Raw genomic sequence first — 71580 nt, forward strand, 5'->3', positions numbered from 1 at the left:
ATCCGAAGTGGCACTTTGTAAACCTTAGGTGCCCATGAATCACCCTGGGGTCTTATTAAAATCAGGTTCTGTTCTGTGAGTCCTCAAGTGTGAGGACCTGTAGCTTTCAAGACCATCTGGGAACTTGTCAGAAATGCAAATTCTCAGGCCCAGCCTTGGAATTACCAGGTCAGAATCTTTGGGTGTGTAAACGAGCCATTCAGGTGAATCTGATATGTGGTATGATCTGGGAGCCCCTGGTCAGAGCAGGGCCCTCCACTCTGGCTGCATTAGCAGCACATAGGGGACCTTTTACAAACACATGGGCCCCAAGCTAAACCAATAGAATCAGAATCCCTGAAGGTGGGGCCTAGGCATCAGGAGTTGTTTTTTTTTTTTTTTTTTTAACTCCCCAGGTGATACTGAGGAATAGCCAGGTTGAGAATAACGAGCTAGAAGAAAGCCGCCACATCAGCAGGTGAATACAACTCAATGTCATGAGTGCTACTATTACCATCTAGAAATTGTCTGCCTAGGGATGTCAGGGGGGCTTCTTGGAGGAGGGGACATGTGTAAGCCACCTGTTTAATTTAGCCAAAGGGTTTGCCAGGTGTACATATAGGGACAAAGCACTCAGGCAGAGTACTGTGCAGAAGCATGGAGGCAGGGGGGAGCAGGGTGGGTCTGGAGCCTTTCTAGGCTCTGGTTGGAAGGCTCAGAGCAGAGAAAGGGGAGTTGGACGAAAGGGAAGGTGGGGTGGGGACTGGCGTCAGAGAGGTGGGCAGGCGAAGACTGTTTTCCTGTGTGACTGAAGGCACGGGGCATATTTAACCTGGAGCATGCATGACCAAGTGCAGAGAGGATAACTACCTTCAACAGTCTGAACCCCGTCTCACCAACTGTAGGCTAGATGAGGACAGTGAGCCTTCCCACGGGTCCCTCCTCTGGTCTGCCGACCCATCTTCCCCAGTGCTGCCCCGTGAAGTGTTGTGGCCACGTCCAACGTTTAAAGCTTTCATGCTTCCCAGCAATAACCAAGGTCCTTCAAGGTGTGGGCCTCACTTTCCTCTGCCATCTCCCTCCTTGGACTCTCCAGCCTAGTGGGTCTGCATAACCAGTGACTTGCAGTTCCCCAGGTGTCCCCACAGGCTTGCTCTCGCATCCACCGCTGGCTCACTCCTCCCCGTCATTGTCGGTTACTGGGAGGGGCTGAATCGTGTGTGTGCCTCCCCAAAAGATGCTGGAGTTCTAGCCCCTAGTGTCTCACAACGTGACTTACTAGAAATGGGTCTGTACAGGAGTGATGAGCTAAACTGAGGTCATTAGGGTGGGCTGTCATCCAATACCACTGTACCCCTATAAAAAGGGGAAATTTGAAGTGAGAGACAGTCATGAGGGAAAACACCAAAGATGAGGGCGGAGGCTGGAGTGATGCATCTACAGGCCGAGGAATGCTGAAGACTGCAGGCAAGCCCCCAGAAGCTAAGGGAGAAGGGATTCCCCTTCAGGTCCTCAAAGGGAAATAACGTGGCCAACATCTTGACCTTGGACTCCAGCCTCCAGACCTGGAAGACAATAAGGTTCTGTTTGTCACCCAGTTGTGGTACTTTCTTGTGGCACGCAGCCCTAGCAAACTGACACATGGTCACCTGCAGTAGTTTCTGTCTTCCTTCTTTCTTCACCCACTTCTCCTGCCAGCGTGGTGGCAGCACCGTGTCTTTCCCTTTGAGTCCCCCACAGCAGCTTCCTCCAGGGGCGCCGCCCTGTGCTGTGCGGGAGGAAGCCAAGAACTCACACCAGCCTCCCAACCGGAACTCTTCCGTCTCCTCGAGGCAAAGGCTAACTCCTTCTCCACCTTGAAATTCCCCTCCCCACCCCATCCCCAGGTCAAAGTTTCTGCCATCCTGCTCTGATGCTGGCAATCCTTTCATGGGAAGGAGCCAGGGAAACCCACTCAGAGGAAACTGAGCTCAGAGCTGCGTGTCCCTGTCCGGAGACCACGCAAGGGGCACGTGCGCTTCGGGGTTCCTTTAAGGGCAGTGTTCGGGCGGGCGAGCCAGCTCAGCCTTCCAGTAACCGATCCTGGGATGTTACTGCTGCCCGGCCCACCCACCTTCCAAACGCAGCAGCCGACGAGTAACACGCAGCCGCTGGGGGAAACCGGCGCCAGGAAAGCTCTCTGGACTATCTTTGCCACTTCCTGTGGATCTATAATGATTTCAAAATAAAAAGTTTAAAGAAAAAACGAGCAGGTGGCTAGCTGCACTTTGCCAAATCCTGATATATAGGTCATCATTTTGGATTCTCTTCTCAAAATTGGAGAGACCAGAAGTGCCCGTGAGAATTAGGCCTGGGGGAGGGGCCTACTCTATCTGTTTCTCTCTCTCTTTTCACAGAGTGGATCCCCAGCGGCTCTCTGCACAACTGGCCGGAGAGACTGGGAAGCTGCTCCATGGCAGAGGGCGCAGCCCTGCTGTGGAAATGAAGCCAGACTTTCCAAAGCTCAGGAGAAGACCGAACCATTCCTCTGGGATTACTGAACTCCATTTTTTCAGTGTCTCTTTGTTCCTCAAAAGGTTTTGCTATTAAAAAGAAAGAGAACCAGCGAAAGAAAGAAAGAAAAGCAATAGCTGATTCTGGAGACAGAAGACTCCGGTATGTTAGGTGTCTGAAGCCCATATTCTGGGTTGAATCGTGTCCCTCTTTTAATTCATCTGGTGAGGCCCAACCCCTGGCAGCTCAGAATGTGGCCTTATTTGGAAACAGACTGTTCACAGATGATGGAGTTAAGATAAGGTGGCCAGGGCGGGCCCTAATCCAGTTTCACTGGTGTCTTTGTAAAAGGGGGTAATGTGGACACGGAGACAGACGTGCACACAAGGGGAATACCACGTGAAACAGAAGGCAGCGATGGGATTGAAGCTTCTAGAATCCAAGAATACTGAAGATTGCCAGCAAACCCCCAGGAGCTCAGGGAGAGAGGCCTGGGCAGTCTCCCGCACAGCCGTCAAAAGGAACCCAGCGCTGACTTCATTTCAGATCTCTAGTCCCCAGAACTGTGAGACAATGAACTTCTATTATTTTAAGCCACCCAGATGATAGCACTTTGTTACGGCAGCCCTCGCAAACCAGTGTTTTCCACACCACCTGTTTCACTAGGCCAGACACTGGACTGAGGGTTCACGGCTCCAGCCTCACTTTGCACGAGTCCAGCACCCGCAGGGAGGGGGCCTGATGCAGGGGAAGTTCCAAGGGCCCTGGGGACAAATGAACTTCCTGGCCATGCCACACATGGCTTTGTGGCTTAGGCAAGCTGCCTAGTGTGTGAGCATCTGTCTTTTCCTGTGTAGAGAGGGGATTTCATGCCTATCTTGCAAGGTGGTTGCATTGATTAGCAATGTTATGTTTCTACCAGGACACTTTGTTGGAGGGCAATAGGCGGTAACAGTTATTATCCAATAAATGGAGAGCCTGTGGCAGCTCTGTGTGACCATTTTCTCTACCAACTCATGGTGGTTCCACCACTTACAATTCCATGTCACTGTCACCTCCTCTGTCCCAGGCACAGCACCAGGCTCGGGGTCTCTAAAGACATGGGCAGATTAAGTCTCTAGCAGGGGCTACATAACTTGTACTTCCCAGGCTATAAATCCAGGTAGAAAAAGTCTCAGTTCCAATAGATAAAAGTGGTTGGCAAAAAGCACTTCCAGGTCTGGCTCTCGCAGAGACAACATCCTAAAGAGCCAGTAATCAGTGATCTAGGGTGTGGCAGACGTCTGGCATTAAGTAGTAAAGAGGAACCAGAGGAACCCTGGGAGTTTCTCTGGGCCCTGGGGCGCATTTGGCCTGAGCTGTGTAATGCGTAATTAGCGTCAGGGCCAGGCCTCTCTGGCTGTAACCACAGTGGTTAGTGGAGGTTCTTTCTCCCCAGCGGGTGGACCAACAACCCTACCCCCTTAAAAACTACTACTAAGAGCTTCCTCCTCTTATGGCAAAAAACGTGCACCACCCCGCAGTTTGCATCTCACTCCCGGTACCAAAAAGAGAGGGGCCAACATTTGGCGCTGTCCTTTACAGCATCTCAGACCTGGAGGAGCAGGGGGAAAGGCCAGGACAGAAGCTGGTTGTGTCCACAGTCGGTTGAATAGATAGATGTACATTGTGGATAGCCCTCCGCAGCTGCAGTCTTTCCGCATATTCCAAAGACCCGTGCACCTGCTCACCTGCAGAGCTCCTTAACACCGTCATCACCATAACAATGAGCCAAGGCCCTGGGAAGTGTTTTTCTATGGGGGTGAGGCTCCAGTAAACAAAGTTGGAGTCCCTGGTAGAATTACTGTCACTCCTTGCTTTTCAAAACCGGCTCAGGAAAGGTGTATGTATCCAGCCCCATGACCTTGTTTGTTTGCCTTGATGACCTTGTTCGCCTTTACAACCCACGAATGAACAGAGACCCCATGGCAAGACTTCGAAATAAGTTTGTCAGCTTTTAACCATAAAAAATCTATAAACAAACCAAATCGCTATCGATAAATGAACAAGCTAAACAAACTGTAGCATATCCATACCATGGAATATTAGTCTGCATAAAAATGAATGAACACTTAATACACACAGCAGCATGTATGTATATTAAATGAACTGTGTCACATGTAGGAAGCTTGTTTAAAAGGTGTACATACCATATGATCCTAGAAATGGGAAGTAATCTACAGGGTCAGAAAGGTGATTGGTGGTTGGTTGTTTTGGTATTGGATGGGCATAAGAAAGTTCCCAAAACAACCATTGAGATAACGAATATGTTCATTCTCTCGACTCCAGCTACATGTTCATGGGTGTGTATGTGTGCCAAAGTATTTTTTAAAATGCGCATGTTAAAGAAAAAGCATGTGAGTAAATGGAAGAAATTCCAAACTGATTCCTTGATTTCTAAGAAGTGATTTCTAGGGAAAACACCTTACAGAAAAGTCAGATAAGTAAGTGAGAAGCCGGCTGGAAATCCTGGTCATACGCTATTTATGGAGTGACTATGTAGCTATGTAACTGCCGATGAGTAAGAGTACCTTGAGAAACTATTAGCAAACACAATTATTATGACCCAAGTTGTTTTTAGAAAAGGAAATGCAAGTTTGGAGTAGGTGTTAGGCTAAAAAATAGAACCAGGCATCGCTGAAACTCTGAGACTCTGGAGAATGGCCTCAATGGCGAGGTCACACCAAACCTCTCCGATGAAAGCTGCAGCCCTGGGGAGTGGGCGGCTGCTCTTTCCCTTAGAAGAGCCTGCACGTGGGATAGTCCCAGTTAACGTGCTTTAACTCTCCTGGTGACACACTGTCGGTGCAAAAAGCATTTTTTATCGTTTACTAAACATTTTAATGGATTGATTTTTTATTAATGACTGCTGTTAATCACTTACTGTGCCTAATTTATTAATTAAACTTTATCAAATGTATGTATATTTAGAAAAAACAGTGTATACAGGGTTTGGTACTATTTGCGTTTCAATAATCTGCTGGGGTCTGGGAAGACATCCTTGAAACGGAGGGGGGGCTACTGTGTATGTAGAGCTACATGTAGCTGTACATGACACTGGATGTGCTGTCAGTGTCTACTGTAAATGTCTGAGGGACCACTGGATGTGCTGTCAACACAGACTGTCACTGTCTGAGGGACAACTGGACGTGCTGCCAGCGTCCACTGTAAACATCTGAGGGACAACTGGACATACTGTCAGCATCTACTGTAAATGTCTGAGGGACAACTGGATGTGCTGTCAACATCTACTGTCACTGTCTGAGGGACAACTGGACGTGCTGTCAACATCTACTGTCACTGTCTGAGGGACAACTGGACGTGCTGTCAGCAACTACTGTCACTGTCTGAGGGACAACTGTATGTGCTGTCAGTGTCTACTGTAAATGTCTGAGGGACAACTGGACGTGCTGTCAGCATCTACTGTAAATGTCTGAGGGACAACTGGACACGTGCTGTCAGCATCTACTGTAAATGTCTGAGGGACAACTGGATGTGCTGTCAGTGTCTACTGTAAATAGCTGTGACGACAGCATTGTTTTTACCCTCAGCAATAAAACTTTCACAACCGTGTCCCCGCCCTCCTGCTTCTGGAGTCCCTGTTTCTCACCCCAGCAGCCTGCACCCTGTCGTGCCCCCAGTGTCGAGTAATTCAGGATCTGGCAAGTGTCATTACGTGAGGCCGCTGATTTCCCTGCATGCAGAGCCTTTGCTTTCCCAGAATTTACAACCTTAGCCTCAGGGTGCTTATCACTGAAACTATGCAATGATGGCTTTCTACCGTAACTGAGGTATAAAAGAACCAAGATGCCTCTCACCTATGTTGCATTAGCAGAGCTTTGTGGAGTGTTTCTGGAAGCTCATGTGGTGCAGGCGCCATGCGGCAAGCCTCTGTGCTTTCCTGCCAGACCACCTCTGCCTGTTTCTCCTCGTTCCATCCCATCCCTCAGCGCTTATCTTTCTTCCCCTGGACTGAGCCTCCCCTTTAGATAAGACCGACCACGGTTCAGAGCCATAGATAAAATGGTGGGTGAAGTAGGGACAGCAGAAGCAAGGTCTATGCATGCCCTCCCCTCCTAACTACAGAGATTCAAGCACACTCTCCTAAGGAGTTCTCGGCTTGATGAGATCCCCCTCCCATTTCAAGACAGTGAGCGGGAACCTCCTCGGGAGGCTGTAATCAGCAGGGAGTGTTTTGTTCCCCTAAATCTGTTCAGCATGCACTGGCAGTAGTTCCAAAGTTCGAGAGGGATGTGAAGCCCTCTCGCCTAGGGCCAGCGCACTCCAGTTTATTTGCTGTCGCTGGTCGTGGCTGTGGTGGGGTTTGGCTTTGATTGAAAGCAGAGACTCGCCAAAACTCAGTGACCGTGACGGTGAGTGGACACAGGCTGACTGCCAGGCAGAAAGTTTTCCAATCACTCCACTGTACTAATCAGGAAATGTCAAATAAAAGTGATATTAGCAGGTTCCTGACAAACAGCAGTGCAGCAAACAGTGACAAAGGTCAAATAGGGAGACTTTATCTGGCATGAACGCACTGGGGCTAAGTACTTGCAGCAAGCTTAAGAGAGGGATATTTCCTGGTTAAGCCTGCCTCACACAGGCAGAGACAACGAGCAGATATCTATGCAAATGTATCCAGCGCAATGGAAAACACTATGTTTTTATTACTCATGTGCTCACATATGAGTGAAACATAGAGCTATACATAAATGGTGATTTCACACACAGCTGGGTGTAAGCTATACGAGGCCACGGTTCTAAATGTAGAGCTTTAAAATAAGGAGATGCAAAATCCCAGATTTTGACTTTGAGCCTAACAGGCAAGTGTTATCGTAAAAGTGTTTGCTCCTGTGTTGGTTGCCATGGCGAGCGACAGGTACTGGTCTGTGATGGCCAGGGCGAGGGGGAGAGAGAGAGGTGTGCCATTGGAGCCCAAGCGTCTATGCCTTTACGAAGGTCTGGTTTAGTGAAAAAAGCACATTTCTATTATATTGCTGTTTATTGGTGTTTTATGTATGTAATGCTCTGTCCTCACCTGTGCGTCCCAAGGCAGAGACAAAGTGCACGAATTTGTCCGTGGCCATGGCCACGTGTTCCCCAAGAACATTACACGGAGTGTTACGGGCATGGCGGACCCCAGGCCTCTGAGAATACTTCCTTCAGGCCACTCCCTCCCCAGACGGCCCTCGGGCGCAGGAGCCCGGACCCACACACCTAAGGCCACCGTCAGCGGGTGGCAGGAGGGTGAGTCACACTTCTCCGCAGCTCCTCGTCGGAGAGTGTTTGTTTTGTCTCGGGATTTACCGTGAACTGAACATTTTCCCCCACCGTCCCCCCGCCCCGCCCCCGCCTTGCTGATACTTCCAGTCTACAACCCACGTTATTCCGTCTAAGGCTTCCTCGTTATCACACACGGTTTAAAGTGCAATTCAAAATATCTGCGACATAAATAATGAAAAAAAGGTCATATCTTTCACATTCTTCTGGAAATAGGAAAAACTCTTGCAAGTCAAGTTTTTATAAAATGAAGCTTAGCCTAAAAATATAGCAAACACAAGTTTTAAGAGACAAAATCTTTTAAGTGGACATCTCTTAAAAGAATATTTTTTGAAGAAGAAATGTGAGCCCTGGCTGGTGTAGCTCAGTGGATTGAGTGCGGGCAGCGAACCAAAGTGTCGCAGGTTCAATTCCCAGTCAGGGTACATGCCTGGGTTGCAGGCCATGATCCCCAGCAACCACACATTGATGTTTCTCTCTCTCTCTTTCTCCCTCCCTCCCCTCTCTAAAAATAAATAAATAAAATCTGTTTTAAAAAAGAGTCAAACAGTAAATATTTTAAAAAAGAAGAAGAAATGGGAAGTAAAATAAAAGGAAAAGATTTTCTTTTCATATTGACCAATATTAAGCATGACAGACAGCACGAGTGTGGGCAAGGACTGTGAGAACTTAACGTCGTTATTCGCTGCTGCGGGGGACGTAAACAGGTGTGAACTTTCTGGAGAGCAGTTCAAGTCAAACTGCTTTTCTCTGGGGAGAAGAAGAAAGAGGTAACTGCATGATGACCGCAGTGAGGAAGAAGATTGTAGAAAACAGTGGGAAATATTTTTATAAGCCTGATGGAGGGGTACCTGTGTGAAATAGGACCAATTTTAACATCTGTAAAGGGAAAGATAGATAAATCTACCTAACGAGATTAAAATGCTTGGTTGGAGATTTAGAGCATGGGTTCTCAAATGCCGTGAGAGGGAGTATAAATGGCTGTACCAACATGGCAGAGTGGCGTATCAAAAATTACAATGTAGCCCTGGCTGATGTAGCTCAGTGGATTGAGCACGGACTGCAAACCAAAGTGTCGCAGGTTCGATTCCCAGTCAGGGCACATGCCTGGGTTGTAGGCCACAGCCCCCAGCAACCACACATTGATGTTTCTCTCTCTCTCTCTTTCTCCCTCCCTTCCCTCTCTAAAAATAAATAAATAAAATCTTAAAAAAAGATGTTTTAAAAAAATTACAATGTGTTTCAGTCAACAGTCCCACTGAGAATTTGCCTGTTCAGAGGTACCTATACGAGAATATTCAGATGCCCATGTTCAAGGATGCTCCTTGTAGCATGTCTACTGAAAACCAATGAAATGATCATCACTAGTAAATTGGTTATTAATGATGGTATATTTATTATTTATGTCACTTAGTGAGAGAGATATATGGAAAAGATATTAGGACATATCACTAAGTGTAAAAAGATTACAAAGCAGGAAATGCAATATAATCAGTTCTAAATATATATGTGCCCCTAGGCCTGTATATTCATATATACAAGTCTAGAACATCTCGTGCTAAAAATAATGTCATCTCAGGTTGAATGAGATAACAGGGGGTTTGCTGCCCAATTCTATGCTTTTGAATTTTTTAAAAAAGATTTTGTTTATTTTTAGACAGAGGGGAATGGAGGGAGAAAAACAGGGAAACATGAAAGTGTGGTTGCCTCTTCTGTGCCCCTTACTGGGGACCTGGCCCTAACTGGGAATCGAACCAGCAACCCTTTGGCTTGCAGGCCGGTGCTCAATCCACTGAGCCACACCCACCTGGGCGTGAATTTTTTTTTTACGATGAACAGACATAGATTACTTAGATAATGAGAAAAATATATTTATATTTTAATTTTAAAAGTGAGAAGCTATTCCTATATGTTTTCCCCCCATGCTTTCTATGATTTTTAATATTTAATATCACCAAAAATATAGCAGCATTATGGACACAGTAAGTAGTTTTCCCCAGAGTTCATTTCCAAAAGAAAACTAATTTAAAGATCACAAAGGAGAGGAGAAAATTCATGTCACCATCACCTATTAAGACTGTATGCATGGGACAGTTTTTGATTTATATCTTATTCATCGTTTATTACATGTTCCCATTTTTCAACAACCAACATTGTTTTCGAAGAAAGAACGTTCATTTTCAAGTAAAAAGAGCATATGGAAATAAAAAGGAAATTCACCACCCTAGAAAAGGAGAAAGCATCCCACTTGTATTGAGTGGCTTTTGTGATGGGGAAGTTGCATGAGATGAGTAAGTAACCCAAGAGAAGGGCCGCATGGGCAGATACCCCAGGAGAAATTTTGATGCATTGAAAATTTGGCCGTATTGAAAATTGCCTTTAGTGTAACTTGAAGACTGACAGTTCCTTTTTCAGAACTTTCTTGACTCTGCAGATGAGAAATCTGACACTTACAGAAAGTAAACAAACTTTAAGACCCAGCATATAAATCCTCAACCCTGTATCATTTCCCCCGAGGTCTAGAAATTGAGTAACCCAGCCAAGATCACACACTGAGTAAGAAACAGTCTCGACTAAAACCCCAGACCCACAGTCCTAACTCATTTCCCTTCACTGTTCTATGAAATGACTTTAATCATGAGTTTCAGTCCTCATGAAAACCTAGCATTTTTAAGTTTAGCCTCTATTTTCTTGTTTCTTTTGAAAATGTAATGAGTCATATGCACTTTAGCCACTATTTTTGAAATTTCTGATACAACAGTTTATTCTTCTTGAAATGTTTCTGAGGACTTCTTTTTACTATTGCACCATTTAAAAATCTAGAATTATTCATCCTTTTTCTTTGAACCATTAATTGTGCTGCTTCTTGCTACGGCTTTCAGTGTCTCTGTTAGTGTTAAAATGCAGCTCCAGAGCCCACTTAAAACAGGTAGTGTCCGGTTGGGACATCTATTCTAGTATTGATCCTCATGATCTTGAGCCTTCACAATAACAATAAACATTTTGGCTTTTAGCCTTAATTATTTTTTTCAAAATTATTTTATTGTGCCCTGGCTGGTGTAGCTCAGTGGATTGAGCGCGGGCTGTGAACCAAAGTGTTGCAGGTTCGATTCCCAGCCAGGGCACATGCCTGGGTTGCAGGCCATAACCCCCAGCAATTGCACATTGATGTTTCTCTCTCTCTCTCTTTCTCCCTCCCTTCCCTCTCTAAAAATAAGTAAAAATCTTAAAAAAATTATTTTATTGTTGTTCAATTACAGTTGTCTGCATTCCTCCCCACCCCAGCACTACTTCACCCTTAATTCTTACAAAAAAAAAAAAAAAGAGAGACAGAGAATGAGAGAGAGAGAGAGAGAGAGAGAGAGAGAGAGAGAGAGAGAGAGAGAGAGAGAAACATAAATGTCCAGGTGTCCTCTCTCAGCCTGGGTAGGGCAGGGAAGACTAAAGCTAATGTGGATCTAAAAACAGGCAGGCCCTGCTCTTACACTTACACGAACACGGAGAAATGAATATCCGTAGGCTGTGAAACCTTCAGTCTGTTGGGGTGAAAGTCCAGATTTGGCTCCGAGATTGTGTTTTCCGTCTTCACAGAGAACCCTGGAAAACAATGAGAAAACACTTGGAAATTTTCCAAACTAGAGAAAGCAGAGGAGACTGTGTGCCGCTTTAGAGGCTGCCCAAGTACTGCACTGCTTCTTGAATGAGACAGACCCTTGGAGGACAAGACCCTCAATGACTGTGATTCCATTCGAAAGTACTACAACCTATGTATTCCCAGGTCTACCCGGAAGGCCACTTCGCCAGGGCAGTTCCAGTTGAAGAGTGACTAAACAACTTGTGACCTAGAGCTGCAATAAATCCTGCTTTCATAAAGTTGTTTTCAGGTTTACAATGCCGACATAAGAAATGTCCAAACTTGTAGAGAATTTTTACATGTTTATTTGAGCCAAACTGATGACATACTGGAGAGCAAGATATCAAACGCTCTGTGAGGAGCAGTTCTGCCATTTCTTTTGTATGGAATGAAGGAGGGGCGGTACATGGAGGTGGGAGAAAGCAAGGCGAGGATTGCGTTACAGGAGTGTCAAGATTACGTGCTCTCTTAAGGGCTAATACCCCCCGGAAGGTGGTACTTCTGGCATTGCAAAGATGTGTTAACCTAGATGCCCAAGAACAGTGGACAGGGCTGGCTGCAGGCAAAGACAAACCTTTATTAAAAAGTTGAAGGCCTGGACCGTGCCTACCACCAAGACCTGCCCAGCTAGGAATGGGGGATCGGGTCACCCTGTGAGGTTATTTGCCACAGAACCCCTCTTTCCCTCCACAACAAAGTGACTTTACCCATATTTGGTCTTTTGAGCAATCAAAGGAGAAACTGTACTATGTTGACATGTTTTCAGCCTTCCGTGCTGGAATTCGTAAGATGCTGATGTGATCCACCAAGGCCTTGAACCTTTCTCGCCCACCCGGAACATGCTAGCCCTGTTTCAGACCGGACTACTGGTATTCGGGCTCGGATGCAGGTCCTGCTGTAAGGGCTCCTGGGGAGAGAGCCCTGGGGGCGGGCTGGCAAGGCGGTACGGAAGAGCGCCAGGATCCCCCGAGTCAGGAAATCCCAACTTTCAAAATGTAAACCTCCTATGCTTGAATCACAGCTCTGCCCCCACTTTCCTGGCTGTGTAGCCAAGGGCAGATTTCATATCTTGTAACATTGAAACAATACTTCTTTGACAGGTGGCGGTGGCGAATAGAAAAGACACTAATGAGATTTACAGGAACTAACCCATTCGCAGGAGCCAAGCTATCTAAGGGCCCCATACAAACGAAAAGCAAAAACAGGAGACATATTTGCTGACTAACATATGGAACTGAAAACATGTGACTTAAAAAAGAAAACAAACCCTCGGCTAAAAATAGAATGTCAGAGAGATGCCCCTCCCAGTGGAAAGTGACATCAGAAACCACAGCTACGAAAATGTGGGAACTGATAGAGGGCATGGTGACTGGAAATCTCAAGCATGCACACCGCCACTTTTTAGTCCCTGTTGGTCAGAGTCGTGTGCTCCAGCCTCAAAAGTGCTTTCCAGACGGTAGAGTGTCCTCCATTCAGCTCCATCAGAAATACTAAGTATACTTCTATATACACATATTATAGGCACATATATATGATATGTACATATCATATATATGAGTTAAACATATTTTATATACAGGCTATGGCCCTTTGGTTAAAAAAACATGCGCAAGCAGAGAGACCAGACACGCACTCAATGCTGTAGACTGGCTCCCTTCCTCTTGCACACAGTGGGGTGTGCAAGGAACAGAGAGTAGATGGCTTCCCCTTTCATGTCGCTCTTACCCAAGTGAGAAACCATTCTGTTACACAAACATTCCTGGTCCTTCCAGTGTCATTCCCCTCTTTGTGTTATTTTAAAATATATATTATGTTTGGTTAGAAATACATCGATGTGTTTGAAATGATATTTTCCCTCCTAATTTTAAAGATAGTTTTAACTCTGAAGTTAAGAACTGCTGACGTCCATAACTATATGCGTTTGCCCTGGCTGGTGTGCGAATGTGGGAGTGAGTGTGTTGGGGTGTGTCAGTGGAATGATCCTGGGCACTGTGACCAAACTGTCATGCAAAGTCATAGGTTCTGTGCGGAATCTAATTAGAGACCTCTTATCATCATGAGTTGTGCGGTCCTTCAGCTAGAAGAGGAATCAACTTGGAGAATCTAAAGTACAGCTGCTGGTCACAGTCAGCCATGCCGTACTCCGTATTTGAAAGTTGTGGAAGAGAACTGATGTGACATGTTCTCACCGCAAGGAAGAAAAAGTAATTATGTGAGGTGATGGTGTGTTAATGAGCCGCACTGTGGTCATCATTGTGCAATATACAAGTGTATCCAGTCAACACGCAGTACACCTCAAACTTACACAACGCCACGTGTTGATTATATCTCAATAAAGCCGGGGGGGGGGGGGTGGTGAGGCAGGCAGGAAGGGTGGTGTGGTCCTGAGATTGGAAGTGTGTGAAAAGAACCTGGGTGACATGGAAACACATCTACACATGTTAAGATTCCAAGAAATACAAAATCAATGAAGAGGCCCACAGGATGGGGACTGCAGAAGGCCAAGGGCAGCCCAGGATGGAGTGAGGTGACAATAGGCTGTGGGACCTACCAGTGACAAAATCTGTTCTAGACTATAAACAAGGCTCAGGGTATTCCCTCAGGGTGTCCGATGAGAATCCAATGAGCATGCCAACTCCCTAAACCACCTGGGAATGTGACCTCCAACAGTGTGTAGTTTGAAAGGGTGGTTTATTTTTCAAGTGGTATCTTTCAACCTGGAAAAGTTGACTCAGGCATACAAATCAAATCTTTAGGATTAGCATTCGGGGAGGAGACTGTGCATGTGTAGTACTCTGTGTACTCTAACACTTATGAAAATATGACGTGTAGATATTTTTGACCTACATGTTATTCTGTGTAGTAACCGGTCAAGGAAATCAGGCCTACATTGACAGGGAAGGTAACTGGGCCAACTCCTCCCAGTTGGCTCCGCAGACTTCGGCTCCGCAGACTTCCAGATCTTCAAATCTTTTTCCTACCTCCACCCACCTCCTGCAGTCCCACCATCCTGTAAACAGTGCAGCATGTACTTGTTTCAGGTCCAGTCAAAGGGGCACCACTCAAGACCCCACCATGTGACATAGAAAGGTGGCCCTTTCCAAGGAGCGTCCATTAATGACTAACAGCTAGGAGCCAGCCCAGGGAACCCCCTCCCCCCTTCCCCACCCAATACGCAATGAGCACCGCCCCTTCACAGAGCTCACTAACACCAAACACCCCTTTTATGTACTTACTTCGCAAAAGCTCTTCGCGCATTTAAAGCCTGTGGATTTTGTTAGGATTGGAAGCAAGTCATGCTTCCTCAAAAATGACAAAAGTAAAACAAAACCCCCAAATCTTCCCTTTGCAAACAAGACCAGACAAATCAAGTAAGAAGAGGATGGGGAAATGCAACTTTTACTCACCCAGCAGGGGTCAGAGGTTACGTGTTGTTTTTTTTTTTTAAACCGCTAAATGCATGGAAATTATGATGCCTTTTCTTGTTCCCGATTTTTCTGTAAATGCCCGTAACTTCAGCATGTTGTGGGCACCGAAACCCACTCGGATCCTCTAAGATCGCATGGCGCCGGTTGGCAAAAATGCAACTGTGAGAGACCTTGGACAGGACCTCTCAAGGTGTACCTCGCACACCGATCCCCTGGAAACGTTGATAAAGTGCGGGTTCTGACTCCGTAGGTATGGAATGGGGCCGCAGAGTCTGCCTTTCAAGCTCCCAGGACAGGCAGGGAGGGGTCCTTGGTCACCTGCTGTCACACGGAGCGGCCAGGGTGGGGGCAGGGAGTCAGAGCCATCAGGAACTGGAGTTTAAGTTTGTTCAGGGAGCAAAACTTGGTCAGGCAAGCTCTGCCAAGAGAGAGAAGTGCCTTCTGTACCTGGCATTTTCCTTCCGTAGAAACCCCCGGGGTATGGGTGCTTTTTTTCACGAGTCATCCTGACCTTGGTGCGGTCTCTCTCTTTTTCCCTTTTCTTGGGTCTCTGTGATTCAGTGTATTAACGCCGATTCCAATGGAAATCGCCCTTCAGATTTGGGACCAATAAGGAAAAAAGAGTTCTGTGACTGAGGTAGGAGCCAGCAACTTTTGGCTTAGTCACTATTTATTTAAATACACTCTGGCAACAAACCTTTAGGGCAGGGAGGCTGAGATGAAAGAAAGCAGTGGCTAAGGAAACAACACCAACATCCTTCCATTGTCACTTCTGGGCCGGTGAGTGTGGCCCCAGGTGCCCAGCAAGGTCTGGCAGTGACAGTCCCTGGGGGTTAGTTAGGACCCGGACATCCAAGAAGGGCACCTCCAAGCCCAGCTGGCCGGGGGGAAATGCGAGTCAAAGGGAAAAGCAAGAAGGGGCCCCTGGGAACAGTCGAAATGTGCCCTCACTTTCATCTGGGGTGAGGATCCGCTGGGCAGGCCGCTGAGCCCTTGGCCGGAGCTCTGAGGGACCCAGAATGTGGTCATGTAATCCCCCCCCCGCCCCCACCGCTTCAGATTTGACAACAGATGTATCAGAATAACTAAAGAAAAAACTGTGGACAGGGCCATCCCGGGCAAGTTCTACATTTTGGTCGCTGTAACCAATATTGTCACTGCTACCGAGTACTTCCTCTTTTTGGTTTCTCAAACTTCGTCCCTGCTGCCCTGGCAACTCGTTTGCCTGGTAGGACACTTGGAGTTCCAGAAAGGGTGACTCAATGAAAAGCTGAGGCTAGGCGAGAGATTACCACCCCAGGTGCGAAACCACGGTGCCCGTCTCCCAGACACAACCCCGCACCTGGAAACAGAAAATAGAAATTCTGACATTTCCAGACACCGGGGACTTCAGAGGGGCTACTGCCTTCCCAGAAGGGGGAAAGGGCAGGAACGATTTTTAAGATCCTGGTGCTTTTGATGTCTAAGTAGAAACAAGGCAAGGTGACAAATCAAAGCTGGAAGCAGCAGGAACGGCTGACTCATGGACGTGGACTTCCAGGTTCGAGTAATCAGAACGCTCTCTCACCGGCCAGTGCCACTGTTTTCATGCATCATGCTGCCCGCTAATCTGAAAATAAAGATTGCCATGGAACCTTATCTTTTTAACGTGCAACCCTTTCTGGGAATGCTAATGAGCCATCCACCCCTCACATGTTACCGATTAGTGTAAGTCAGAGAGTGGGAATTAGAATAGAGGAAATTTAGAGAGCGAGGGATCAGTCCAAGTTTTTCTTTTGCACATGACAAAACCACAGTCCAAAACCACCGTCCTGAAAGGAAACTTCTTGCTCAAGAGCACAGAAGGCGAAAGGCAGAGTTAGGCCAGAGCTACCACCACTCTTGGCCTTCTATGTGATCAGACAATCCATGTTTCCCTCCTGGCAAAGTCAACGTCGATTGACTTAACATAGTCATCTGCCGAACATCTCCTGTTGCCAGGCGCAGGGAGAAGAACTCGAGACACCACAACCATGGCCTTCACTTCATGGAATTCAGCGTCTAGTTCAGGAAACGGATAACGGAATACAAAGTCAAGTACCACCTCCCAGTGATCTAAGCAACTACCATTTCTGATGTGTTATGCAAGAGAAAGGAAAAAAAGGACTAGAAATCAAGATGGAGAACTACTTCAGGTTGGGTGGCTGAGAAGACCCAGTGGCCTCTGAGCTCCACCTGGACAGAGCCCAGGGCAAGTGTAAACAAATGCAAAGCCTTCGGGAAAAGACGGTGTGATCTAGAAACAGGGAAAGCCAGGATGCTTGGATGTTGGACTTCAAAGATCTGGGTTCCAAACACGATGGCCTCACTACCTCCCTGCCCTGTGCCCTGCACACCTCCCCCCTGGGGTTTTTCTGTCATAAGATACGGTGGTTAGACATAATGTCTTCATCTTGATGGTCGCAGAGATTCGAATCGATCAGTTTCACATGTCCCTCCACTTCCATTTTGGACACTCAGTGCTATGTTTCCTACACTACACAGCAACATTTTCCCATTTCCGAGGAATTTCTTTTCCTTTCACACTGACTCCCTTAACTCTAGTATTTCAATAGTGCTAACTCTGTGACTTCATTTCAAGATGCTGATAGTTTTCCCAGTCCTGTATCATATTTTTATTTCATTGTTTTGTTACTTGGTTGGACTGAAAATGATACCAATTTACCTGACTTTGATTTTAATATCACATTTGGCGCTGTATTTTAATTCCTGCTGACACTAACAAATGCTAGCATCTGTAAATTTCTTAAACTGCCACTTAGAAATTAAATAAAGTGGTCCCAGCTGGTGTGGCTCAGTGGCTTGAGCACCAGCCTGTGAACTAAAGGATTGCAGGTTTGATTCCCAGTCTAGGGCCAGGTCCCCACAGTAGTGGGCACATGAGAGGCAACCACATGTTGATGTTTCTCTCCCTCTCTTTCTCCCTCTCTTTGCCCTCTAAAAATAAATAAATAAAATCTTAAAAAGAAAGAAATTGAATAAAGTGGATATCACTTAGAGAATACTTAAAAAAGCTTAAATCAAAATTTATTTTATTGTTCTGTCATTTCTTTGTGAGTGCCATCAGAATGGCTCCTATTCTGTTTGTTCATATTTATCTATTTATCTATCTATTCATACCTTGAATTGATGTACAACATAGAGACAGAAAAAAAGTGTAATAAAGTTCACAAAATGCCCTGGCTGGCGTAGCTCAGTGGATTGAGCGTGGGCTGCGAACCAAAGCATCGCAGGTTCGATTCCCAGTCAGGGCACATGCCTGGGTTGCAGGCCATGACCCCCAGCAACTGCACACTGATGTTTCTCTCTCTCTCTCTCCCTCCCTTCCCTCTCTAAAAATAAATAAATAAAATCTTTTTTTAAAAAGTTCACAAATGGAGCACACTCACCCACACACATCCAGATCAAGAAGTGGAATGCGCCCTGGCTGTTGTCACTCAGTGGACTGAGCGCCAGCCTGCCAACCAAAAGGTCATCGGTTCGATTCCCAGTCCGGGCACATGCCTGGGCTGCAGGCCAGGTGCCCGGTAGGGGGCACACCAGCGGCAACCGTGCATTAATGTTTCTTTCCCTCTCTTTCTCCCTCCCTTCCCCTCTGTCTAAAAATAAATAAATAAAATCTTTTAAAAAATCCTAAAAGATTAAAAAAAAAAAGTGGAATGCTATTAACACCCCAGAAACCCTTCTAAGCCCCATTGAGTCCCTGTCTCCTCTGAGGGCAGTCACTCTCATAACTTTCAATAACATAAATTAGTTTTGTCTGCTTTGAAGCTTTTTATAAATGAGACCAAACACTACGCCCTCTCTCACGTCCGACTTCCTTTGTTCCACATTATCTGTCGCATTCATCCGTGTTGTCACCCGTGGCTGTGGATCACTTATTCTAGTCGCTGTGTAGTATTACACGGCGGGACAGGCTGCAATGTATTTATTATGCATTTGCAGTTTCCAGATTTCCAAGTTTGGAGCCACACATAGTGCTTCTGCGAACATTCTTGCACATGTCTTTTGGTGAACATAAGAAGGTCTGGCTGAAAAACGTCCAACCCTTGTTAATACAACGAGAACAGTTTATGTTACATCGATGTGACCTGGCAGCCAAGGAGAGTGGACTGGAATGTGTGTGTGTGTGAACAATGACAACGTCACTGTACTAGGCAGTGGGGACCGTAGATGCCATCGAGGGAGCACGGGTACTGTGCGGCCTTTGCACTCAAATGACTGAGTGAACAGAGCAATGAATCTGCATCAGATTCTGTGTTATGCTTGAACTCTGTGGAAACTATTCAGATGACGCAGAAGACCTCAACTATGGGCAACTGGCACTGGCAGCTTCCTCACGACAACATGTCTGCTCGTGCGTCACATCTCATGCGTCACATCTGATGCAGCTTTTTTGAAACATCAAATCAGCCAGATGCCTTGGTCCCCTACAGCCCAGATTTATTGCCCCACAACTCCTGGCTTTTCCCAAAATTAAAATTGCCTTTGAGAGGCAAGAGATTTCAGATCATAGATGAGATTCAGGAAAATATGATGGGGCAGCTGATGGCAATTGTGAGGTCCTAAGGTGCCTACTTTGAAGGGGACTGAGGCATCATTGTCCTATGTACAATGTTTCTTGTATCTTCTTCAATAAATGTCTCTTTTTCAATACTACACGGCTAGATACTTTCTGGACAGACCTTGTATACATACCTATCTATTTGACATATATCTAGGAGGCAAATTGCTCAGTCTACATGCATTTGAACTTTATCTGCATATTCTTTGAATAATTAGTATGAATATATACTTTAAAATATTTAACAGTAACGAAGGGTATACAGTGAAAAAGTATCCCTCATGTGTCTATCCACTAGCCACTCATTCTCCTGCTACTGTAAGTAGTTAGCTAATTATTAATAAAGGATGCAAAGGGAATTACACATTGAGTTTAATAAAATGAGGAGCATAAGCCTGTTTGTCTGGCCAGGAAACTACAGCTTTGCACTCTCCATGGAATTACAGCATTTCTCCGCCGAGAGGATCACCGCTCCTCCCTCCCCTCCTTCAGGACTGGATTGGCACTGGAGGATGTGTTTGACCACACAAGCCTGTCAGTCTAACTAGCAGGCGGGCCCACCAAAAGCCTGCGAAAGCTGGAGATGTTTTTAATTATTTTGAAAAAGCTCCTGGCTATAAATAACCCCAGGGGAGCAGAGAAGCTCTCTCTCTTTCAGTGACCCACACTCGCCCCATTTGTTCCTGTGCTTTCTCGCCCAGGAGCACGTGACCGTGCGGGTGTAGCACCTACTAGGGCCTGCGGCAGACTGTGTGGGCTCCGAAGGACTGAGCTTTAACATGAAACAGAAACTCTGGACCTTGGCCTTTGTTTTGGCTTTGCTGAAGGCCCAGTTGGACTTTTTCCATGGTGGGATGGATGGAAATGGGACGTTGGACACCCAGGGGCAGATTGCTACCCGAATAAGCCTTTCCACATCACAGTCTCTCATGCGTGGGTCCTTGGAATGCTGTCCTTGTGACCCCACGGAGGAGCCTGATTTCCACTCACAGCACAGCCACCATTTACCAGAAGGGCTGACTGGGCCCCAGGGAAGTCAGCCCTTTGCCTAAGAAGACCCTGGATTTCAGCTGCAGAGCAGGGATGTCAATCAAGGATTTCTGACTCTAACACTTGGCATTGTTCCTGCACAAAGGTTTTTCTTTCCCAGAGCTCTGCTACCAAGAGTTGTCTGGGTTCTCAACAATGGTCCCCTATCTCACATGCCTTTCCGGCCAGAATTTTACTTCGTAAGATAAATTCGGATGTTTGCTCTTACATGTTTCCCAAGAGACGGCCTCAAAAATGAAAAGAGGTCACCTGCCCAACTCCCCAGCCTGCTTGTGCACATGTAGGTCTTGGGCTCAGAAAGTGATTCATTTCCCCTTTCTCTAGTAGTTTCCTTTCTCCGCCTGTCTCCTCTTTCCTTTGTCTGAGGAGCTCAACACGGTGGCCATGCATATACTCACCAAAGTCTGCCTGGAATTCAGGCAGCTTTGAGTTTTCCTAGGCAGAGTCTCTGGGTTGGTGTGAGGAATGCAGCCAATTGTGAACTGAGTTTCCAAGGACCGTAGGGGTGGACTGGCTGGCACGTTCTTGCCTTGCTCTCCTCGTCCTGGGGGTGCTGGTGGGGGAGGCAGGTGGAGAAGAGTCCCATAGTCTTAAGCCCCTCCCCCCCCATGTGACTCACACCGTAGCCAGCATGCGGGCATTAATCCTTTTCATTCTCAAAATAGTCCTGCAGGGGAGGTATCATTATTATTCTCTTTCTCCAAAACAGGAAACCTCAGCTCAGACAAGTGCAGCAACTTGCTTAAATGTATATATCAAGTAAATGGTGAAGCTAAAATACAAGTGCAATTTAAAAAAAAAGGTGAAAGCTTTTTCTGTAAGGGGGAACCTTATACAAATTTTCCCCATTTACCCAATTTATGTCTATACAGTATAATTCTTTGGGACTTGGGTTAATATTTTAGGTACTGGACTAGCTGGTTATTTTACCATTTCAACTACCACCCCGTGTCTGACTGATCTAAAAAAAATCCCCTGGGGGTTTTGGTGAAGGTGAGGAAAAGTGCCTCTGAGTCACAGAAGCAGCCAAAATGGTTTGGGGGTGAGACAGCAACAAGAGAGAACGGCAGTTCCTGCTTTCTGGCGGGGGTACTGCTTTATTGTAGAGGCCCAGGGTGCCACAGAAAACAGGGTAGAGACCTGTTTCATGCACAAAGGGAGGCCCTCTGATCTACACACCCTTCAACAAAGGAACGAATGCCAGGGAACTGGTGTTTCACAGGCAGATTGAAGGGTACGAGGGCTCCCTTGGCAGAGAAGGGAAGGTGCCCAGCTAGGGGACTTGTGCAATGGTGAGATTACATGCTCTGCAGGCAGAGGGGTTTGACAGGGGAGGTTGAACCCAGAGTCATTTTAAGAAAAACATGCTCGGATTGGGAAGTTGGGTACGTGGGGTAAAGAAGAGGAGAGAAGCTGCCCATTGATGCTGGTGTTAACTGTTCTAGTTGGGGGGCTGGAATAATTACGTTTCGGGTTTCTACAAAGGTGGGCTGGAAAGAGCCACTCTGCCTGGCTGCCAGGGCCTCCACAAAACCCTCTCCAGGGCCCCAGGCCCCCTCGCATCACGGGGGACAGAGGGAGAGACAAATGCCGGACTCGGACCTGCCCCTCTGCACATTCGGAGAAGAGTCTGCGTGCTGTAGCTACACGGGATTTCTGTCTCCCGCTGAGCTCTCGCACCCCTGCTGCAGCTGCATGGGCACCTGGGCAGCCGGTGCCACCCACAGCTGGCCAGGGCAGGGTCAGACCTTGAACTCAGCCTTTGTTCTTTAGGAGTTCTGTTTTCTTTTGACCTTGTTCAAGGTGCTATTTTACTGACCTAAACCTTTATGTTTTCTATTCTTTTTAAAAGAATATTTTATTTATTTATTTTTAGAGAGAGGGAAAGGGGAGGAGAGGAGGAGAGAAACGTCAGCGTGTGGTTGCCTCTCGTGTACTCCTCACTGGGAACCTGGCCTGCAACCAAGGCATGTGTCGTGACTGGGAATCGAACTGGTGTCCCTCCGGCTCACAAGCCGGCACTCAATCCACGGAGCCACACCAGCCAGGGCCAAAAAGCCAATCCAATTCTAAGATTATGAACATATGCACCTGCAATTTCTTCAAGTCTGGTATTTCTATGTAAACCTGTGAGCCCTTTGGAGTTTATTTCAAAACAGATAATGATGTAGGGATCAGACATTAATTTTTTTGGATGTGTAGTCCATCATAAAACCATTTACAGAATAAGCTACCTTGTATCCATTGAATGGAAATGCCACCTCGATCACATACTGCATTGTCACCTATTTTGAGGCCTGTATCTTTAAGTGTGTTCTGTTCAACTACTTGTTGTTATAGCTTTCCTTACATTTGCTTTTAACTTAAACACAACTTCTAATAAATGGAGGGGCCAGTTCCCCTAAATTTACTGCATTCCTAAAGAGATCTCCATGGGGTTCCAACCGGAATTGCCTGGCATGGGCGGAGTAATTGGGTGAAGGCTTCTCATCCAGAACAACTCTCCTTTTGTGTCCTGCAGGACACACCTGGACCCCTCTTTTAGATTTTCTGGATGCCTTGGGGAACACACTATTTTTCTGCTGTCATAAGTGGGTGGCACTTAAAAAGTCTATACTTTCTAAGTGGTTAATGTTGGGCTATAAGAAGGCCGTTTTACAACACGAATGTAGTACCTGACATCACTGTTGATTTATTTTTTATTTTAATTGTTGTTCAAGTACAGTTTTCTGCCTTTTACCCCCATCCCAGCCCACCCCCCAGCCCTCCCCACCTCCCTCCTGTTTCCACCCGCCCCTTGTTATGGTCCGTGTGTCCTTTGTACTTGTTCCTGCCAACTGTTCACCCTTTTCCCCTGAAATTCCCTCCCCTCCCCGCTCTGGTCCCTGTCTAATGGTTCTCCTGTCTCTTTGTTTCTCCCGCTAGGAATGCTGGGGTGCTGAGGCGGCTGGTTCCACTCAGGCCACCTCTCCCTCTCTCTCCTCCCCTCTCTCTCCTCTCTCTCTCTCTCCTCTCTCTCCTCTCTCTCTCTCTCCTCTCTCTCCTCTCTCTCTCTCTCTCTCCTCTCTCTCCTCTCTCTCTCTCTCCTCCCCTCTCTCTCCCCCCTCCTCTCTCTCTCTCCTCCCCCTCTCTCCTCCCCCTCTCTCTCCCCCTCTCTCCCCCTTTCTCTCCCCCTCTCTCTTTCCTCTCTCTCTCTCTCTCTCTCTCCTCTCTCTCCTCTCTCTCTCTCTCTCTCCCTCTCTCTCCTCTCTCTCTCTCCTCCCCTCTCTCCCCCCCCTCTCTCTCCTCCCCTCTCTCCTTCCCTCTCTCTCCTCTCTCTCTCTCTCTCTCTCCTCCCCTCTCTCTCCCCCTCTCTCCCCCTTTCTCTCCCCCTCTCTCTCTCCTCTCTCTCCTCTCTCTCTCTCCTCTCTCCTCTCTCTCTCTCCTCCCCTCTCTCTCCTCTCTCTCTCTCTCTCCCTCTCTCTCTCCCCCTCTCTCTCTCCTCTCTCTCCTCTCTCTCTCCTCTCTCTCTGCTGTCTGAATCAATCTCTCTCCTCCCTCTCTTTTCATTGTGCTCTGGCAGCTGGCTTTTGCGTACTTGACTCCAGAAGCACCCAAAGACTCCCTACAGCCTTTAAGCCCCAAACAATTCTATCTTCCAAAAATAAAAATCTCATCACTCTGGAGGCGGTGTGGAGAGTGGATAGAAAAATCAGAAGAAGGGGCGTGGGAAATCGGCATGAAAGAAGGCCAGGCTGGCTGCAGTGTGAAGAACACACGGAAGGGGGCAGATGCAGAGGGTGAGGGCCGGGTCCCAGGGCCCCTGCCGTGGCCCAGGGGAGAGGAAGTGATGGCTAGAACGAGAGAGAGGTGAAGAGAGTCAAGGGGTGCTCAGGACGTCACAGTGGTTGGCTGTGAAGGAGCCTAAGGGAGGGGTGGAGGTGGGGATGGGGGGGTGTCCTGGGTCTCAGCTCAAGCACCTGGAGGGGCTGGCGGGGATGGCGCTGTGTATGGAGTCTTCGAATCTGCAGGATGCGTGGATGCCCCCAGAGGTCTGCGGCTTGCCTTTGAACCATACAAACTTGAAGTCTGAGAAACGCAGGTGGGTGTGGGGAAACTGCACGCCGAAGCTGGCAACATGGGTGGCTATCGTGTGAATCTGCGAGAACTGCACCCGCGTTCCCCCTGAGGACGCCGAGGACTGCGGAGGGGGAGCACGGGGAATTGCTGACCACGGGCTGACCTGTCTCAGGGGGCGGGCCGAGAGGAGAAGGAACAGCGAATGTTTCAACAGCCCTGATATGCTAACAACAGCCTTTCTCTGAGCCTCTAAACTGTTAAATCTGGAGGTCTACTGTTAAAGAGAAATGCTTTTATAGAAAAAAGAAAAGTGAGGCTCTTGGGTCACTCCCTCTGGGAGAAGTCATGTGTGTCGAGAAGACACTCAAGCAGCCCTCTGGAGAGGTGCCCGTGAGAAGGGGCTGAGGCCAACCGCCAATGGCTGGCACCGACTTGCGAGCCGCACACGTGAGTCACCCAAGAAGCAGATCCTCTGGGGCGGTCAGCTAATGGCAGCGCCACGCGATGCCAAACCAGCATCGTCACCTCAACCTCACGAGAGGTCCTAGGCCAGAGTCATCAGCCGAAGCCAGTTCTGAATTCCTGACTCATAGGAACTTTTAGGTAATAGTCAGAAACTTTTAGGTAAAAGTACTTTTAGGTAATAATTAGAAAACTTTTAGGTAATAATACTTTTAGGGAATAAAACTTTTAAGTAATAAACTTTTAGGTAATAATTAGGTCATGTTCACTGTTTAAATGCCCAGTATCTGTGATCTGTTCTGATTATTTTTTTTTAAGATTTTATTTATTTATTTTTAGAGAGGGAAGGGAGAGAGAGAGAGAGAGAGAGAGAGAGACATCAATATGCGGTTGCTGGGGTTTATGGCCTGCAACCCAGGCATGTACCCTAGCTGGGAATCGAACCTGGGACACTTTGGTTCCCAGCCCGGGCTCAATCCACTGAGCTATGCCAGCCAGGGTGTTCTGATTATTTTCAACTGTTCTTGTCAAACAACAACTGTAATGAACTAGGTACAGAGTAAGACTAAGTGTATTGCACTGGGTACTCATTTTCTTCATTGCTCTGTGAATTTAGGCAGATAATTTCGCCTAATTTAGCTTTAGTTTTCTCATCTGGGTGTGGAGAAGGGAAAACCTATTCCATAAAATGGTTTGAAAGTGGGAGGTCCTTCCCCACACGCCCCACAATGGTCACGCATTCACTCCACAAACACGGCATTTGTTGAATGTCTGCCTGGAGCCTAGCACTATGGGGCTGTAGTCGGCACCAGGAGTAGTGGAGAACAAAACACAGGAGGTCTGAGCTCACGTGGATTTTGACTTCAAAAGGGGAAGTAGACAATAAACAAGTCAGCCAACTAAATACAATAGATTTTATAGTAGAAAGACCTTTGGATGGGAGAGAGGGGTCATTTCAGGCAAGACAGAGAGGGCCTTTCTGAGAAAGCAGCCTTTGTTCTGAGGCCTGGATAGTCTAAAGTACCTGGACATGGAAAGATCAGAAGCGAGAGCATTCTAGGCAGAGGCAATGGCATGGGCCACGGCTCAGAAGGAGGAAGGAACTCAGTGCATTTGAGGAAGAAGGGCCAGGGGAGGCTGGTATCACATGAGCTGTTGTCCCACTACGTTCCCAAGGCTCCCGGTTCCTCTATATCAGTGACACTCAGTCCACAGGGTGCCTGCTGGTGGGGGACTAAGTTAGGCGTAAGTGATGGTTCTCTAGGACTCAGGCTTCATCATCTGCCAAGTTTGTATGCAGGAGTGAAATCTGGCCTCCCACCGAAGGCCGCGCCCATCCATTACCTGCACAGCCAGGTAACAGCTCTGTTTGCTGGTGAGAACACTCAAAGCTTCCAGACACTCAGACGATCTTATAGTTCCCCGTTCCTTCCCCTCACCAGTTGTGTCTTTCTGTTGCCCTTTCTGCCTCCTGTGCGTCGCGACCATCACCCCCTTCGGCTCCACCACTTCCCCACTGCCGGGGGCAGACGCCACGGGTCAGTTGTGTGTTCTTATCCTTTTTTTCCTGAGCCTGTTTTTCCCGGAGGTTGTGGTTTCTTTCATTCCAAGGATATAACAATTCCCCCTCCCCCCTTTTTTTGCTTCTTCTACACAGGCTGTTTAAATGGTGAGATATACAAAATACAAATTATATTCCCTTAACGGTCTTGTAAAAGTATTTCCATGTGTTACTTCCTGGCTGGCATAGCTCAGTGGATTGAGCGTGGACTGCGAACCAAAGTGTCGCAGGTTCGATTCCCAGTCAGGGCATATGCCTGGGTTGTAGGCCATGACCCCCAGCAACCCCACATTGATGTATCTCTCTCTCTTTCTATCTCCTTCCCTTCCCTTCCCTCTCTAAAAAATAAAATCTTAAAAAAAGAAATTATAAAATATTTCCATGTGTTAGCATTCCATAAAAGTGGAATCCATTTTCAATAGTTTGTTGTCAATTCATAATATATTACGTTTTTAACCAGACTAAAATCTACTTGAGGTCAGGCATCACGTCTAAAGTGCTTTTTCATCATCTCCTTGGTGTACCAACATCATCTTAGGGGTCTGTTAATATGAGTATTTCCATGGTTTCGATCTGTTAGTCTGAGGTCAGGTCTGCATCTGAGATAATCTCATCAATTGATTCAGAGGCTGTATTTACGTGGATGACACTCAGACATTGTTGCTTGCTGCTCTCCTATAAGACTGAGTCACCTTCCTCGTAGTCATTCAATAACCACCTAAAAATGATTGTGTGATAATAAATACGTTCTAACCAGGAGTATGTATTAGTAGTTTCTCCCATTAAATGCTCTAAACTAGTTGGATTTATTTACCTGTTGAAAATCAATACTTCAGCTGATTTAAATATCCAGGCAGCACCCTCACGTCCCCACGGCCCGGTTGAACCGCACACGGCTGCTTTCTGTCTTGGAACCTGGCCGGGAAAAGGCACCCACAAGCTCGAAGACCATGATCTGTGATAAACCGGAAAACAATCAGCAAACAAGGGGAGATAAAAGGAAGAGTAGACACTTCGGGAGATGAGAATTATTTTCTCCTCTGTTTTCCACACTTCATAATGTGCTTATATGTCACAGTCATAGACACCAAATCTCTTTTCAAGCTCCACCAAGGATTTCTTGAAAACTCGTTTGACCCTGCGGGTGGCAAGCCTGGGTGGGGTGCAGAGGGCAGGGGGCTCCTGGCACAACGACACCACCGAGGAGCGTGCAGGGCACACACGCTTCCTGTAGCTGCCAGATGTCCTCCACCTGTTGCCTCCGAAGTTGTCTTATTTCTTATCTTTACTGCTTGTGTGAGCTTCTTTCAGGCTGCTTAAATCCCCTGTCCGCTTCACTGACAGCCTTTCGGTTGTAAACTGTGCGAATTGCAAGTAGGATGAAGACTGTGTACACAGAACTTTTTCTAAAAGGCAGCTGATAAAGACAGATGTTAGGGGCTGAATCGTGTCCCTCGAAAGACAGGTTGAAGTCCTAACGCCCCACTCCCCTGTCTCCCCACAGACACCAACCTGGGAATGTGACCTTATTTGAAAATAGGGTCACTGCCCATGTAACCAAGTTACAGTGAGGTCATCCTGGATTGGCAGGACCCTGATCCAGTGACCGCGGTCCTTATAAGAACAGGGAAGTTTGGACAAAGACACACAGAGGAGAAGGCCTTGGGAAGACCTAGGCAGGCACAGGAGGGACAGATCTCTAAGTATTGCCAGGGACTGCGGGCGACCACCAGACGTGGAACAGGCCAAGGAGGGTCCTCTCCTGGAGTCCTGGGGAGAGCGAGACCCCCCTGCCAAGCCCTGGATGCCAGGCTTCCAGCCCCCAGACGGTGCCAGAATGCATTTCCATTGTTTCAAACCACCCGGTCTGTGGTGCTTTGTTGTGGCAGCCCTCGGGAACTAATGCAGGGGATTGGATTATGTTTATATTGAAAACACCCAGTCTTGTTCTCACACAATCTGGTCCTGTCCTAGTCAGGAAACATGGGCATTGTTACAAGACAGCGGTGGAGACAGTGACTTTGCCGACGTTACCATCTTGAATGCGAATTCTCACAGTCTCTTCACCCGTCACGCTGTCTCAGCTCGGGTGATCTCCTCACAGTGCAGCCAGAGTGAGCTCTCCAGAGTCCGATCACATCCCCCACCTGCTTAAAAACCTCAGTGGTCTCCCCTGGGGCCCCCACAAAATCACCCACACTCCTCGGGTGGCTTCTCTCCCCACTCACCTCTCACCCTTTTCCACCCCACACGGCTCTTCACTCTGGGCATGGACCATTTTCCCTTTGGCCTCATCGCTTGGCCACCTCCTATTTACGCCACAAGGCCTCCATGTAGATGCCCTTTCCTGCTTGCTTGCCCTCCCACAGTCTGCCATACTTTCTCTGGCACCGCCCTGATGCCCATCTCATTGTACCTGCCTGTGTACTTACCTGCATCACCCTCTAGCCTTGCTACTCCAGGTGGCGTCCGTAGGCCAAAGGCATCGGCATTACCAGAGTTTGTTTAAGAAGCAGAATCGCGAGACCAGGCCGATCTCCAGAGTCAGAAAGTGCGTGTTAACAAGGTAGTCTCGCACACACACGGAATCTGTGAGGCTGTGATGCAGCTTCCTCAGGGAGGAAGCACTTGTCTCCCCAGAGCCCAGCCCAGTGTCCGTCTTAAAATAAAGGTTTAACTCATGGATGCATCAGGCTGGTGTCACGTTAACCCACATGCTCTCCAGGAAAAACAACATAACACAAAACAAAACAAAAAACAAAAACACAAGTCCCCTTTTGGTTTACGCCCTACGTGTACCTTCCCGGGCTTCCTTTAAATTCTCTCACTCATCTCTCAAGTCTTCTGGTCTTCCTGCCACATCCCATTTCTGCATGAAATGCATGAATGACTACTCAGTTACTAAGCACATTGGCTGTTTTGTTTTTCAGTAACTTTTTTCACACCGTAAGTGACAACACAGGCATGGCCCAATTTGTACTGTAATTTTGGAACTTGGTTTCTATGAAAACTGATATCTCGTACTAGTTTAAAAAATTGTTGACCTCACCAGTCCTTTTTATTTAAAAAAAAAACCCAAACAGATAATAGGGGATTCCAGTGCTTTATAAGTTTTTATTTTGTCAACCCCAGTAGCCAAAAATATTCCTAGATGTTTACATTCCTTGCAAGCTCTCATGAAGCGATGAATCACTTTTCCAGAAAAGTGTCCAGTTAAGAGAACCTGTTCACACTCAGCTTTGAATTCCCTTGATAAAATGGTAGATCTGAAAGAGAGTTTGTGAACTGTCTCAAATCCAGTGTCTCAAAAAGCCCTCCATAAATGGTGATTTTGACCGATCTCTGAGGCCCAACCTCCCCCCACTTGCTCCTCCCTTGTCTTTCCAGGTTGAATTTGCAAATCCCTAAAAGGCACAACTTGCCTAAGGTTTGTAGGGGTCACGTGACCGACCACCTTTTGTGATGATAATATTAGAGAACAGGACCCACACACCCTTCTGTAGGTAAACAATGACATAATTTGTTTTTCTGCTGTCAAATGTATCCATGGCCTTTCAGCATGCTCTGTTTGATCAGAGAGTTTACTAATTTATCCACCAAGGAAGGTAACGGTGGTGTTCCGTAAGTATTAAGTCGGTCAAAATGAGCCTTGCAAAAAAGGGCCCAGTGGTTTTTGGATATCAGGGTCCAGGCAACAGCTTTGGAGGTGAAATCTCCACAGAGCTTCCTGGACCACGTGCTGAAAAACTGAATTCACTTAATCCCAGTGTTTATCACACCCAAAACTAAGTTGTTTACACTCAAAAGCAGTTTTGTTCTAGGCTTATAGCGTTGTCTATACTTCTGCAGAAGCAAGCCAAAATAAATACTTGCACATTTGTGTTGATTGAATGATTTCAGGTAAATAAACAAGCTCTGCTGCCTACTGGGGCCAGATAATGTAAATGAGAAAACACACAGCAGGGAGTGTGGCCCCTCCCGCCCGGCTTCGCTCTCAGGGAAGAGGCGGCCACCACTTCCAGGCCGCTCGGCACGTTCGGAAAAGGGATCCGGGCTTGCGACAGCTTCTGGTTCTCCGGAGGACCCCAGAAATCTAGGTTTTTAATGCAGTGTCTCAACGTTAAATGCTGTCAAGCAATTCCAATGTTCCTAAGACATTTTACAGACCAATCTGGGGAACCAACGACACCTAACACTCCTAGGAAGCCACACAGCTCTAAGCGGCCAATTTGCAACCTCTCCGTTAAACAGCGCGGATAATCTAAGAACGCGCTTTCTCAGAACCTGTGACTAACCGCCAGGCCGCCGCGGGCAAGGCCGCGCGCCAGGCGGACCCGCCTGGGCTCAGATCCGGACACTGCATTCTGCCGGCGTGAGCTCGCGCAATGCCCCTCAGCTCTACAAACCTCAGGTTCGCACCTGTCCAGAGTGGCCATGATGTTTTTAAGAACTGCAGCTTTGCAGAGGGGTTTGGAGGACAGGAAAAAAGATGCCTGCTTAAGTAAGCCCTGAGCAGTAAGCAGCTCTCCCTGTCGCTAGACCGAATCACTCCCCTTTACAGTAATGAAATTAATTACTCAAGGGCCAGCCGGACCTCTTGCAAATAACTTTCCGGGTATCTTATGCTTCCCTCCACAAAAGCATTTTAAAGTTTTCTATATGATGGCCTGTGTTCTTTTTTAATGTTACTAGGCATCCAGAAAGAGCAACATCCAGTGGGAATACGCTCTACTTTTTAAATCCCAGTCCCGCCCCACCAGGGGCCCAGAACTAGCTCCTCCCTCTCCCCCGTCCAAACAACAAAACAACAACAGACGCGCACCCCGGCCAAATCAAAGCGGTGTTTGCTTGCTTGCTCCTGGGTTTCCAATTGTAGTTAACTTCCCAACAGTTTCCATCGGTACTTTATTTACGAGCACGGCCTCTGGCATCATTCCTCTTGTTATTAAAGTTCTCATTTCACTTCCCCGAAACTATGTACACTCGTGAGTGTGAAAACTCTCTTTTTTTTCCGAGCTCTTTCTGGGGTTTGTTTACAGAAGTCTCTAATTGTGCGTTTATGATAAGGATGAAAATCCCATCCCCCCCACCCCCCGCCCCCAATCTCCTGGCGCGATTCCCGGACTCAGTGGCAACTGCAGCCTACGCGACGGCATTCTCGGTCCCGATCCCCTGCTCCCCCAGCCCGGTTAGTTAAGGAAGTAATTTCGGGGCTGAGCAGGGTCTCGCCCCGCGAGCCAGTCGGGAACGTGCCGCGGCAGGTCTCTGAAAGCAGCGCGGGGTTCCCCGACCCGCCCAGCCCTCTCGCGCGCTCGCCCGACCGTGGTAGCCCGAGGGGCGGAGAGAGGGGCGGGCTCGGAGTCAAGTTTCGGTTCGTCACCCGCGAGTTAAAAGCTCGGGCTTTCGAGTCCCTAGCCATTCCCGGACCGGAGAGGTTCTAGGGCGCGTACGAAGTCTTTTCTCCATCCCGATCCCGCCTGACCGCCCCGCTCCCAGCTCGCCTCTTGCAGACTCAAGGTTGGGGGACTGAGTTTTCCGGGGTTCTGCAGCCGAGTTCCCGCCAGAGATGCCTGGAAAGAAAGCGCGTAAGAACGCGCAGCCGAGCCCTACGCGGGCCCCGGCAGGTAGGGACCGGACGGGGCCTGCGGAGATCCTGGCCGGGGCGGGAACCGGGACCGGGGTGGAGGTCTCGGTCGGGGCGGGGTCAGCCCGTCCATTCGGAGCCTCAGGGTCCGGCCAGGTCTGCGACCTTGCACGTGCTTTCGGGGCGCCCTCTGGAAGTTCTAAAGGGGTTTTACCCAAGACCGTGGGCACGGCGAGGTAGGGATCCCCGTGTGGGGCTGGGATGCAGCTGTGGTTTAGCGGATGCCGAACGCCTCTTCTCCTTCGCCTGCCTTCCATCCCCACTTGCCCTGCCCGGGGGTCACGGGGAGGAAAATGGCAAGTGCGGGCGTCAGCCACGAAGAGAAAGTCTTCTTCCAGGCAGGTGGGGACGCGAGAAGCTCTTGGCGCCACCTGGCCTCCCAGCGCTTCCCAAGACAGTCCTCTTTCTCCGGAGTCCTGGACTTTGAGGGCCCTGCCCCGGGCGTTGTCTCTCCCTCCACTCCCAACGCGAACAAAAGCCGAGATAACGCTTTCTGCCGTCACAACAGCCCATCCACAAAGAACCAATGGAGGTGGTGGGGGCCTCGCGGGGACCATTGCGTTCAGGGGCCCAGAGAGTCTTGCTTCTTTTTTAAGTTACGCTATGTAATATTTTAATTAGTTGCGGAGAGGGAATAGGAGAAACAGAATTGGTTCCCAATTTTTTAAATCCATCCAACCCCCTCCCCCAATAGCTCCATCAAATGACTTTTGAGGTCAGCCCCCACCCCCAGCCCTCTTTATAAATTAATTTTTTTCTTTCTTTTTTTTTTTTTACTTTAGAGAGAGGAAGGGAAGGAGAGAAAGAGGGAGAGATACATCACTGGTTACCTTCCACCCACCCCGAACTAGCGACCTTTTAGAACATTGAATCAGCAGCCTTTCAGGAAATCCAACCAGAGGCCTTTCGGTTTGCGGGAGGACACCCAACCTACTGAGCCATACCTGGGTCTCTTTATAACTCTTATGAAACAAGGCTCAGGGGCGGTAGCAAAGAAGGCAGCAAGGCTTGGGATTTAAAAATATGTGCGGTCATGTTGCTATTACATCAGCAAGTAGTAGCCGCCTCCCTCCCCCTGCCCCAAGCATACTTTCATTTTATAGAGCGCATGCCGCGTGCAGAGGAAGCGGCGCACTGGCAATGGGGATGGACATGGCTAAGTGGGCTGCCTTCCCTGGCCCTTGCTTGGGAGGGAAAAAACTTGGTCCGTCTCTGTGATGCCCCATAGCTCTGACCTGTTTTGAAAAGGTCTAAGCTTGTGGATAACCTTCACCCATCCAATTTCCCAGTAAGAAGGAAGGTTCCACTTAAACTTGTTTAGCTAATACTTCATATAAGTTGAGATATAAGGGACATAAAGCATTGTATTAATTTCAGGTGTACAACACAATGGTTTGATACATGTATATATTGTGAAGTATAATATATGTATGTATACAGTAAAGTTTACTAAACATCCATGATTACAGATTTCTTTATTAATACATTTATAGATGGGTGACTGTAACAAAGAGATTCAGGAAACACCTAGGAGCTGTTTTCTGCCTTTCTTTTTGGTGAAAGGAATAACTTTTCTTACGATTCAAGGCTTCCAAAGTTGTATACAAAATCACAATTTTTTTAGGATGGTATGTTAATACATGCCACTCACTGAAAACTATGTCTTTGTCAAAATGTTTAACTCTGTAGCCTGTAATGAAGGGCATCTTATGATATTTATTAGGTCTCTTGTTAGGTATTATGAAAATTTTACCTAGCTCTTGTAGAGATGGTAGTCCACTTTATTATACATTTACAGTTTTTAGTTATTTTGAGCCTAAATTGGGTCTCTGCAGGGTCTGTTTATAAAGAAAACCTGATTTCAATTTTTAGTCATAATGACTTTAAATATTCATAACTGTGATCTTTTTCAAGTGGACCAAAAGACCCTGAGTTGCTCTTTGAAATATCCAAGAAAACTGAAATTGTCAGTATAGATTTGATGTTAATTTCCCTTACTTAAAAGATTTATTTGAAAATTAGATGATTATGTTTCTTAAATTAACATTCAGTTAATTACAATATCCCTATTCTAACAAGTAGTAAACAGGTGAATCAAACATTACTTACTTTCTGTTTCACTCATCTCCCTGCAGGCAGTGCATTGGTAGAGGTTGGGTTTGTTGGGAGAATTCGGCTTAGAGGAGAATGTAAACTTTTAACTTCTAGGGAATGTGGACTTACTTTTGGAATACAAGTTTGAGTCTTTTATGAGAAAATTTCAGTGTTGAATACAAGAAAAGAATACAGTTAGATCTACCTCTTAATGAGTGCATAGTCTGAGCTGTGAATTATTGCCACACAAAACAGACTCAGCTTCAAAACAGTGGAAGAGAGCTCAGCATTGACTTCCGTTCCTCCCACCAACCTTAAGTGAGAGAAAGAAAGCATGATGTCATCTGAAGCCAACAATGTCTCACTAACTGTGGTGCTGGGCATTTTAAATGTTTGTATTTGCCTCATCCAAGATGCTGTTTTAAAAATAAGGTTTCAAAGTAAATGTTACGTCGTCGTCCAACTCTTTAAAAATATGTATATTATTTATTTTTAGAAAGAGGGGAAGGGAAGGGAGAAAAAGAGGGAGAGAAACATCGATGTGTTAGAGAAACAGTCGGTTGCCTCTCATATGCCCTCCACCCGGGGACTTGGCCCACAACCCAGGCATGTGCCCTGGCTGGGAATCGAACCAGCAACCCTTTGGTTCGCAGACCGGTATTCAGTACATTGAGCCACACCGACCAGGGCTCTTTGTTCAACTTTTGTTGTTGTTTATGAGTCACAACAGGTTCGTCTATGTTGTGTGTGTTCCATCTCACGTTCAGAAAACAGGTGTACATAAGCTAATGATAAGGGAATTGCTTCATGGGATAAATATTCAACTTGCCACTCTTGCTGGTCACAGTTTGGAATGCTGTCAATTTAATTTCGATGTTTTGTTTTCCTTTTCAGAGGCCGAAGTTGAGTGTGCTCTTCAGTTAAGGAGAATTGGAGACAAACTGAATTTCCGGCAGAAACTTCTAAATCTGATATCCAAGCTCTTCCACCTAGGAACCTGACTGCTTCAGAAGCCTTCTAAGGAGGAGACTTCTTTCAAACAGGATTCGCCACATTTCCTCTGTTGCAGGAGGGATTGCCTTATTATAGAGAAGAATGCGAAGGAGCTCTCAGTTGCTTTCTGATGCCCTTGTTAAATGAAGACAGAATTCGTCTCAGAAGTCATTCTTTGGGATGTCTGACCATTATAAAAAAACTGCTTCGTTTATTTTAAAGCAAGGATGGAGGAGCATTGACAATATGGAATGAATTGTTTATAGATTTTGTTTCTGCTTAGAGAATTGTTCTGTTACTTTTGGGAAGGTTGATGTCCAGCCTAGTGTAAGAGGAGTTCATAAATGACTGGCGTGTGGGTGGGGGCCAAGAAATGGAGTATGTTGGGTGTTTGTCTACTTTGGGTGACAGCTCCAGGACGATGTATACTATTGGGCTGATACATATTATCTTGTTCACAGTAAACATTTCATGGGAGAACACTGACTGTCACAGTGAATGTTGATGTGATAGGTCACTACAACGTGTAAAATAATTATGTAATTTGTTTCTTTTGACTCAAAATGTATTGCTTCTGTTCAAATAACCTTTCATGAAGTGTTTTCCTTTTGGGTTGAATAGGAAAGTGTGTAATTTGAAAAAATTTGACCAAAGTGTTACTTGATGCCAGTAAAATTCTCACAGGTTCAATATTAAAAGATAAAAAGCATGGGGATATTGGATAACCATGGTGAATTTAAAAAAGTGAATTGGACTTTTTACTGCTATAATTAACTTAGTAAAACAAATCTTCAAAAGTAACTAAGAAAATGTTTCTGAAGAAGTTTCTAGAATCTGTAAAATGCTGTTTTTCATACTCATCAGTGTGTACTGTATAAAAACTGGGTTTTTTTAAGAGAAATTAAGCACGTCTTCATAATTGGGGTACACTTTAAAAGATGTTTATGTTTACTTACAGTTTACATTCAGTTTTATTTTGTATTAGTTTCAGGTGTATATGATATACTTTTTTTAAAAAAGAGTAATAGATAGATCCCATATATATACATGAGATTTTCATTCTGGGTAAGGAGTATATATAAAATTTGCATTAAAGTAAAATGTAGATTTAGAGAAGGGTTTCAGTCATTTCATTTTTTAAAAAGAAAGTCCCCAGATATATATTACAACATGATTGCATTTCAACAAGAATAATCTTATTTATTTTACCTATTTATAATTAAAATATTTTTTGTTAAGTTTAAAAATTTCTAGTAGTTACAGTTTCAGGTCATGAAACAAAGTTTTTGTTATTTTTTAAAGACGTGTTTTATAACTACTTGAACTTCTACGTTAAGAATGTTTTAATATAGGCCAGTGATTTTCAACCTTTTCCATTTCATGGCTCACATAAACTAATGACCAAAATGACTAAATGACTAATGACTGTAGCACATCCAAAAATACATATTTTTTGCTGATCTGACAAAAAAAATAGGTATACTTTTGAGTCATTCAACTGGACAGCTATTGTTGTGTGGGCTGTTGTAATTTTTTTACTTGACAATCTGAGGGAAAAGAGGTCAGTGCCCCTGACTAAATAGTAAGGTATTACATGTTTTAAAAATTCTTGTGGCACACTGGTTGAAAATTGCTGATATAGGCGATAGTCACTTTAGATTAAAAGGAAAATACCTCAGTATCTACTTTTCTTCAGTATTCTGGCTGTTAGTTTATATAGTTGCAAAGATTTTGTGTGTGTGTACCTAGTGGTGGATGTATTTTGCCATTTGGATATTTATGGTCTGTGTATATTTATACATGTAGATATATATACACATATAACGATGCTATAGCTATAAACCATTAAAAATTATCACCATTCTTTTCTGTGTTTATTTTTTTTATTATGTAAGCTACTGAGTATTTGTGACATAACTATAATGTTGAATTTTATTTTTTATTATTTAAAGTTTTTATTTTAAAATATTTTAATGTGGTTTTCTTTAAAGACTTTATTTTTTTTTAGAGAGAGGGGGAGAAAGAAAGGGAGAGAAACACCAATGTGTGGTTGCTTCTTGTGTTTCCCCCACTGGGCACTTGGCCCACAACCCAGGCATGTGCCCTGACTAGGAATCGAACCTGTGACTCTTTGGTTTGTAGGTCTGTGCTCAATCCACTGAGTTACACAAGCCAGGACATACTTATTTATTTTTAGAGAGGGGATGGGAGATAAAACATCAGTGTGTGGTTGCTTTTCATGCGCCCCCTACTGGGGACATGGCCTGCATCCTAGGCATGTGCCCTGACTGGGAATCAAACAAGTGACCCTTTGATTTGCAGGCCGACACTCAATCCACTGAGCCACAGCACAATGTTGTATTTCAACGAATTTTCTTCAGCGGGCACCTTTTAGTGGAACCATCCTCTCCAGTTCTGTGTTCGGGATAGAGAAGATAGGCTCATGTGACATGATTTTTGCTGTCCAGAGACTTCCACTTTAAATGGGATAAAAACTAGTAGAAAATGGGAGATTAATGCCAGGTCTTGGGCACCTTGCATGGATACCCCAAGAGTGGTTTACCTACAGCCGTCTGCAGAAATTAATCACGTAATTAGCGGTGTGGTGAGCCTGGGATGTTTGAGTCTGCCAGGCAAGAGGAACTTCTGTGCAGTTTATTTTCAAACTTTCCCTTCTGCCCCCACCCTGAGCAGTAAGTGTTGCTTCACCCGCAGGGAGTCATGTGCGAAGTAGGTGTAACGCAGTGGCCTTCCTGTTTGAGTGTGAGAACTGAAAAGTTCTCCCAGTTGGGAGATTAGATCTAGGAACCTGGGAACCACATCTTCCCCGCCCTCAAAAGTCTGCTGAAATCGTGGAAAGTAAATCGTCTTCCACAGTGGGGAGGGAGAAGGAACTAGGTACAGGGGGAAGTTAACCGGGACAGACGGCAGCTAGGGACCGGGAAATCCAGGGCCACCAGAAGGCCGTAACAACCAATACTACCGGCTCCCCCAGAGGAAGGACTTTGTAATGCAGGAGGAGCCAGGGAGATGGGGGCTTCATAAAAGGTGGGGTCAATCTGCATTTGATTTGAAGGTCTTGGGAAGAGAAACTCCTGTCCCTAAGCCTCTTTGCATAGCCAGAATAGAACTGTGGGTGTTAATTCGTTTTTGCTAAAAGTACCTTTTTTTTAAAAAAAGATAAGGAGTTACACAGAAAGGCTAGACCTCATTCACAGGCTTTAGGAATGAGAACTAGATAATTTGATTACTGCATTTTAATGTCAAAAAACTTCCAACATATTCACATAACTAATTGTATTCAATGACAACAAGTGTGCAGGTATTGAAAAATACTTTGACTTGCATTTATACATAGAAGAAAACCTTAATAGTCTGTATATTTGAAAAAAATTATCTCTTATCTATCTGCCCATCTGTGAATAAGTCCTTCAGACTGAAGACACTGCACTGTGATTTGGGTTTTTCAGCAACCCGCCCCTCCAGCAGAAACAGGAATCCTGCCCAACTCCTCCAACCTTTGTTGGAGGGAGCGATCTGCTAGGAAGATAGGTAGCAGACACTGCAAAAAGAAAGCGTTGAATGGGAGGCATGAAATGGACAGCGCCCACAACTCTGGAACCCGCAGCTGAACCCGCAGCAAGGCAGAACCAGTCAGGAGCTGCGTGAGCCCGCACGAGGCTGCCCGCCCGAGCCAGGCACTCCCCTGAAGTTGGGAGGACCAGATCATCGTCAAGGTCACTCGTCTGAAAGAGAAGACTGGATGGCAAAGGGGTCTGAAGAAGGTCTCGACCACATCCCCAGTCCCACTAGCCCCGCTCCTGACCTCATTTCAGGCAGGACGAGAGAACTGGAGGGTTTGCGAAAACAAATAGGGAGCGGTAGGTAACCCACCCACACCCCTGCACTGCCCCCTCCCCCACGCCAGTGTTCTCAATTCTTCTCCCAAACACCGATTCTAAGTCCTGGAGCAGATTGGGCGGGAAACTTCTTGCACACGTTAGGTGTTTTCTTGGGAATGAGAGTTGCCCGAGCACCCTGGCTTCCCTGAGGGCACGCCAGTCTCCCCGGGCTGCTTCCTCCATACGTGCCGCTGAGAACAGACTTGGGTCACCTGGCAGAACACACGCCATGGTGTGATCACTTTATCTTCGTGCCGTAGGTCGAGGTCCAAGACCCAGGCCTTTGCCAATGCAACTCAGGCATTAATTTAGCTTCTCATGATCTTATGGGCTTTCAGAAATTAGTTTATCAAATTCAGAGTGAAACAGTCACACCCACCTTCCATCTTCTCCCAAAGTGGCAACTTTTTAAAACACCAGAGAAGTGAGAAAATTGGGGAGGGTCACAGGTGGGGATTTAGGTTGCCTTTTCTTGGCAAGTGTAGACCACCCCCTAAAACTGGACGGTGCATGCCGCCTGGGCTTGGGTTTCGGTTGAAGGTAGAATGTGCTTGATATATCTTGTGTTTTAGTAAAAGGCTTCTCTTCTTCTTGCCCTGCTGTCTTACCGATTGATCTCTAAGGGAGCTTATTGAGATTTGCTTATTTCCAATTTCACATCTATTTTCAAAACTACGAAGTTCCTTTCCCCACAATTGTCCTTGGCTTTGGACTTTCAGGTCAGCCGGTTGCTTTTCCACTTGCTCTTGGGGGACTCTGGGTCAATTGCTCGATCTCTACTTTCGCATTTAATGCCGTCAAAACACACTTTTTCCAGACCGTCCTGGGAATCAAAGGAGGTGGGACTGGGCATGTGCCTGGCCCACAGTCATGCTCAGGAAGCGTTAGCTTTCCCTTCAAGATGGAAGGTTGGATATTAGCTTCCTTGCAGAGTTCTGGAAGGCCTTGCCCAATTAAGGTTATTAGATGAAAATGAAACCAGTTGAAGGAAGGCAGTTGGGCAGTGTTGGAGCTGGAGAGGAAGTGGCAGTTTTTCCCTTGATGAAGCCATCTGTTTTTAATAGGTAACCTCTTAATGACCGTCAAACCCTCATTTTTGACCCATACATAATAGATGTCTCGACTACTATTGAACTACTTGAAGCCTCTCGCATAGACATCTAAAAATTCGGGTCTTGATCAAGAAATAGGAAGATCTTGTCTAGTTATTTTGGACTTGGGCTCTAGGTTTGGGGAAGGCTTCCTGGGAGCAGGGAGTCCTGAAGGGCTGGGGTTGGGGGCTCCCCCCGAGATGAAACTGAAACTCTGTTCCTGTGGAGGAGGAAGTTCAAATCCTGGCGGCTTTGTTTTTGGCTTTGGGGAACCTAGCTGCGTTGCCCACAGGGTTTCCAGAGGGCCTTGTGAAGTCTGTATTCATGTGGACAGAACTCCCCAAACAAGATAAATACAACGCACGGATGCCTCTGATGTGCCAGGCGTTTTAGACATGCAATTTTATTATTTCATCGACTGCTCACGACACTTCTGTTGGGAAAACACGACCCTCTTCCACGCTTTGTGGTAGAGGAAGTCGCCTCGGAGGATGGCAATCTGCCTCAACGTCAATGGGCAAATGAGTGGAAGATGCAGGATTTGAACTGGTGGCTTTCTGCTGCCTTCAAAACCGCCTTTTCCAGGCACCGCGCTGCAAGTTCTCCCACGCGGGGCTGGGGAGGGGCACCATCACAGAGCAAGGCTGGTTGTTTTCCAGCCCAGAGCGTCATGAAATACGGCCCAGCTGCATACCCCTGGGTTTTCTGACAGTGCAAGGCTGGCTATCCAACAGCCGTGTGTGAAAAAGACCGCGAAGTGCGGCTGCAGTTGGAACTCCCCCCTCGCGCGCCGCTCCGCCTCCCCTTTCCAGCCTCCCGCGATGGGCACGCAGCCTCTGGCGAGGGTCTCCCGCTCTTCGGAGGGCGAGCCGGTCGGCAAGGCGAGCCTCTCGTTTCCGGAGGGGATTTTGTGATGGGTGAGTCTGGGATTCATTCTGAAACACGCACTCCCCACCGGCTCGCTTTTTTTTTTTCCCAGGTGACGCCAACACAGCACCTACGGAGCAGGACCTGCAGGACCTCTTTGTCTTGGGAAAGAAAAGGGCTCGAGGAGACCGTCAAAACAGCAATTTGTGTGTTTTGTCGGCTGCCCCGGATCCGCCGCCCTGTTTCGGCACAGCCAAGCAGAAATTGTTGCCACCATTATTATTTTTTTTTTTTGGAAAGAAAGCCCAAACAATAGAAGGCATCACAATTAACCAGTCTGCATTCTTGATGATTCATTTGCGCAAGAGTTGAGGGAGGGCAGGGAGCTGCGGGTGGCTGTGTCGATTGTGAAAGATCCTCCATCTTCAGGAAACATACACATTTATCAGCTCATCAGAAAGCAGAGTGCACAGAATTCCCCCTTTGCTCATTGTTCAAAAAAAAAAAAAAAGAGAGAGAGAGAGAAATAACACAACGCAGCACCTGCAACTCAAGTGAGAAAAAGGCTTCCTTTCACCCTTGACATTTTTACTGTTGCCTCATAAACAAAGAATAATGGATTTCTGAAAATTAGCGAGGCAAGCCTAAAAACTTTTAGTTGACTTTAAAAACGCAGTTGTCGAAGATTTTACACCGGAGCCCGGCTCCCACTGGGGAGATGGCTCCCTGGTGCCCCGGGGAAAGTCCCGGCCGGGGTGGTGAATCCGGGCTTTCCCCCCAGACTGGGACATAAAGCAGGAGGAAGGATGTTAATAGGGCCTGGGTGTGGCTTACCTGCGAGTCACACGTTTTCAATAAAAAGTTGGCTCAGGGAAAAAGTGCATCTGTCTACCTGTTTTGAAACACTCCCTGCTGTAAGTTTTCAACCCAAATCGTCTTGCAGTCGCACTGGAGTTCTCTTCCGAGTAACTGTGGCTGCTGGGGCACAGGTATGGGCCTCTGTCTCTATGGTAACATTTGCCTGCTTCGTCCCTAAAGGCTACGGAAACCTTCCTGGTCCCCGATGGCCTGGGACTGTTCTGGTTTTAAAACGGAGGCCCACGTCCTAGAGATGCCCTCTGCCTCGGGTCAACCAGAGTCATCAACTGGTCACCCTTCTGCTACGGCTGTCCTACGCTGGCACGCGTACCTCCAGCAGATTTAACTCTGAGGACTTCTGTCTAAACACCTATCTTTCCCCACTCTGGGCCCCTCTGTGAGAAGGGGCTGAGCCAAGCCGGGTGGAATCGCAGCGGAGGGGATTAGCAGAGATCCAGGGTGAAGTGCCCTCTGGCCGAGGCCTGGCAGCTAGTAAACCCCCAACAAACAGTTGCTGAAAACCACGGGGATCACGAAGAGTTTGCAAAAGCCACGTGTTCTCACGACGGTGCTGGAATCATGAGGTACATTCTGAGTGACGAGGTGGAGAAGATACCCCTTCTGGCTTACGGGTTTTCCAGGTTAGCTGAGGAGACAGATAAAACAGCTGTCCCGTAGTTAATAGTCATGCACCAGGAAGGTGGGCACTGGGGGAAAAGAAGCAAGTCAGGGAGGCTCAGGTATTTTTTTTTACTTCAGATAAAGAAAGATGTTTATTATGATAGTTATTTCACGGTCAAAATGACCGTCTGCAGTGACGGGCCCCCCCAGTCCTCTCTGGGACGCGTCTCCAAAGGCGAGCCTTCCTCCAGCCCACGGTTTTTCCTGTTTTTCTGTAATCTGTCTTCCATCTCCGCTCTTTCATAGATAACTGCTTTCTTAAAGGTCACTAGCGGCCTCGTTGCCACATCCCCGGGCCTCTTGTTCTGTTGCATCTCCCTCACCTCTGGGCATCCCCGTCCCCTTCAAACTTCTCTAAAATGATTAGCATACCACACCAGGGACCTTATTAACAAGTTCCTCTTTTGTCTTCTTCTTTAAATGTCAATTTCCCAAGGTTCTGCTTTCAACAGCTTCCCTAAGACTAATGACCTCAGGTGCTCTCTTTAAGCTCATTGATTTCCAATTTTCATTTCCACCTGGCTTCTCCCCCGGGCCTGGGCCTGCCTCCGTCCCCGTGCTGGATTTCTTTGCTTTCTAGGATTTGTTTATACTTTCCATTAACTTTGGATTCCTTTCCTTCTCTTCGCTGTTTAAAGCTCTTTTATCTTTCAAGGCCCACGTCAAAAGCCATTTCCTTTGAGGAGTACTTCAGATGGCCCAGATCCGAAAAGACATTCTATCTTTTATGTTTCCATAGGACAGTCTTCTGATCATGACCCAACACTTATTTCATACACGTTTATGTTAATTAACCTTATGCTTGCTTCTCCAAGTGGATTATAAGCTCCCACAGGTATAACAGAGATCTAATTTGGGTTTTAATGCCCAGTATCATTTAGCCAAATGGCATTCGTTTATCTATAAACTAATTTTGACCGTATGTGTCAAGAGCTACGTTTGACACTGGAGACACAGAGGTAAAATAACCAAGAATAACAGCCTGAATGTCTTAAAGTGTAGTGGGGACACCAAGGCAAAAACAGATAATGACAAATAATCTTTGAAAAACATTGTTAAGAGTTGAGCTCAACGTGCTGTGGGAGGTTTGAGGTTCTCGGTGTGTGTGTGTGTGTGTGTGTGTGTGTATGTGTGTTTGGCATGAGCTTTTGAAGTCTTCATGGAATAGACATTGTCTGAGATGAGTGTATTAGTTATAGATTGCTGTGTAACAAATTGCCCCACATTTAGCAGCTTAAAACAATATGCACTTCTTATCTCATAGTTTCCGTGGATCAGGAGTCAGGCATGAATTAGCTGGGTCTTCTGTGAGGATGGAATCAAGGTGCTGATCACATCTGTGGTCTCAGTCTGAAGGACTAAACAGGGAAGGGTTTACCCCCAAGCCCTCACGTGTGGCTGTAGGGAGGACTCGGTTCTTTTGCATTTGGTGGACTGAGGGCCTCAGTGCCCACCTGGCTTCAGTTTCTTAACACATGGGCTTCTCCAGGTTGCTTCATCGGAGCATCAGAGCCAGTCCTTGGGAAGAATGGGAGAGAGAGAATGAGAGAGAGAGAGAGAGAGAGAGAGAGAAGGGAGAAGAGAGCACACAAGATGGAAGTCGGTCTTTTATAACCTGGTCATGGAAGTGACTTTTGCTTTGATCACTTTAGCTACACTCTGTGTGTTAGAAACAAGCCACTGGGCCCAACCCACACTCAAGGGGAGGGGAGAACGCAGGGCAGGAGCACCAGGAATGGGGATTCTTGAAATACACTTTAAGAGGCCTTCCACCACCACCACGAGTCCCAAAGAATGCGAAGGTAATGAACCCTTTTATCCCAGAGGAACCAGGATGAACAAATGCACGAAGAGGAGAACAGCACGGCATGGGAGACGCTTTGGTGCTGCCAGTTCGTAAAGGTTAAGGCTGGAGAGATAAGTCAGCCCTGGTTTGTCAAGTAGGGACTTGGGCTGGTGGAATGATTGTGCTCATGACTCAGTCTGTGTCTATATGAAAGGATGGATTTTAGAGAAATAAGCCTAAAATCTGGGCATCTAGAGAGGATATTGTTGTAGAAAGAGGATGAAGGCCTCAATGTTGGCAGTGGTTTGGGGTAGGAGAAGAGGAGACAGATTTGAGACATAAAGAAGAGGTAACGTTGATTGACTTTTTAAAAAAGATTTTATTTATTTTTAGAGAGAGGGCAAGGAAGGGAGAAAGAGAGGGGGAGAAACATTGATGTGAGAAACAGTGATCGGTTGCCTCTTGCATGTGCCCCAACCAGGGACCTGGCCTGCAACCCAGGCACGTGCTCAAACCCGAAATCCAGCTGGCTACCTTTTGATCTTTTGGTTCACAGGACGATGCCCAATTCACTGAGCCACCAGTCAGGGTGACTTCCTTCCTGCCTTCCTTCATTCTTTCCTTCCTTCCTTCCTTCCTTCCCCCCTCCCTCCCTTTCTTCCTTCCTTCCATCCTCTCTCCCCCAACCCGCTCCTGCATTTGTGGGACAGTCAGGTGGAAACATCTATACTGAAGTAGAACCTTCCTAAAAGGTGGAGCAGAGGATAGTCGCAGAAGAAATACCTTCAGTAAGCCAGGCAGGAAGGCATCGGATAGAGCCCCAGGGGCTCTTGTGTGTGGCTTCTGCCCCCCAGCTAAATCCCTGGGGCAACTAGGAGGTGCATTAGTTTCCTAGAGCTGCCTTCCAATGTGCCACAAATCGGGTGGCTTAACACAACGGAATAAATCAACATATCTCTTTGGGGGACACAAGTCAGCCCATGACGTCTCTCTTTATTAGTTGCCCTAAAAACAAAAGGTCTAGTTTAGGATTAGTAAACTTCGCTAGGGCCAGTTTCAACACACTGATGAGTTTAAGTATTACAACATGATTTGCTGAGACCTGCTCAGTAAAGATAAACAGCAGTCATGGTCTTCCCCACTGTTTGTGGTGCTTTGCCAGGTTCAGTAGAAAAAATCGCTTCTGATGAATGCTCACAACGAAGAGAGGAAGAATGCTGAGCACCACCCTCCTTATTGGTGGGCTGGGCCTCCCTCATTGTTTGCCTAGAGGGATATCTGAGCTCAGGAAGGAATCTTGGGTGTCAGTGTCTCCTCTGAAATTGTGTATAAGGAGGTTTTTTTTCCTCTTGTGCAGAGAGGAATTGGGATTGGAATTGGAATTGTCAAGGGAGCCTCTGACCAAACAATATTCACCAGCCATTGGTCTGGGTTGTGGTGGTTCCTACATTTAGCTGCACATGTGAATCCCCTGTGAAGATTTAGAATGTTCCTTCCAAGCCCAGAGATCCGGATTCAGTGGGTTCCAGGAGGGGCTGGCGCATGGGCATTTTGCAAGCTCTGCAGGTGGTTATAGTGGGCAGCTGGGCCGGAGAAACGGCTGCACCAGCTGATTCCTTCCCCTCCTGACACCAATATTCAGGTTTTGACCCCTGACCCTTGAAGCAGTCATACATACCCATCAAAACAGCGTGATGGGGGAGGGCCCGGAGCGGGGAGGGGCTTGTCGAACCCAGGAGTGTTATGATTTTAGAGATGTCTGGCGGACGTTTCAGGAACTCCCCTCAGGCTCCAGGCAGTTTCTGCCATTGCACGGCCCTGGGGAGGAGGGCGGGAGTCTGCCTCCTGAAGCCTCTTGCCCCTGCTCCCTGCACCACACGGTTTTAGGAGGAATCACAGCACCCCTGCAGTGAGAGGGAGTGGCCAAGCAACACCCCCAACTAGGCTAGGGGGGAGTAGCAAAGGGAATGGGGGCCCATGGGGGATGAAGGCAGGGCCTCTATTGTGGACCTCAAAAGTGGGCCAGTTTGCAGGCCTGTGGATCCTGAAAATGGGCCCCGGTTGCCTTTGTAGGGTGACTCAGCTAATTCTCCAGGGTTCTTCCCCACCCAGCCCCAAGCCGGTGAAGGGGAACAAGCAGACAGATAAGTTAACAGGACTTGAAAAAGATTTCAGCTACTTGTGTCAGATATAGACGTACTTTTACTTGTTTAATTAAATAGCCACAAAAATAATCTGATAACTCACACTTCCCTACTTTTCTCTGGAGACTGGTATTGTGCAAGTCTGGGATCTCTCTGCTGGCCACACACTATCCCAGGCTAGAGAGAGACGCAGATAAGACGTCAGCCCACAGCTGGTTGCCCACACACGCAGCCACACACGGGCCCAGCCCTGTGTCATTTATCTTTCTGCAGACAGGAAAGCTGGCTGGCGGGTGTTGGGGATCTGGTCAGGGACAGGGCCCCTGGGGACTTCAAACTGCTCTGTGGAAGCTGGGATGACTCAGACTGTGGTCTGCTGCCAGCTCGGCTGGGCATGGCAGGGCGGGGCCGAATGCACTTGAGCACAGGAGTTACCCCCCCTCCCGCCCAGCCCCATTGGTCTATTTTAAGCTACAGGGTCCTAACAAGTTGGTAGGAACTGCAGAGTTGTCTGGGGAGTGAAGAAAGATGAAATCCTGTCTCTAGGTCCCTGTTTCAATAATAACCCCATCCGATGGCTTGATGTGCACCAGCTGCCGCATTAAGTGCTTTGTAAGAATGATTTCATTTAATCCTTTCCAACAGCTTTCGGGGCTAAGTGTGATTATCCCCACTTTCAACAAGGGGGGGGCATTGAAGATGACAGGATTTGGGAACCCGCCCAAGGTCAGAAGACTAAAGGCAGAGGTAGGAACAGAACCAAGGTGGCTCTGATTCCCAAGCGGTGTCCTTGGCCTTCACGCTCGGGCTGCCTGGGACCTCTCCCTGTGGGGCATCGATTCAGCGGGCATCGTTGAGAGCCTGCGGCGCGCCAGGTGCTTGGCTGGGCACGGTGGAGAAGGCAAAGGCTGATGCACGTGCCCTTGTTATCCAGGAGCCACTGGCCTTTAGAGGAACTACCTGGGTAAACTGGAAAGTGCTCTTTTGAGGTTCAGTTCCATGCCCTATCAGGGGTGTGACGCCAGCTCCTGTGTGCAGGCTGGGATTCCTTTTGTTCACCTGTGAAGTGGAGATAGCAAGACTATTGTGAATCCAGACAAGAGAAGGGATGGGGGCAGTGTGCTGAAAAGTCACAGGTGCTCAGAAAGTGAAACTCCATTCCATTTCACATGAAGTCCTGGTTTTAGTTGGGCTGGTTCGGGAGCGAAGTAGTCAGACCAAACTCCGGGGTCTTGATGCACCCAAGACCCCTCTCTTCCTATTACATTTCATGTTCTGTCACTCCACTGTCCAGTGCTGGCAACTGTACCTTCTGAGTGCAGACAGAATAGGACCCTTCTGGGTTCTCCTGCAGCCAGAGCCACCACCATCCCTCACCTGGGTCGTTGCACTGGCCTCCCGCCTGGGCCCCTGCTTCTGCCCTCAGGCTCTGCTCAAATATCACCCGATCGTCCTCCACGCCTCTGAGTACCCTTTGAAAAATTGCACCATCACTCCCTGTACCCCAGCCCTGAAGCTTCATCCTCCCCCACCACTTGACCTAGACTCGTGGGTTTGTGAAGTTTGACGCCCACTCCGGACTGTGGGGCCCCTGGAAGCGGGGGCCTTGTCTTTTCTGTGTATGGCTCTACTGCCAGGACCTTGAACCTGGCGAGCCATAGGTATGACCCTGCCTGGCCCCTTCAGTTCATTCTTAACACAGTCTGCCCTTCTTCAATTACATTTTTAACATTAAAAAATTCAGAAAGGCAGAAAAAAAGGGGGAGAAATTTACCCATAATGGCAGTCCCAGAGATAATCACAAATGCATTTAAAACAATTTTAATGTTTTAATATAATACTAAGAGTATTTTATTTTATTTATTTAAAAATTTTAAACATTGATTTTAGAGAGAGAGTGGAAGGGGGGAGAGAGAAACCTCGACTTATTTATGCATCCATTGGTTGTTTCTTGTATGTGCCCTGACTGGGGATTGAACCCACAACCTTGGTGTACTGGGATGATGCTCCAACCAACTGAGCTACCTGGCTAAGATAGTAACAGTGTTTTAATTACAAACCCTCTTTTCTTCATATATGTTCTGAATTTTGATGTTTTGCTTAAAGCATTTGAACATTAGAGTGGCCCAGAGTTGGGATCCATGCTTAGCACTGTCAATAAGTTTAGCATCGTCAGCTGACCCGTACCCGGATATTCTGAGAATGTGGAAGGAACCTCAGAAGCCCATAACACATTGTGGGTGCTCACTATGTGCATGATACACTGGTAGCACACCACGTGTTATTCACATATTCATTATCAATTCATTAATAAACCAGCCACTCAACACCTACTGTGGGCTGTGCGTGCCGTTTCCTGTCTCAGCCAGAACCTTGAGTTTTCATTATGCTGATGCAGTTGCATTATCGTGCAGAAGCCGTGGTTGTGGTATAGGGGAAGGAAGATGGCTTGATTCATGGTGGTGGGTGGCTTTTGTGACAAAGCCTATGAGCACCAAGGATACACTCACCGGTTGCTTCTCATATGTGGCCATGACTGGAGACTGAACCCGTAGCACTGGTGTATTGGGATGGCACTCTAACCACCTGAGCCACCTGGCCAGGGCAGGATGCAATATTCTGAAGTGGAGAAAGCCTTAGACTCACAGACACTTGAGAACCAAATGTTGCACCTAATTTGCTAGGAGCAGTTGGAAAGTCACTCATTCTCCTGATGCCGGTTCCCACAGTGAGAAAATGTCAGGGTAAAGTGGGGTGTGTGTGTCTCTGTGCGTGTGCATGTGTGTGTATGTTTTTTGGGGTAATTCCATAAGTCCCATCAAAAATTAATAATCTTGGCCAATTTTCTTTCTTTCTTTTTTTAACATATATTATTTTTAAAAGATTTTATTTATTTTTAGAGAGGGAAGGGAGGGAGAAAGAGAGAGAAACATCAATGTGTGGTTGCTGGGGGCTGTGGCCTGCAACCCAGGCATGTGCCCTGACTGGGAATCGAACCTGCAACACTTTGGTTCGCAGCCCGCGCTCAATCCACTGAGCTACTTGGCCAATTGTCTTGAGATTGGACACCTAGTCTAAAAGCTGAATGCAGGAATTCATCAAACCAAACCACCCTCTTGCCCAAACAGCCAAACACCCAAACCTGCCTCGGTAACATCTGCCTTCTCCCGCTCAGATTCCCTGGAACAGGCCAAGCCCTGGAACACAGCTCCTAATGCTGCTTTGTGTGCGTGTTTGCCCATCTCTGGCCACCTCTGAATCCGAGGACGGTTCTCTGGTCTTTGTCAGGGCCTCCCATCCCCAGGGGAGGGTAAAAAAAATTGGGAATCCAACCCACCTTCAATAATAGTCTGAGCTGGGACCACCTATGGCTTCCCGTGACTCGCAAATCCGTAATGTCTTATCAGTGATGGGAGCTTTGTACAATACTCTGGCCTTGAAGCTTGACCAGTAACTGCCACTTATATATCCTTTCAAGTTTTTAATGTTGTAAACATACCATGAGGTTGACTTTTATCTTGTTCAAGCTGCTGTGAAACACAGGGAAGTCGGCTATCCTGGGCTGGCTGATGTTTCATTCTGTATCAAATGTAGTCTTTGTAAGCCTCCTTCCATATTGTTATAATCCTTCTCCATGGCTGTAGCTCTGACCGGAACACCCTGGATGGCATGTGCCTTTGGAATGCCACCCAACAGAGCCATGGTTTATCTGCAAGAGGACACCAGCACCTGGTAACCCATAAACCTCCTGTCATCTCTGAGGGGTGTTTCATTTCACCCGATAATAGGCGACTTCTCTGTCGAGTACAGTGGGACCACATGGTCCTATCGGATTCCTTGCCAGGGACTCCCAGAGGAGGACAGATTGCCTTTGGCTGTAAGTGTTTCCTTAGATAACTCGTAGCTTTCATTGATTGTTTTCTCCCGCAGCTGAACAACACGAGGGTGACATTCTTCCAGCTCTATATTTTGATAGCACGGCAGGAAGATGCTTTGATATAGTAACAGGCTTTGGTGGGTGACCCCATGAACCTTCTGCCTTTGGGCAGACAGAAACCAAGCTCTGTTGCCTCTAGGGAGACTCATCCTAGCAGACCAGAGAAACCAGGACCAAACACTCAGCTTCTAGTTTCCAAAGATGAAAAAGATTTGGAGGAATATAGATGGGTAAGCAGAGCTAGTTCTCTCACCTCTGAAGCTCAGATGAAGTTGTCCCAGACAGAAGAGATTTGAACAGGGGAAGCGTTCAGTGAAGTCAGGACAAGGGACCAAACGTGCATGGCGGCAGGGTCAGCCGCAGCAAGCACTGCCTGCCTCCGGCGCAGGAAGCTGGGGGCGCACATGCGGGATCTATGCCTGCTAAGCCCTATTGACGAGCACCCTTCATCTCCTTCGTGCCTTGAGTGCCCATCCCTTCAGGGAGACCGCCCACAGGCAACACTTGCCTATATCCCCAATCTTTGTTCCGTGTCTTTTCCCTGCTCAGTGAGGGAGACCACCCTGTTAGCCGGCCAGGACATGGAAGCTGTCAGGAAGGCGACTTTCCAGCTCCTCTCGTTCTTCCCTTAAAGCCCCGATGTGTGCCTGCAGAGAGGAGACTGCTGGGTGTCGGTAGTCCCTCCGCTGTGGGCCATCAATCACACTTCGACAGGCCTCCTAGAGACTGTGAAGCGGTCAGAATATGGGGCTTATTAATTTACTGCAAATTAACTAATTCAGATGTGTTATTTCCGTAATCCTTTCAGGCACACAGGACAACCAGAATGATTCACTTGCACCTAAAGAAAATTTATTCGTTGAGCGTGGGCTGCGAACCAAAGCATCGCAGTTTCGATTCCCAGTCAGGGCACATGCCTGGGTTGAAGGCCATGACCCCCAGCAACCGCACATTGATGTTTCTCTCTCTCTCTCTCTCTCTTTCTCCCTCCCTTCCCTCTCTAAAAATAAATAAATAAAATCTAAAAAAAAAGAAAATGTATTCGTACAATTTCGCATTGATGTATTAATTCACTACAGAGCCTGATGTGCATGGTCAGTTTCACCCATCATTTCTCCTGACGTGTGCACTTTCTTTTCCCCTCACCTGAAGCTAGTACATGTTCACACCTGAGTTGAACAGACAAACTCAGTGGGGGGTGATGGAGTTTTCTTTCACTTGAGTATTGTTCAGTGCAGCCTAACTGCTAGGCACAATCCCAAAATACTGACGTGAGTTAGCAAAACGAAAATTTTGCTTGTTGGTCACGTGACATCCAATGCTGGTGTGTCTGGCTGAGGGGTGCTTCTCCCTTCCATGGGGTGATTCGGGGATCTAGGAGCTTGTGGCTCCACCCTCTTTGGGCTTCAAGGTCAGTGTTAGGACCTGAATTGTTCCCCCTCAGTTCATACATTGAAAGTTTAACCTCCAGTAACTCAAAATGGGACTGTGTCTGGAGATAGGGCCTTTCGAGCGGTGGTGAGGTTAAAATGAGGCTGTTAGGGTGAGTCCTAATCCAGTCTGACTGGGGTCATATCCTGGGAGAGGACATTTGGACACCCACAGAGACACTAGCAGAGAAAGGACTCATGGACACGAATGACAATGTGGTGATTGCGGGGTGGGTGGAGGCGGAAGAGGTGTAAGGGGGATAAGTGGTCATGGAAAAAATACAATAAAAATAAAAATAAAAAAAATTTTAACATTTGCAAATGGGGGGAAAAAGAGAGAGAGTGAGAGACACTAGGGAAGCACATACACCCACAGAGGACAGATCTCGAAGATACAGGGAGAAGCCGAGCAAGCCAAGGAGGAGGCCTCAGGAGAACGCGAACCTGCCGACACCTTGACCTTGGGCTTCCAGCTTCCAGCACTGTGGAAAAATAAATTTCTGTTGTCTAAGCCATGTGGTCTGCGTATTTGTTATGACAGCCCGGCCAGACTGATAGAGTCAATTTGTCGTCATCCTGGGAAGAAATGAGGAGAGGGGGGAGGCCAGAGAGCCCGTCCGGGAGCTCTCCGCGGGCCACGCCGGTGAGCGGCGCCTGTGCCGGGCAGTGTTCCCATTGGTTGTCGCTGACTCAGCACTGAGTCACGGGTGACGGTGGTTTCGCAGGTGCTCACTTACAATTACTCTCTAAGTTGTTCGGATGTTTGAAACACTCTTTGATATACACATGGGGCATATCGCAGGGAAAACATTGAAAAGCAAAACAACTAAACATAAAAATCACAGTCTAGCTCTTCGAAAGCGGTGCCTGTTAGTAGAAGCATTGCCTGGCTCCTTCCTCCCAGGTGTTCGGAATCCTAGATCAGGGAGTCAGGGAGAGAAAAACAATTTTCCTGCCTTCTTCCAGAGAAATCTCTCATGGCTTGAATTTGTATAGTTTTTTTTATTGTTGTTGTTCTGTGTTTGCATTTCTAATCAAGCAATGATTAAGAGAGCCATTTTCATAAAAAAATAAACAAAGCACAGATGATCGTTTTCTGTTATTAAGCACATTAAAAGTTTTTTTCAGTAGAGACTTAGGTTACTTTCATTCTCCATCAGGCTGTTCTGGAAAGAGCCACTAGCCTTTCTGGAACAGAATTTCATTTTTTTGGCCCCATAACTTTCAACATGAGAGTTTTACTGCATGTACGCAACTCATTTCCTCCAATCTTTTCACATCAGATGTTCAGAAGTGAGTAGCTGACCAAAAGCCTGTCTCAGGTTTTGGTATTTTTGCTGGGGCCTGTTGCAGCTGTTGGAGGGTGGGAGGCATCTGAGGTCTGAATCATGGTTTCCGTGGGTGTCTGAGGCTGTTGTTCTCACTGCTGCCTATTCAGAGATACACCGTATGAGAAGCAGAAGGACAGGGGCTGGTTTTGAACCCATCACTTCATAGCTGGGAGGCACGGGGCAAATCCCTTAATCTCTCGGTGATATGGTTTCCTGTCTGTAAACTAGGGGTGGTGCCAGAACTGAGCCCATGAGGCCGCTGTATGGGTGAGATGAGTTAATACATGAAAAGAACTAACAACAGTCTCAGGCCTACAGTCAAACCTACAGTGACCTACAGTGACCTACAGTGTTTGCTATTATTGTTGTGAATACCTAGCCAGGTATGATCATCATCTCCTAGCGACATAAAGCCGCCGATGCTTCTCTGCTTTAGTATGGGAAGCATCAACGTGAAGAAGGCTAATATGTTAACATAGTGAGTGAGGACACTCGCCCAAGAGGCCAGAATGAGAAGGCGAGTGCCTGTCTGGGAGGTTTACAAGTCCAGGCATGCTTCCCAGTGGATGCCTCCGAATTCCGCTGCTTTAGGAAGACCCACACTTCAAAACCTTTGTGCCCGTAGCAGCTCCGGATCCTCTCGACTCGTTCTCCAGGCCTGCCCAGCGGGAAAGGCTGGGCACGGTGTCGCACCTCCGTTCTCAGTGAGGCTGTTGTGATTTGTAAGAAGAGCAAGGAGCTGCAGGGTTGGGGAGGCATACCAAGCCTAATCTCTCTAAGCAGCTAGAGAAGCCCAGTGGCTGGGGAAGACAGAACTGGCAAGGCCGAGAATTGCCAAGTATGCGTGGGAGGGTCCGTGATTGGAATTCTGGGGCTGCGTGTCACGAGCACGTGTTCGTGATATAGCCTTTCCTACACGTCAGCCGGGCAACTGCTGGGCTCGCTGCCTGCTGAGCAGCCCGGCGCCAAGGAAGAGACAAGGGTCACACACAGTAGCTATGCTGTTCACTCAGCTTTTGTTGAATGCAGGGTCATTCAGAGTAGAGCATCGACATACATTCATATCCTACTCACTCTCTGACAGCCTAAGAGAATATAACACACACACACACACACACACACACACACACACTCCCACTCACACACACGTATAGAGCAATCAATGTGGGAGAAGGAACTCCAGTCCCAGAGTCTCAGTCTGCGGGTCCGGGAGACAGCACGGTGGGCAAGAGAGTCGTCAGCATGTTGCAAGGAAGGGTCTCCGGAGTCAGGTGGGCAGCAGGGCAGGCGAATTCCTCAGTCCAGCAGGGCAGAGCCTCTGACGGCCGATGCCCAGGGAGATCAGTGTGGCGTGGGCAGCACTCTGGGGTGTGGGGCTCGGCTGTCTCAGCAGTGCTCTGGAGCCTGCCTCAGTCATACCCTGAAAGTGTGCACTCCACCTTTCTCAGTCTTTTTGATAAATGTCTTGGCACCCCTGATGCCAAGTGGGGCATCTGCCCAGGAGCCACTGGGTGGTACATGGCAGTTCGGCTGAACACCTCTGGTGGCAAGTGGGGAATCTCCCCGGGAGCCTGTCTATGGGTGGTCCCGCTCTGCAGACCTGGCCTTTCTGACCACGTGTGCAGATATCCTGGGCGTGTCTCCTTGCCAGGTGTGTCTGCTCCGACTTAGGTAGTTTCCCTCTTGAACCAAAGTGTCGTGGCTGACTGGCAGCCGTCTTGGTTGGCATAGTGACTCCACTTTGTTTTATCTACTGTGTGCCCCCTTGACCAGGCCAGTGCCACTTTATTGGTCCTGCTCTGCCCCCTGCATCAGAATAAAACTTACTTTTGAAAGTAGGTGAATGGCATTGCAGGCAGGGAGAAGACACAATGTTTACCACGTGACCTTCTCTTCTTCAGCTCGTCACAAAGAACCGTGCAGGGTCTGACGGGACACACCCAGACGACGGAAGGTTTAAAGGCTCCCTGCCCCCGCCAGCCTTCTGGTTGTCATCTTACGCTCAGAGGGAGGTTCTCTCCCTATTCCCGACTTTCACGTTGCTCCATGGGGTGAACCACCTCAGCTTCCCCCTGAAAAAATATCGAACCAGAGCAACTTTCCAGATGTGAATTTAGGAGTGGGTACGTGTGTAGGGTGAGGCAGAGGTGGTCCCGAGGCAGACGACCATTCTGACGCTGTCCGTCTTGGAGTTAACGGAGTGGAGGGCACAGGCACGCAGCTGCCAGCCCTGACACTGTGTTGCTAGGTGAACTTGGGCAAATTTGTTTTCCATTTTAAAGTCTCGTGGCTCTCATTTGAAAAATAGGTATTGTAACATCTCCTGAACTCTTGGATTCAAAGCAAATTTTCTAGCTCCAGAGGAAGAAGTAGAAGCTGCTTGTTTTTAGTCCAAGGGAATGGGCCTTTACACAGACAAGCCAGCAGCGTGGAGGAAGACACAGGATGCAGGTGCAGGTTGCGTCCGGCCCTGCCTCTGCAGCAGGGAGAGAGCCGTGCACACGCTCGGTGCGCGGGTGGGGTGATGCCCAAGCGCCCAGGGAAGTGGAGGGCCCGTGGTTTCAGTAGCTCACCGGTACCTGACGACCAGCTTCTGAACCTCCACTCTAACGCCCGAAGTGTGGGAGTTTCTCCCCACCACAACTTTCTCATTCTCTGGATTCAGTTCAATTCTCACACCAGAGTTCGTGCAGATGCCGCAGATTCAGGGCTCTGTCCCACAAGACTGTCCTCCCACTTGAACTTCTGAACTGACTGGCTGTAAACCGGGCGTTCCCCAACCCCCGCTCAGGTTCAGTAATTACCAGAGTGGCTCGCAGAACTCGGGACAGGACCTAGGTGACCAGGTTGTTAAAAAGACCACAGCAGGAGCAGTCAAATGGAAGAGATGCCTACAGCAAGGGAGGGGCAAGGGGCATGGATCCTTCACGCCCTCTCCAGACACCTCACTTGTTCCAGCACCTCGATGTGTTCACTAACCTGGGAGGTCCAGAACCCTGTGGCCTAGGAATTTTTTGGAGTGTCCATTATGTAGGCACGCATGGTGAAATTATCGGCCATTGGTGGGTGACTGGACTCACTGTCCAGCCCTTCTCCTTGCCCTCCGGTGGTGGGGCAGAAAGTTCCATCCCGCCAATCCCATCTGGGCCTTTCTGGAGACCAGCCCCCAGACAGAAGCCCCCAGACCTAGGGACCCCAGCCCCCAGCCACCCTTAGCCTACAAGACACTCTCATCACTTCAGCGATTTCAAAGGTTTCAGAAGCTCTGTGTCAGAGACAGGAATGAATACAAATATATGTATTTCTTACTGCATCACACTGACTCTGCTGCTCTAAGCAGAAGGGAGACAGCGAATCCGTGGAGAAGTCTCAGCAGGGCCGGCGGCCATGGGGAATGGGCAGGCTGTACGCGCTGACTCGCCAGGGCGGCCTGTGGACACGGGCACGGGGTCCCACCTAGGGGCCAGGGTGGCCCTGACTCACCGCAGCGGCCAGGCACCCAGGCCGGGGATTCCTACCACAGGAATAAAAGAATAACATCCAGGCGTCCTTCTCTGATATTTTTTTTAAATCTATTATTTTAGAGATTTTGTTTATTTATTTTTAGAGATGGAAGGGAGGGAGAAAGAGAGAGAGAGAGAGACATCAATGTGCGGTTGCTGGGGGTCATGGCCTGCAACCCAGGCATGTGCTCTGGCTGGGAATCGAACCTGCGACACTTTGGTTCGCAACCCACGCTCAATCCACTGAGCTACGCCAGCCAGGGCTAAATGTATCCTTTTTTCTTTTAAAGATTTTTTTAAAAGATTTTATTTATTTTTAGGGAGGGAAGGGAGGGAGAGAGAAAGAGAGAGACATCAATGTGCAGTTGCTGGGGGCCCTGGCCTGCAACCCAGGCATGTGCCCTGACTGGGAATCAAACCTGCAATGCTTTGGTTCACAGCCTGCACTCAATCCACTGAGCTATGCCAGCCAGGGCTCTTCTCTGATATTTTTAACTCAGCGAATGAGATTCATTTCAAGCAAATTTACACATTGTTCTCAAGGTGCATTGGCCTGTTTTATGTTTAAGGCCTACAATTTCAACTAATGTAAGGGCGTGCTGATCTTGGAGAAGAAAGTGGTTTATGTCAGGTGTCTTTCCAAGAAAATCGCATCTTGCAAGGTTGCTGTGAGGACAACTTACTCAAAATACTCATCTTCGAAACACAGTGCCCAGACTGCCTTGGACGCAGGGAGGTGACCAAGGTATACTCAGTCCCCATCCTCATGGTCCTACGGGCCAGGGAGAAAAACAGAAAAAGAGGCAGTTCCTAACTGACCAGGGATGTAACGCAGAGTTTGTGGATGTCGACAGATTTCAAAGTATTTTCCTTTCCAGTGTAGGATTTTGTTTGTCTGCCTAAAAATGTCTGCATACAAATGTCCACGTACAAATGTCTGCCTAAAAATGTCTGCATACAAATGTCCGTGTACAAATGTCTGCATACTCAAGACTGCATACAATTTCCCTTACAATTTCTTCTAGTGGTTTTGTGGGTTTTATGTTTAGACTTTTGACTCATCTTTTGGCTGAAAGAGTGAAGTAGGGATCCAGACTCCCTTATCTTCAATATCGTAACCCAACGCCGTTTATGAAGCAATTCCCTCTCCACCATTGAAACACCAGCCTGCCTACAAATGACCTTCTGGAATGCGGTTTGGTCTGTTTTTAGACTCGACTGTTTATTTCTTTGGCAGTTTCTAGGTATTTAAATTATTGTGCCTGCATTTTATGTCTTAATATCTGAAAGAACACGTTTCTGGGGAACCGTCAGCGTTTTCGCGTTGGGGAGGGCAGGTGGGAGCGGAGGGGACAGGGAACGTGGAGGAGAAAGGGGGAGTTTAGGCGGGAGATCCCTGCAGGGGCGGGGAAGGGGTGCCCTCAGCCCGTTTGAGGCATTTGTTCGTGGGCACCAGGAGGAAGGGCGGCTCCGACAGCGAGGCGGCAGAGGAGGGAGGGTTGGCGGCAGCAGGCGCACGGCCTGTGCGGGGGAAATCCCCGCCCCCTCGCCATCCCCGAGCTGGGCCAGTCTCGGGCAGGGCAGCCGTGTGTTCTGCCTGTGGTTCCACGTGCAGCGCAACCGTCCTTAAGTGAATCAGGAAGACTGGAGCAAAAAGAAAAAAAAAAACAACCAGCACTGAATCGGAGTTGTTGCAAACCTGGGAGATGGTGCGGTAGGAAGGGTTGCCTCCCAATAGGGGCGGGCTGTCAGAAGCCCGAGGGTGTTGATTTGCTTCCCAGACGCCTTCCCAGTCTAGATTCTTTCTTCGTAGGAAACGCAGACTCGCAGTATGAACAAAGCAAAATGTTAATGATGCCTCTCTCCCTCCCCAGACCCAACAGGCGTAAAGGAGAGTAGTGTCCCTTTCCAACAGTGAGTGGGTGATTGGAATCTCCTACCACTGTGGTCGGGCTGCAGCTGTCCCTCCCTGCAGGGAAGAGGACAGGGGCTGCTGCTTCCCCCCAGGCCTCAGGTCCCAGAGGACGCTGGGTCTCGCCTCATGTGACCAGGGAGAAGCCGCAAGCTCACCAGGCTCTCTGAGCAGGGCCAACAGCCTCCAGGGCTGAGTGTATGTCCAGACTGCCCCAGGACAGATGGCCAGAGAGCTGTTCTTGTTGTGGGGTTACACAACTAAAGGGCATGAGTCACACACCTGTCTTCTAAAAATAACCGGCCCAGCTCTGGCTGGGTAGCGCAGTTGGTTGAATCGTTATCCTGATACACCGAGGCTGAGGGTTCAAACTCCGGTCAGGGCACATACAAGAACCAACAAATGAATGTATAAATAAGTGGAGGAACAAATCGATGTCTTTCTTTCTCTGTCTCTCTCTCCCTCCCTCCCCCTCTCCAAAATCAATAAATTTAAAAAAGTACAAAACATAAATTAAAAAGAACCAGCCCAGAGTCCATGAAACACAATACGTGCACCTAGAGTTCCAGGGGCTGCTCTGTAGTCAGGGGGCCTCAGTCTGGTTTGTACGAAAAGGTTTTAGTGAATTTAAGAGAGGGGTCCCCGCCATTGAGGGAAGAGAGTCTCTTTACAAAACGGTGTTTGCTTTCTGGGGTCCACACCCCCAGAGAACCTTCTTCTGGGGACCCGACCCATGTACTAGGTTCAGTCTGTGGTCTCTGCAGAGTTGGAGGGAACGCACAGGCCTTCCAAGGGGTGCTCGAGCCTGGATGGTGTTAAGGAATACATTTTCTGATTCTCAACTTTCATGCATATACATAAATATAAAACTGTAAATATGTAACTATAAATATATATATATAGATTTAAAATGTGTCTGCCGGAGAGTTTGCTTTCAGATCCTCCTCTGTAACCCCCCCCGTGCCCACTCCTCATGACCCCGCGGCACACAGCCCCAGGTGCGGACACCCGCCCGCACGGGCCGCTGAAGGACAGCGGAGGCTGGCAAGGTGTCGGGAAAGTGAATGATTAACGGGGGAATGATGGGGTTTTTCCATATCAGGGAGTTTTCTTTCGGAGGGGGACGTGAGCATGTTGTTAGCTTTCAGTCTGACAGTTATTCAAGTGATTTGTTCTTAGTGGCAGACACCTAATACAGAAACTTATTTTCAGTGGTAGATCTTCAGAATAATTTTGTTATCGGTAAAGCCAAGAAGTTGTTCAGATAATTGGGTGGCATATCCGTACTCAAATTCCTTCCATTTCTGCATATGTGAACAAAATTTTCACAACTGTGTAAAAACAACAACAACAAAAAGTAGGAATAAAATCGATGCTAAACTGGTTTCAGTCTATCACCTACAGATATATTAAATAATCAGGAAAAACCCCCAAACTGTTAAAATAGCACCATTCCTCTCTTAAGAGCCTTATTCCCAATGCGTTTTACTTTATATGTATTTTACTTCGTATTTAATGGCTTGAAATATGTAATCTCTAGGTGCTTTGATCAATTGCTTACAAATATCTTTACTATAAAGTTATTCCCATCCAGAAAAAAATTTGTTTTAATGTACAGCTCTATGATCAAAGGGAATAATTATTTTAATTTCAATTCACATACCTTTTTATCATAAAACATAAGGAAGATCATCAAAAGGCATAGGAATATTACACTGGCATGGAGTTCTGTGGGGGCAGGGAAAGGCAGAGCCTGGAGCCGCAGGCGGTCCCCTCGGTGCCGAGTGTCAGAGGCTGGGGGCCATGGGATGAAATCCGGGAGTTCTTGTCCCCTACGACAGGAGTGTGAGGAAACCTTAATCTCTCAGGCTATTGTAAGTTGGCCTCCATCACATAGAAGAAAACAGAACACATGTTAATGTTTCTTCTTCAGGAGCACAGGAAGCCAGGCCTCATGCTGAGTCTGAGGTTGAGAGGGGTGTGGCCGGCTAGCCTATCAGCTGTAGCTGATACCCCGCCCCTGCCTCAGTGGTTTAATGTAAGTTTATTTCTTATTTAGGTGAAATCTGTCTGGCACAGTGGAGAGGGCAAGGATGTGTGTGTGTGTGTGTGTGTGTGTGGTTTCACAACATCATTCAGGGCCGTATTGGATGGAGGCTCTGATGACGTGCAACTTGCGACATGCAAGTCGGTCCCAGGCCTTAGCATCCATTCTCAGATGGAGGAAAACACGGGGGAGACTTTGCGGGAGATTGGGAGAGGCCAGGCCTGGGAGCAGGGGGCATCACTGTGCTCCCATTCGTTGACTGGATCTCCGTAGCATGGCCAGACCATCGGCAAGAGGGGCGGTGAAGTAGAGTTTTCCTGGGTGTGCTGGAAGGGGACACTGGTCGGCTCCTCAGCTGGCTGCATGTGCCATCCTGGGCCAGGGGGGTTGAAGAGAACTGAGGAGGTTGAAAATAGCCATGGAAAAATGAGTGGAACAGCTGGCCTGGAAAACATGAGCCTGTCGGGCAAGCATCGATGTCAAGTTCCATGGGGGGGGTGGACAGGTTTCCGGCAGCAGCTCACAACTGCAAGGTGGACCGTTGTTTGCGTCTAGGTGGGGGTTTGGGGGGACAGGCATGATCAGGGGCACGAGGGAGATCAGGGGCACGAGGGAGATCAGGGGCACGAGGGAGCTGAGGATGGTGGGACATTACCACCTATTTCATGGGTGTGCAAGAGCATGGGCGTGGCTGACTGGAAGAACAGGAGGAGGGCTCCCATGCCCTTCGAGGTCTTGATGCAACTGAAAAGACGTGTAGCAGATGGGGTGGAGGGAGAGCTGGGAGGAAGAGGTCGCCACCCAAGAAGGGTGTGTGTTATGAACTGAATGTTTGTTTCCCCCAAACTCAAGTTTTGAATCCCTACTCCCTCATGTGCTGTTATTAGGAGGTGTGGCCTTTGGCAGGTGATTAGATATGAGGGTGGAGCCCTCCTCAATGGGATCAGTGCCCTTATAAGAGACGTGTTTGCTCCTCTCTCTCCCTCTCTCCTCTCTCTCTCTCTGCCACAGGAGGGCCCCTCGAGGGAACAGTCCCCGGCAGCCCTGCAGAGGACTCGCCCCGGATCCTACCACGCTGGCCCTGGGACTGTGAGAAATGAGTTTCTGTTGTTTCTAAGCCTACGGCATTCTGCTATGGCAGCCACAGCGGGCTAAGATGGTGTGTTTGAATGTCCAGTTTTGGAGGTGGGTCAGCCCTGGGTAGACCTGAGAAGCAACCTGTGGCCAAGGGAGTGAGCAGGAGTGTGTCTGTACGCAGGGCAGAGAATATTTCCTGTTCTTCATTTTCCCCCGATACCACGCACTCTGGCTGCCGGGTGTCAAATACACCTGCTGTCTCAGCCAGTAGAAGATTCAATGACTTGAATTTCAGAAGCAGGCAAAGATAATCACTAAGTAGATTTCATTTCTAAAATTATCAAAAATTTTTTTCAGTGATGTGGACATGTAAACAGAAAGATGTTAGGAAAACTCAACCTTTTCCAGATAATTATGTTTACCATTCCCTTTTCCTGATGTATGCAATGTGTCCTATATAAATAAAAAAGCAAAGGACACCATCACACAGCAGTGCTGTTTCAATTTAGCAAAATGTAAACTTAAACTCTGCTTTGGGGGTGGATGGAAAGGAAAGGAGCCAACTTCAGCCTCCTGCAGTGTGTCCGTCCCTGTTACGCCCTCCCCCCACCCCCGCCCATGGTTTAAAGCGAGTGATTGGCAAGTGGAAAATCAGCACAGCTTTCTCATGCGTTACTGTCCGTTGTCTTATTAGATAACAACATTAGTGTGCCGAAACAGAAATGAAGGTTTTAAGGGGGCATAATTAGAAATACCAGTAATGACTTAAACTCTGAAGATTGAGAAATACTTTCATATTTCAGGCAAAGCTAGTCAGGTTTCCTTTTTTCCTTTCAAGCCTCACCAGGTGTCGGAGCCTTGAGTGGGGAGCTGGCTCAGATAGGATCCCTTCCAGGTCGAAACAACTGGTGTAATTATCTTGACTTCTGTCGGCCAGAGAAGTTACCTATTAGGTAACATCTGCACCGCTCGGGCATGGGGACTGGGAAATCCCAGAAGAGATTGTTCAAGAAGGCTCCGTGTCCACACTCTTGGCTCTGCTCCTGCTCGCTCGATGTAAACATGGCTTTCAAATAAATTGCAAAAAAATATTTTTCTGTGTCGACGTCAAGGATTCTCTCATCATTTGGGCCACAAATAAGATCCAGGAAGTTGACTACGGAAAGTTTAATGCAGTCCCACGGGTGCTTGCGTTGCTTTGCTTCCTTGTCTGCTGACGGGCAAGCCCTCAGGGGGACTTGGAGCTGACGTCATCGAGATTTCCCACCCAGCCCCGCAGGGCAGCTCCTGCCCTGGCGTGAACTCGGGCGCAATGAGCAATCAGAGGTTGGGGTCTGACTTAGAACGTTCCCTTCAACGTGTGTGTGGTTTAGGTAAAACATTTGGGTCCAAGAGCATGAAAGGTTAAAGGGTCCGTAGAATCAATGTTAAAAATTCACAAGTACCCATTTCTTGGGGACTAAACTTTTTTCCCCTTCAAGCCTAAATCCAACACTCAAGTTATTCCCTCCCCCGCCCAAATAAGCAAAAAATCCCTCAAATATACAACTATTTCTTTTCCGCAGAGAAGCACCGTTGTAAAGTCATTCTCTGAATATAAAGCATCTGAAAGTGCTCCTGTCCCTGCGTGAGATCAGTAAGTGAGGACTTCTTTAAGTTTGTATGTATTTTGACTGCATGGCTTTGTTCTTAATCTTAGAATAGTGATGACTGTCACCTGTGTTCTGTAGTATATTTGTTTGTGACAAAGCCAACAAGTGTTATGTCTTTGTCGAAGTCAGGATAACAGGGCACGTGGGAAAGGGATGGGGTGGGTTGTGTAACTACAAAGGGGGCGTGAGAGGAGGGCGTGTTCCAGAAGAAAGTCATGTTCTCAGAGCGTAGACAGAGGTGACGGATTTCCCCAACAGCCTGAAGCATTTGTTTTTAAACAAGGAACTATCTTTGGTTCAAAAACAAGAAAAAAGGAATTAAAACAATCTAAGTAACCAAGAACAGCAACAGTATTTGGCCTCCAAACGCAGTGCACGTGTCTAGAAATTGTAGACTCCCAGAGGTCGGTTGAGTTCTCAGAAATATTTGCATCATTGGTGAGTGTTCTGGCTTGAATAATATCCCCTGCAAATTCATGTCCACCTGGCACTTGAGAATGTGACCTTATTTGGAAGCAAGGTCTTTGCAGACATAGTTAGGTGAAGGTGGGGTTATATTGAATTAGTTTGGGGCCTAAATCTAATGATTGGTGGCCTTATAAATAGTCCTCGTGAAGACACAGGAAGGCATAGAAAGTAAAATTTAATTACAAATGCTATGTTTCATTGTTCTATGAGTGCACTGCAAACTCTTCTGTTGCTTATTTACCAAACCTTATATGGCTATGAAACTTTTCATATGATTTTTAAAATGAGGCTTAAACAAAATTGTATTTAATTATTTATTAAGATTTTATTTATGTGTTTTTAGTGAGAGGGGAAGGGAGGGAGAAAGAGAGAGACAGAAACATCAATGTGAGAGAGAAACATCTATTGGTTGCCTGTTGTATGCACCCCTCCCAGGGATTGAACCCACAACCTGGGTGTGTGGCCTCGTCAGGAATTGAACCCACGACATTTCACTTTGCAGAATGATGCCCAACCAACTGAGCCACACTGGTCAGGGTTAGACAGTACTTTAGCCTGCTGATTGCCATGATCAAAGCATAGAGATGACTTAGACTAACGTGGTGCTCCAACACAATAGAAGCGGCAACATAAATTTAATTCATCATTTTGCTAATGGTTCTTCCCTGGTACATTTATCAGCCTCCGTGCCCTCTTTTGCCCCAGTCTACTGTATTACTTTGTGAACTTTCTTCTGAGTGTTCACAAGAAGCGAGTTACCATGTCCCCTCTTACAAAGGCCCAATGGGATGAAGGACTTTTTCAGTATCCCCTTTCCACTCTCAGTGTGTAGGTCTGCTCGGCAGACGAGTGCCACCTCTTTTTCGTACTTCCGGTCCAGGCACGCTCAATTTCGTTTTATATCAGGGATGAATTCCATGTTCTTACGTGTGTTCCCTGAAATAGTTAGCCAACGTTATCTCTGAAATGAGTCTCCTGAATGTCCACACAGGGCAATAAGGCAGAATGTTAAGGCCAGACTCTGTATCTACACTGCCTTGCAGCCAAGATGGCAACTGAAGACCATGGACCAGGTCTGGCCAGTCACTTACATATTCATGTTGTGTGGTGACACTTCCCCTGAAGCACAGGGAAGTTTAACATCTGATGAAGTGTTTTGATTTTTCTCTTCTGTGGTCCAATCTTGTTGTGAGCATGGAGTTGGGGCTTGTTTAGCCAGACGATCACAAGGTTTGAGGAAGCTTTAGAAAGGTGAGAGAACTACATAAGCTCTGCATGCTGCGTGGTTAGCTCATCAGAAACCTGGCTCTGTCTGTGAAGTGAGTACCCATGGGTGCCATGACCTTGGAAGTACAGGTAGCTTTCACGGAGATAAATGAAACATAAATTGTAAAACTTACCAGGCAGCTTATACAGATTAGATTTACAGAGTCAGGGTTTTGGAATGTGAGATATTTGGGGTCTCACGCATACACTTTCTTTAATGGACACTCCAGCTGCTAGCTGTTAAATATTGTCAGTGCAAAGGAAATAAGAAGGAAGAGAGCTGAGTTCTGGGTGCTTCTACAGTGGAAGGGGTGTTTAAACATGAGGGGTCTTGGTACAGATCACCAATTCTGTAGATTCTGTGAAAGAGAATGGAGGTGAGTGGTCTTAATATAGATATAAATAAAAAGTAAAGCAAAAACAGGGACTGCGGATCCCTGGGTGGTAGAACACCATCCAAATGTCAATGGACTGGCCATCATGTTTTCCTATGAACTACCAAGTTCCATGTGTTGAATGGAATTTTCCAGGGGTGTCCAATCTTTTGGTGCCTCTGGGCCACACTGGAAGAAGAAATCTTGTCTTGGGCCGCACATTCGATAGAGAAACACTGACAAAAACTGATGAGCAAAAAGGAAGCTTTGAAGTGAATTTGTGATTTTTGTGTTGGCCCACATTCATAGTCATCCTGGGCTGTGGTTTGGATACCCCTGTAGCAAACAAAGTATTTTCTTAGAACAGAGCATGGGAGTGGTATTTGTACTTTTAAGATGGTTCTTAGACTTTTTATTCCTATTTATATCCGTTTAGACTTTAGCGTGCAGTTGTGACGTGAAAGAAGAAAAGATCCTGCAAAATATCACAGGCAGAACCCAGCGCCACACCTGACCCTAACCACAAAGAACGCGAGGTCCCTGTGCCTGCTAACGTTCAACTTCATGGCTGCTCACCTGACTAAAAACAATACTTAACCCCAGTGTCTTCCCGTCATTTCAGGATCTCACTGTACCAAACATCACTGTGGAACGAAATTAAGAAGGGAATTGAAACAAGGGAAATTTTACTGTTAAGAAACAGTACTTGCTTTAGCCACTTGATTTCTATGCTTTCTAATTAGACCAGCCCTCCACAGCGTTGGCACCATCATGATGGCAGGCACTTCATCGTGCATCTTGCTTCTCTGTGGCCCAGTTTTTTTGGGGGCAGCCTCCACCGTGAATACCCACATACACCCAGTGTTTAATAAGGAGACTCTGCGCAGGTATTAGCTCCCCATGTTTACTGCGTCTACCGGCGACTGGGGGTGCGGTGGGAGAAGCTTTCTTCACCACTGAGTGGGGTGTGTTTCTGTTTCTGTAGACTGAGCCACACAGCTCAAAAAGCTAGGTAGCTAGCTTCTTTGTGGTACAGAGTGAATTTTGGCAGTTCATTAGTAAAATCCATGATAATTAACATCAACATACAAATAATGGAAATTTCAGCAGAGAAATTGTGATGATTAAAATAGTGGCCTGTGAAGTGCGTGCTGATGGTTGCTATGACCTTGGAAATACAGGTAGCTTTCACAGAGATAAACATAAATGTTAAAGCTTACTAGGCGGCTAACACAGGAAAGGTATTCCATGTACATAATAGTGTTAGGTAACATAGTACTTGGGTGTGTGTTTGGGGGGGTGTATTTGTTTTCTAGGGCTCCCGTAACAAACCGCACAGGCTGGGGGGTGGCTTAAACAATAAAAGTTCATTTTTGCACCGTTCTGGAGGCTAGAAGCCTGAGTGGGCTGGGTTGTCCTGAGGCCTCCCAGTCTGATTTGTAGGTGGCTGTCTCCTCTCCACGTGCCTGCGTGGTCTTCCCTTTCTGTGTGTCTGTGACTGAGTCTCTCCCCCTTGAAATGACACCAGTGCTGTTGGATCGGGGCCCACACGAATGACTTCATGTTGACTTAGTTGCCTCTTTACAGACTCTGTCTCCAAGCACCCGCACATTCGGAAGTTCAGGGGGCTAGTATCCTGACATAGGAACTTTTTGTGGGGGACGTGTTCCGTCCATAAGCGTGGGCCTATGGCTTTAACTGCTTTATTGAGGTGTAATTTATGTGCTCTAGACCTGACCCATTTTAAGTTCAATGAGTCTTCGTGAAGTCATGTGTCCCTGCAATCCAATTTGAGAACCACATGGTATTGTTCTAAGTCTCAAAGAACACAATGATTTAATGGGAGTATTGGATGACAGCCCAATTGTTACATTCTCAAGTTACTTACTAAAGTTTATATTTTAGTAATGGGTTAAAACTATTGCCTTTATGCATATATGGAATCAGAAGATTATGGGAAATCTCTGCACCTTCCCCAAAGTTTTGCTATGAACCTAAAACTGCACTAACAACAACAACAACAACAACAAAGGCTCAATACAAACAAAACAACAATTGCCTCTTGGCCTGACATTTTCCATAATCAATTACATTGGTGTTCACACATTTTGTGCTTGGCCTTCTGCCTGTTTTATTTATTTATTTTGCCATCGTTCTTCACAGAAGGAGGAAGGCACAGGCTCCAAACACCTGTAAGCTTTCATAGGGAGGGTTTTGTCTCACTGTCCAGAATCTGTCTGATAAAATGAACAGAACACTGGACCATGAATTGGGAAACCCGAGATTGGTCCAAACTTCATGGTTTCCACTCTGAGCCCACGTCCCTCTACAACATGACACTCTGCTCACGATGTGGAATTGCTATAAGCTTCAGATGAGAGTACATAGGTCAAAAACCTTTAAAAATTGTAAATAACAGTATAAATGTAAAGCAGTAGTACTTTTTGAAGGTAAATAGAGTGAGCCACTGGTGAGACAGAATTAAAATAGGCTCTCCTAATTTGTCAACAGTTTACCCAATTACTTCCAAGCATAATTATCTTGCTAAAAGCTCAAACTTCAGTTTCTTATATGAGAGCTTTGTTGAGATATAATTCACCTGTCATGGAACTTTAAACTTTAAATTGGCTTGTAATCGAATGCAGCAAATTACCTAAAGAAATTGGCTCAAAAGTGTGGAGAGAGATTAGGGTTTGTAGTTTCTGAGTTCATGAGCAGAAGTCATATTTCATAACCCTTTAAAGTATATCTTTTATTGCATTTAAAACACTGGGAAAGGTATGTAAAGTTTGAAGCTTCTCTTGCTTTTGTTCACAAGGGTCTATCCCAAAAGTGTGTGTGTGTAGAGAATAATTATTGAGTTAATTAGTACCATGTTGGCATGCAGAATATGAATTATTTGGAAGCAGGCTATAAAATAGGAAAAGTCACTCCTACTACTCTACCATGTACCCAAGTTCACATCATCCCAACTTCAGCCCAAATGCCCTGGTGCTAACGCCTGGGTCACACTTGTCTTTACTGAAATATGCACAGTGTGGCAGGCTTAGAGCAAATTAAATTATCTTTAAATAATGCTGTGTCGAAACCCATAATCTTTACTGAGATCTTTCGTCTTCGGGGCAATGCACCAGAATAGAAGGCAGGCTCCTTCTTAGTGAAACAGAAGATTTCCTGTGGCAAGGGATGTGAACGTGGACCATGTGGGTGAATATGCACACAGTTCTTGGGCAGATATTTTTAAAATCATGTCACTCCCACAAAATTACTGGTGCTCTCTTACTCCTTAACCCTTGTCAAGAGTTCTCTGAGGCTCCTGTGTGTAAACCCCCATTTGTGGACCAGTGGTCCAGCACCTGCATCTTCAAGTAAAATGTTTAGAATGCATGACTGGCAATTCTCAGAATGAGTCACCCGGACTTCTACAGAACTGGGATATTCATGAGAACATCAAGTTTTGCGGAACGGACTGGCCAACGGCCTGCAGAGCGGCGTGCCCGGGTTTTACTGTGAGTACTGTGAAGCATCCCTCCCCCGTGACTCCCCACCTGCGAGACAGACACGCTGCAGCAGTAGGAAACGCAAAGAGGATGTGAAAGACTGCTATCAGAAGCGGATGGAGGGGCAAGCTCAGAGCACGATTGAAAAAACAACTGCAACCTTTCAACAGGAAAGATACCTCCGACTCCTTCCTCTCCTCCTCCTCCCGCAGGGGTAAGGATCTCTCCTTCCCCCAGTCTTCGGGGCCCTCCTCGCCCTGGAATGGTGCCAGCACCCCATAGAGGGGAGCCTCCCATGATGCCAATGATGGGCCCTCTCCCTTCTGGGATGATGCTGGTGGTACCTGCTCCTGGAATGGGGGGCACAAGCCATTGATGCCCGCCCCGTGGTGGTAACCACTCGGCCGGGATTGAGTCAACCAGGCAGATGAGGAGAGAGGGGAGCCGCCTTCTGTCAGTGTTATCTGACTTGTTCTGCGTGACCAGGAGATCGCAGCGCTGGGAACGGGGGTCTCTGACAGCATGGCGAGGAAGGCTCACTCCCTCTTCCTATCAGACAGAGAACAGTTTGGGAGGGCAGTGGTGATACGAAAAAAAATAAAAAGCCATTTTCGTTTGTATTATGAAATGTGAAAACAAATTGCCAATTCTTTCAGCTAAAAAAAAGAATGGTGAGTCTTTTTAATAAGGTTATAGGACATCTTTCCCTCTAAATGAATTTGCTTTTTCAAATGGAAATCATTAGCCGTGCATTGAACCACATGCAGACAGAAATCAGGTAACCACAAGTTCTGTTGGTTTCCTCAGGGTGTTAGTTTTAAATGCTCTTTTTACGAACAGAGTATTTAAGACTTAATACGCTTGCTTTGTCTTCATTGAGACTGAAGTATTAACCTGGCAGCGGGATTCAGTGTCCCGGCACACAGAAGGCTTTCAGGAAAGCCACTGAGAACAGCTGGAGAAAAGATTCTCCGCATTCAAGGCCATGGCTAACGTGTAGAAGACTAAGGAAGACTCCAGCGGTGGGTTCTACGTCAGATGGGCGTCCCAAGGGAGGAGCAGAATGTCTCTCCTATGGAACCGCACGGAGTGTGTTTTGCTCTTTAGGCAAAGGTGGAAGAGAGGGGACTCCGGAATTGTCTGAGATGCAATCTCTGGAATTGTCTGTGGAATAATATTCATTAAAAAGAAACTGAGGTGGACCCTCAAGGTCAGAAGTGGTACCGAGGCAGTGCACGCTGTTGGAGCATTTAAGCAGGGGTGTCAAACTCATCTTCACTGGGGGCCGCATCAGCCTCACGGTTGCCTTCCAAGGGCTGAAATAATTGTAGGACTATACAAATGTCACTACTCCTTAACTGTTAAGGAGCTGAAATTATATTCGGCCCCTGGAAGGCAACTGTGAGGCTGATGTGGCCCTGATGTTACCCTGATTTAAGGTAACTACAAAGTCTGCCTGTGAAACTCCCAGCAAGCTACGAGGTTGGTAAGTTGACCCAGAGGCAGACCGACATTTTCACTTGTTTGTTTGTATCCTCAGCTGAGGACACGCTTACTGATTGTAAAGAGCGGTGGGGCTGGGGACAGAGAGAAGGAGAAAAACATCTATGTGAGGGAGAAACATCAATTGGCTGCCCCTCGTACATGCTCACCCCAGGGACCAAGCCCACAACCTAGGCATGTGCCCTGACTGGAGATCGAACCCGTGACCTTTTGGTTTACGGGACAATGCTTCAATCAACTGAGTCCCACTGGCCAGGGCTATGTTTTTTATCAGAAATGCTTTTTTCTGTATTTCTGCTGCTTTAAATCAGGAGTGAGTAAAAACCTGACATTTTTCCAAGCTTCAATTTCCTGCATTATTGATTCTTTTTATCCAGCTGTTGCCAGAATAGGCAGCTCCAGAGTATTCCTTGATTAGTGAGACCTAGTAAACCATAAAGGCCCCGACTTCGAAAGAGATTTGGAGAAGTGTTAAGCAATCAGTTTTAATCCCAAGAAGTGGAACCTGAATGGCTGGGTTGTTAGTGATTGCTCTGAATTGTGATTCTTGTAAGCAAGGGCGATGTGTGTTAGAACTTAACACTCGCTCTGTCCAACGGCAGGGTCTGCTCGTTCTTGCGCCATACGAAGCTGTTCCTGTTTCTTCAGTTTTCAGATGGTTTCCGAGATTCCATTCTCCGTCTCAGGGCATCCGTCCTGCCCCTGGGAGTGGGAAGGTAGTTCCTGTTCAGCAGAAGGCTGGGCCCATTTCCCCTGAATTGTTGACGATCTTCTTGCACTTGTTGCTGGTCGGAGACCTCCAGGGCCCCTCTGTAGATGAAATAAGCCAGCGTAGACGGAGGGGCCTCTCTTCAGAGATGGCCTCTGTGGGAGACCCGTGGGGAAGGGAAAAGACAGGAAAACCCAACATCACTGAGGTATTGCCTTCTGTG

General features: G+C 47.2%; 1 protein-coding gene across 1 annotated transcript; it reads left to right on the forward strand.

Annotated features, from left to right (window-relative positions):
• Positions 1–32021: 32021 nt before the first annotated feature.
• On the forward strand, positions 32022–36875 carry PMAIP1 (phorbol-12-myristate-13-acetate-induced protein 1). Its single transcript, XM_045850112.1, has 2 exons — positions 32022–32212; positions 35221–36875. The coding sequence occupies exons 1-2, from the start codon at positions 32155–32157 to the stop codon at positions 35325–35327; spliced, it is 165 nt and encodes a 54-aa protein (XP_045706068.1). The 5' UTR covers positions 32022–32154; the 3' UTR covers positions 35328–36875.
• Positions 36876–71580: the final 34705 nt, after the last annotated feature.

This window comes from Phyllostomus hastatus, unplaced genomic scaffold (assembly GCF_019186645.2).
Source record: "Phyllostomus hastatus isolate PE091 unplaced genomic scaffold, TTU_PhHast_1.1 phas_contig_80, whole genome shotgun sequence".
Taxonomy (NCBI): domain Eukaryota; kingdom Metazoa; phylum Chordata; class Mammalia; order Chiroptera; family Phyllostomidae; genus Phyllostomus; species Phyllostomus hastatus.

What these genes read in the sequence shown, in the direction of transcription:
- PMAIP1 (XM_045850112.1), top strand. Translation starts at nt 32,155, where the DNA reads ATGCCTGGAAAGAAAGCGCGTAAGAACGCGCAGCCGAGCCCTACGCGG. An exon ending in CCCTACGCGGGCCCCGGCAG is followed by an intron (nt 32,213 to 35,220) that starts GTAGGGACCGGA and finishes TTTCCTTTTCAG; the next exon opens with AGGCCGAAGTTGAGTGTGCT.